The following is a 62,901-nucleotide window of genomic DNA, read 5'->3' as shown; positions in this document are numbered from 1 at the left end:
ATCAGGAGTGGTGGTGACTTCGCCTCCGAGGTCCCATAGCACAAACAGGGGCAGCAGCTGGAACCACTGGGGTCCTGCAAGGCTGCTTGTGTGGAAACTCGACATCAGGGTGTTGCACCAGTGGTGGTGGTCGTACAGCACCAGCTCCCAGTCGGTTATCAAGCACCTCAGACATGGTAACATGTTTCTGAGGTCTCTTAGGAATCATTATTACAGCTATAGCCTAGCACTCTTTTATAATACTTACACATCCAGGATGTTTCTTTTATAGTTAAAAATAATATGAGGTGGTAGCCGAGGTGTTGATACTGTATTAATTGTTCAATACATACTTCATTGAGCAAAACTAAAACCAAACCATAGACAGTATTGTACTTGGTAACAGATAGGTAAGACCTGACTGACTAGTTTAGAGCCATTCCTGGGACAGGCAGTTGTTAGAATTAAAAGAGGAAATTCTGTCATCATTAGAGTGGTGGTTCCTCTGTTCCCATTTATTTGAAAGATAGATAGGAATAAAGATAAAATACCAGAAAGGATATTCTGGGATAGGTTGAGTCCTCTGCCACTGAGGGTCTCATTATCCCATAACTGAGTTTATGAACTTAATAAGCTTCATTCTAAAAGATGTCAGATTTTTTTTTTGAGTACATGTTCTCATTCTTTTGTTTTAAACTGACAACATCTGTTAACAAGACTCTAGAAAATGGAGCAAACCCTTTAAAACTACACACTTGGCAGACTTTGTTGCTAACTAGGTCTAGCCACCAATAATTATCTCTAGTTGCAGTTATTTGATAAACACAGGAGCAATTTAAACTTAGTGTAATGTGGAGAACCCAAACCCAAATTGCTGTGCATTTAAAGTTAGATTGAACTCAGGAAGTCAAACAGTTGTTGCTTAGAAGTCAGGTTTTAAGTAACAAAAGACAGTGGAGCAAAAGTTAATAATGGCTGTTAATCTTTATTTGAACTCTTGTCTGGTTAAGATATTTAGTAGCTATTTATAATAACAACCTGAACATTTACAATTTGAAAAGTTTACTCTTGGTTACAAATGCAGAGTTCATTATACATATTCACACAACTGGAAAAGCAATCTGTACAGAGAGACCATTCTTTAAAACCTAGTCTTTGCTTTTATTACAGAAAGCACAAGAGAAAACAATATTTTTGGAGGTCTCAAGCTAACTCATGTACTGTCCATTACAGCTTTAAACTAGAAATACACAATGCAGTACTAATTAATACCATTTTAACATGTTAAAACAATGGCTAAGAAATAATGTTATTAATGCCTTCATTTTTAAAGTAGTTGTTCCCCAAAGAAATGAGTAAATAGAATACTTCTCATGGCACATAACATGATTAAAAATCACAAAAGAGTTTGCAAATAGAGATGTTAAGTACATTTTCTGTATTCTTAATATCTATATATATTTCTTTTTTTAAAGGTGATACATTTTACAGAGATTTAGTCAGCTTTGTATAAAATACCATGTGAATACATTCAAAACAAAACCAATTTTCACAAGGCGTCCAAACTGCACACACACAAATAGCCCTTTCTCCTCTGAACAGCCTTACTGGAGTGATGCAACCACTCCCATAAATAGGGAACACTTGCATAACATGGTAGAGGATTAAGCCCTATCAGCATCATTTCGAACCAGACACAGATAAAAGCACACATTGCATGTATTTCTCTAAGCTGGATACAAACAAGTGAGATTTTCATTTAGATTTCAAATACCAGCAGGTAGAGTTTCATTATGTTGTTACAGAAATGCTGGTTTTAAAACATTCAAAGTAATTCAATGCAACAGAGCAAGTGGTCTTCAGTTTTCACTGCAGTACTTTGTGCTGAACATTCATCATATTGAGTGGGTTTTTTTTAAGGTACCAGAAAAAAGAACCCCAAAGAGTAACACACAAAGTTGCCAGGTTATGAAATGGTCCATAAAGCTGCACTCCCTCTATGTAACCAGCCAGCAAACACAACAGGACCCCAACTCTCAATCTAGCTGATGGCAGTTTGCTACCTCTCCTGCTTGATTTGGCAGTTCAGTGGGTAACGTGGGTGCTGTGCAAAACCACGTCCTAATTTTTTAGTGTAGTTGCAGAAATGCAGGTTTGATGTGCCCTCCTCACCTGTACTTACTAAATTCATGTAAAATGCACTTTTTAAAGCTAAGCATACAACAAAGTGCTTAACAGCATATAAAAAAAAGCAGCAAGTGGTATTAATGTCATTTACAGATATTTGGTACATCTCCATTGTAACTTTCTGTTCATTCCTGTCTACATTCCATAAGAAACCACACAGGCACACAAGTGAACTGCCTGTTCCACAGAACCACACAACTATGAGGCAACTTCTACAGAATTTAGTGAACAGGGACAGATTGTTGTCCCGAGATGCAGGAAAACCATGAACGTTAATAATGTATTTCTTACTCTGGTGTCAGTAATGCCACTTCTTATGCATTGAAAACTCATGTTTCCCAGCTTTCCTGTGGTTTTTTCCCCCAGGCTTTCTCCAGCACTATAGAGTCATACAATCTATTAAGTCCTTCTTCCATTCTTTTCTAAGTGACAGGTTTTCAGCACTTACTTTAGCTCCAGATTACACAACAGATATCTCTCTTATTGTGCCATCTAATGATACACAACCATATGGAAAAGTTGCAGTAGTTCGCCTGGGGACATGACAATAGTTGGAAGTAATATTTGGCTTACAAATGGAAATGATAATAAAGGAAGATGAAGTTTAGGAAATGCTTTGCTTCAGTCTGCAATAGATCCCCCAAAGTGGAGCTGTGAAGTATTTCAAACTGTGTTAATTACGATCAGGGGCACAATTAAAAGGCAGGTAAATGACAGTGAGACTGGACTGTCCTGTAAGGTTGCCAGTATAGAGACTGCCTTGGCCAGTTAAAGTATCTTAGGCCTCTTGACATATATCCAGATACTTCACCCCTCACTTGAAAATCTTCCTGGTTAAACAATTGGAAGGTTGGCTGTGCTTCTAAATATGTCAGCAGATACTTAACCAGTGAAACTTAGGAGCTTCTAATGAAATGAGGCAGTACCGAGGTTTTATTCCACCCTTGGACACCTATTGAGGACACTCTTTGCTGTGCTAGTGGAGTTGGAACCAGACTCATTGATCTGAATTCAGCCAGGTACTGACAGTGTTTGTCCAGGATAAGTGGTTTGGGGACATTCCAATTTTTACATTATGCACTAAGATTTGCATATCTTAAATATAAATCTGTTGTCTTTAAAGAACATAATTCAAAGCTTCCGTCCTCTGAAATTTAAAAGTAGAAACTTGACAGGTAACCTACTACAGATAGATTTTATTTGTATAATGCTTTAAATTGTCTGGGCAACAATGGGACTAAAACACCCCCAAAGACATGAGAATATGATGGTATTTCCCAAGAAAGAAATAGCAGATTTAGAAAAAAAAAGATTGAAGTTTCTATCTATGGGCTCCTGTTTTACAGACACCTTTTAAAACCATGTAGCTATGCAAAAGGTGTGCCCATCCCTGTGTGCTGTCCATTAAGAGACAGTATCACAACATTAAATCTGCATTAAATTTGTCCTATAGCATAAAATGTGTTTGTCTCTTGAAAAAAGCTCTCCTGCAGAGGGCAGCATTAAATCAGTATTCACTGGCTGGGAAACCTAAGCTCTAATACTCATTTATAACATATATTAAATGCACAGGCTAATAAGGCACAGTTACATTGACCAAGGATGGTTATTTACCATTATGATAAAGCTGGAAATTTCTGGCATCGTACTATTTAATTAAGCTATGCATTACAGATGGGTGAGTTCTTTCATTGTGGCCCAAGAGTCTGCTCTATTTTGCTGACTGCAAAACCATATGCTACATCTAAGAACTCATGGATTCACTCTGATGAGCTGTGGGCTGGTGAGATAGTAAACACTGCAGGCTGAAATCTTTGCTGGTGTAATCTGGTTCACTGCAGCAGCCAACACAGTTGTGCTTGGTTACAGCAGCTGAAATGGGACACTGAGCTTTGCACATGGGGGGAAGAGAAGAAAAGAGGCAAACTAGAACACAGGCTTTCTGGTGTGAAAGCCTTGGTCATCACAAACATGCTTCCTGGGTTACTCTGACAACCTCCAAACCACCGTTAATGACCTGTGTCATTCTGCATGGATTGCTTTTTGTCATTGCCTAGCGTGTCTTCAACTGCTGAAACCTCAAGTGTGTTTTGCTGCTTTGCTTAAGGATTTCATATGCTGAATTACATGAAAATTGAAACTCTGTAGTTATGAAATTACAGAAAACTGAAGCTCACCAAAGTATTTCACCTCTTGGTTTTCTAAAAAGAAAACACGTTGGGAAGTCTCTTATCATTAGAAGAAACAGTCTTATTTTTAAATACATAGGAGAAAAATCCATATGGAAATAAATTCATCACCATTATATATACAGCAAGTGTAGAAGCAGTGTGTACAAGACAGGCAGCACCCCCCGGAGAATAAAATATGGCATATGGCAATATCTTGATTTGGTTTTCAACTAAAATCCCAGTGCATTAAGGCTTGGAAACAGTCTCAGTTTGGAGTCAGACCATGTTCCCTCTACCACCTATTTCATAAAACAGAGAAATACTCCTGAACTCCATGGCCAAGCCCAACCATTCAGCTACAAAACTCCAGTTAAATCCCACCTGCCCCATCAGCCCAAGCCAAATCACTGGGTTCATGCTCTGCCAAGGAGCTTTCTCAAGCTGCCAGCACACTTTCAGCACTGAACTGGAGTTACGGGGGTTATTTGTCTATGTTCCCTTGCCCCCAGAATCTTTAGGGAGCATTCCCCATGCTGACACTGGAAGCAGCATCACCTCTCCCACAGCACTGGGACCAGCCAGCAGCAGCTCTGGCGTTAGTCATGTAATGCATTTGCCATGTATGCAGAGCTTTTGTAGATCAAAAAGTGTTTGGAGTTCTCGTGCCCTCAGGATTCAGTTTGGGAACTCTGCTTCCAAAATTGATTAGGCTGCAGGATGTTAGGGAGAGGATGTTGGTAGTAATTGGAAAAATGGTTGTTAGCTACAATTTTAAACAGAACAAGCCTTAGAGAAAGCTGCTTGTCCTCTGCCCCTGGGCAGCAGCCAGACATGGTTATCCTTAACATAATGGCAAGCACCATGCTTTCATGGTCAGTTAAATTAGACTAAGGAATTTTGGCTTGTAAACTAGAAAACAGAAGATAAAACACAATTTTGGCTGGGCCTCAGATTCCCCCAAGATCAGTAACTCCAGTGTGTTATCCAAAATGTCTATTGTTATGAAAGTAACATACAGTTTAGTGACCAAGATAAATCAATTGCTCAGTCTCAGACTGACCTACATTTCATAAGCATTATTAGCAGCCTCCCTATCAATCATCTTCAGTGCTGCTGGCATCTAGTGGCAACATTCAGCTGTATTTCGGCATCCCTGTAAAACAATCTTAGATTCTTTCAAACCAGAGCAGGGGGAATAAAGGTTTCCTTGGAGAAAAATGCTTGTGAGAGGCTGAGATAATCAACTGAGTGTGAGTGAGGCTGCCAGTACTACCTACAAGTAGAATTTATCTTCATGAGCTATTTGCAAACTCAGAAGTATTCAAAAAGACCCACGTAAACATTTTCATATGGAAGGAAAGAAATAATCAACTGATCTGGCATGAATTTGCTGAGCAAAGCACATCTTTTTTTAACTCCTCCCAGTAAGATCATGACTGCTCTGAAACAACTGAACAACCTACTCTTCTAAATTCACTTGTGTGGAAGGCACATGAAGTCTAAACAGATTTCCTCTTAGTCTGTGCCACTGATACAGAAATCAAGAGCTCCTCTAGCACAGTCCGTTACGTGCACGATACAATCAATAAGGAACACTCAGAATAGTAAAAGGTCAGAATATAAAGGCCAAATGCACCAATCTCAGGTGAGGGATGGGAAGGACTTTGAGTGCAGATCACAGCAAAACCCCTTGTACCTTGTTCTGTTCCCAGAAGCAATGCTTTCCACAGGTCCCAGCTGCGTTGCTGGTAGGGTTGCCAGAGTAGGCATACCACCAGCAGATCCTCAGAGATCTTCTGGTTAGTTCCTTGTAGCTGGAGTGACAATGGGTGCTGTGTACAGCAGGATGCACGCCTGCCAGCATTTCTGATGGAAATGAGAGAGGCAGAAGTCCCAGAAGTCCAGAGAGGCTACTGCACACAGACTGCGGTGTGTATGTGTGCAGGCAGACATCCTGAACACCAGAGCTGCTGCAGGTACAGAGGTGGATCTCGCCTCTGTACGTGCTGGGCTCACCAGGTTTGGGATGCAGAACAAGCCAACGCAGAGAGGGTGTTTTCCTGGGAATTTTCAGAGATGATCCCTAAAAGGTCTGGCGGCTGAGGCGGTAGCGCTGATGGTTATGAGCACAAGCAGCAGTCCTGTGCTAGGAATATCATTCCAGCCTTCCTCCTTGACTGGCATGGAAACGCTGTGGATGGTCGGGCTGTGCCTTGGGGGGACATGGAAGAACAACCCTAATGAAGAGGTTCAGTCGATGCAAAATGAGCTCTCTTCATTACAAACAAACGCCTGGGGTTCTGTGGCAGCAGAGGAGGCTCTGTGCTGGGAGGGGGACGGCTGCCACGCAGAGCGGTGACAGCAATAGGTAAAGCACTATTCTGGTATTCTGTATCAATGTTTTGCAGGCCTGGCAGTGGTCACAGTTGATGCCTACAAGCACTGGATATTCCACAAGTTGAAGACGGAATACTGACTTGTTTACCTGAAGATAATAGGACTTCGGGGTATTTCCTCAGAGAAAATATAAATTTTAATATAATTTCATAAGCTTTGGAGGTTAGCTTGTCTTGTAGCTTCAGTGATATCAAACTTCTTCAAGTAGGAGCTAGATAGAAAGCTGTTTAGTTTTTGCCAGCGTATGTAAAACAAGACTTTTCTATCTGCATTGTAGATTGTTTGTGGACACTTCCAGATTCTTGTGCTTTCTGCAGTCATTCTGGGGACTGAACTCTCATTGATACCCATAGAGGTTCCATCAACAGGACACGTGCAGGAATTTGAGTGTAGAAGCCCACAGCGTGGTTTGGAGTAGTGAATTGCTTTTAGTTTGGAGATGACTGGGGCAAGATGGGAAGAGCAACTGTACATTAAGGGAACAATTACAGATCTTCTTCCCCGTGACATCAATGAGAGATTTGCCTTCAACCTTCCACAGAAGAAGATTTTTAGCTTTAATTTGGGACAGTAAAGGGGTTTTTCAAAAGCACTAAAAGACAGTGGGAGCTCGTTCAACTGCTCCCGATGCCTTTAAAAACCCCTACACCAAAAGTGATAGCTGACAACATGAAATGGAAGTAAATAAAATGCATTTTCATTGCTGTTTTGAGTTACATAATTCTTGTTTCTTGATTTGTTAGTTGATCTGAATTTACATGGATTTAATCTATGTGGTGGCCAAGAAAATGGTCAGTAACTGGTAAAGATGCAAAGTATAGCCACAAAGCAAGCAATGTGTAGGTGTAGACCCTAAGAGGGTAACAAAGACAGGTAACAGAAGTTCACTGCCTACAGCCCTAAGACTTTTGTGTCCACATCTACTGAGCTAGATGGCCTTTTCAGCATTTGCCAGCAGATGACACATGTTCCCAGATGACTGAAGGCATTCAAGGCATAGGACCCAGGCACAGATAAGAACTCACAGACATCAGGCACACGTCACCCTACCTGCATGGAGCACTGAGCATGTTCCTGCTGCTCGTCAGAACACAGAGCGAGAACTCCTTTAGCACTAGGTCAGCTTGTGCAGACAGATTGTCCCTGGATGGTCGCATCCTTCTCAAGTCCTCTCTAGCAGCAGCTGCCGTAAGAGATGCAGCAGAACAAGGATCTAACAGAGGGTTCAGATGTACTCAGTGCACCAGTAATTACTCCCTTCTGTATTCTCTGAACTCCAGGCCACAAAGAGCCCTGGTATCGTAGTCGGGCCCTTAATTTCACCCAAGACTCCCACACAGAGCCTAGCAACTTGCATTGGGCTAAAGTATTTCCTCCAGAAATGAGCTATTAAATCAAAAAGGCATTAAAGTGATGGGAATTACATCACTGGTCTGGTGAGGATTAACCAGTCTCACCATTAAAAAGCCATGTCTGTCTGTATTTGATTTTCATGTAGCTTCATCTTCTACCCATTGGATGGGTATTTGTACATCTTTCCCTGTTCAGTTTAAAAACTTGTTAATATAAAGTGTCTCCTCCCTTTAAAGGAATCTGATTGCTTCTTGATCTTCATTGTAAGCTGAACAGACTCTGCTGTAAGCTATTTTCCTCCCCGAAATAACCTTTTATGGCTCTTCACTGCACAATCTCTATTTTTGCCAACATCTTTAAAAATGAACAGTGGAATAGTTGGCACATTTTTAATTGATCTCACTTATGCCATATGCAGATACCAAAATCATAATCCTCCTTTCATTCATTACCCTGCTCTGCATGGGGTGTGTGCCTGAGACAAGGTAATCTAAAGAAAGAGACTGAAAAAGGGGAGAAGGAAGAGGACAAAGGGGGTGTGCAGAGTTACTGAGTTTGCAATTAAAACCATGTGAACCAAGAAAAATCAAATGCAACTGAACCCTGCAAACCAAACCAGTTAAATACTCCAAACTCCCACGTTTTGAGAGCCCCAAAAGCAATATTATGTGCTCTGTTGTTTAAGAACAGACTTTTAACAGAGCCCTCCGTGTCCTGCAGCTCCCTACACTGAAAGTATTACTGGGTTTTTGTGGTTTGGAATTCTGCAGTGAATGGTTCTTTGGGAATTAGGGTCCTGCAGTAACAAAGTGCTTGCACATCTTCAGCCACAAGCCCAGGACAGGACCCAGAGGTGCTTCCTCTTCATAAAAAAGCAAGCTTTTCTTGATAGTAGTGGAAGTAACCACAGGTAGACGAGGTGGTTCTGTTTAGCCAAAGAATTGCCATTTCCATCCTACCGACGGCGGGTAGCAATGAGTGGAGCTTGGCTTTGTTTCCTCTGCAAGTTGCAAGTCCTCTTGGTTGACCAGGTGGTGCACAGCAGCTTCTGCCATTTCTAGGGCTGCATCCTTTTTTTCTTCTTTGTTTTCAGCCAGGTTTTTTCACCCTTTTAATGTGCATGTGCAATGCAAGTACAGAGTTGAGAGGCAAATGAGGGCAGGGATCTCTCCCTCCTTCATGCAAGTAAGGCACATGAGGCAACACACTGTCCAGTACTGTTAGTTCACACAGCAACACCAGCAGTGAACAATGTTCATTCCCAGCTACTGTCAGTGATACCTGTATCAAATCCTGGTGTTATCATGTGTATTGTATGGGTTTGGGAGCTTTACAATATTTTCAAAGTCCAGAAATGACAGAATCCAGTATAAAAAAAGGTCAATATATTACTGTTGAAAGGAGTTTTTTTTCCTTTTTTTATACAAAAATTAAAAAGATCCAAATATATCACATTATTTACATACTGTGCTTCATGCTTAGAGATCACTGAAAAAGAACACACAGACATTCTAATCAGAGAAACGCTCCATTCGTTACACTTACGAATCTTATTGTTAATATTACGAGGATTGACATTCAGATTTCTTTCAATATTAACAGTACCTCCAGAATACACAGAATTAAAACCTTTTATATGCTAAGGATGTGCTCACATTCTAACCAAGGGTTTGCATCAGTTAGTAACTCACTTGCTATTAACTTGAACTATGTCCATATACCACATGCTTGAAACTGGGTTAGTGATTCCACTCAGCTTCACTGTCCTACCCTTGCTGGAGGATGAGGTTAGAGCAGCCTACAAGTCTGGATCAAACCCTCATCTTATGGTGGGGACGTTCTCCTCATTCTCCCAGGCTGCCTTCAGTACTTAAAACCCCTGGCTGTTGTGAAATGGTATGAACTACCTGACCACCTGCACCCAGATTCACCGAGTTGAGCGCTGAAGCAGCAGAGTGGTGGTGGATTATAATTACAACGGCAGAAATTTGTTTGGAAATAAATGTGCAGCCTTTGTATAAGAGGTTCCTAAACTATCTGGCCCATAATAATTTGCTAGCCCGAGCAAGCCTGCAAAAAGGCATTGCTACCCCCAGTACTAACAAGAATGAGATTTCATTTTTGGTTCCTAACGCCAGCCTGCAGCTGTGGGGAACAAGACGTGAAGCTAGATGGAATTTTGCACTCCCAAGGCATGACATGTGTCTTGCCAAGCGTATAACCTGGTGCTTAAAGGATGTGTAGCAGTGCAAACAATCACCATGCAGCAAACAGAATCACTCAGGACCTGCTCAGGGCTTTACAATTACTAGTACTGTACCTTATGCCAACATCCTGCTACTGGCAGTCCGTCTGGTCCCTGCAAAATTGAGAGTACAGATTGAATTCCCATTGACATGGACTCAAGTGTCAAGACCCCAAAACCTGAAGCTCAATCTTCACCATAAAAGGTTTAGCCACACCATTAATTGCCATGCAAAACCCATTTACTGTATGTGCACAGAAATAAATATGCAGGCAATGTAACCCATGTGTCACTCACTGCACAAAACTGAATACACCCCAGGGTAAGAATAAAATAACCTACACTTCCTTCTTCCTTCAAACAAAAAGGAAAACGAACAAATACAAAACTTTGGAAGCACACTAAATTAACTTCAGAATCTGCTTTATAAAGTAGTGGGGTTTGCAGTCAGACATATATGGAAAGCATGATGTGGAAATGTATTTTTTTGTTAATATGAGCTTTTTAGTTTGGAGCAGTGATGTAATTTTCTTTTCTGGATGATATCCTTATTGTGTTAAATCTGATCCTGCAGTACTTAGTTCCTTTAAGAAATCTTGCTGAACTGATTGAAATAGGATGAGTTGTGGACTATGCAAAGGGAGTGAAAATATTTGTCTTGTTCTGATGGAGATACAAGAAACATACAGAAATCAAAGCCAGAAGAGCTTACTTTTCCAGGAGGGAAACACTGAAAAGGAAGGAGCCCCTTAGAAGAGAACGGACTATGTGTGACCAACTCTTTCAAGATACTTTAGCTGACTTGAGCTGCCTTTTCTGATGCTGGATTTTTTTAAGGCTCTTGGATCTCTGGTTGCATGAATTTCTGCATGTAGAGCTACAGAGAGCACACATGCACTGACCCTGCCCTCAGAGCCACCTCCAAGGTACCCAGGGGTGGAAGCCACGAGGATGCGCGCGCAGCAGAGAACTGCCGGTGCAGATACAGGTCAAAATGCATTTTTACATTTTTTACTGTAAATGTCAGTCATCACATTTTTTGTATTCTGTATTGATTTTATATGTAAAATAGCCTATGCCCAATAAAACAGATGCAGTGAGTAAGGTTACCCTCTCCAGATACTCAAGAGTGTAACAGGTCGAGTTATTTGCACGTGCTTTCCTCTAACATCAGTTAGAAAACACATTTTTCTGCTGACACCAGTCAGTATTTTGGGTCATAACTATTCCTAAAAAGAAGTGCAACTTGTCAGAGTTGTCAGGGGTGAAGGGGACAAGGTGCAGAGCAGTAGTTCAACCTAGATAGCTCCTGACCTGTTAAAGTGCATCCTGACACCAGTAGGCTCAGGGTTGATTTCTGCCCTGGGCTTTTTCTCCTTGCCTTGCACTCAAAATACTTACTGTGGCCATCATAAAACTCTACACCTTTCTATCATGCTTCACTTGAGTGATTCCAAAATAACTGTGTCACCTTCAGAAGAGCTTTGCAACCTGTGTGTAAGGCTCCTGCTCCTGGACTGAAAGCCATCACTGAGAACCCAGCAAGCCTCCACCATACAGCAGGGTGGAGAACGAAGATGACACTCCCAGAGCCAACATGCAACTAAAGCTTATGTACCCAAGCAGGAAGACATGCAAGTGTTTTACTAACTAGTCATATAGTAGGTTACATATTGGAGAAATCACCTACTGCAGTGCACAATGCCTTCAGTACACAATTTTCTATATAGTGTTTCTGTATAGTTAAGATGGGAGATACTTGGTAAATATAACATCTCTGGGGAGTAAATATGAAGAGTTGAAGCAGGCCTGCTGCTAGTAATTGGTTTCTTTGACACATATGAAAGTAATTTAACTTTTTGAAAGAGAGACAGCTTACTGCCCTTTTGTTTCTCTGAAGACAACTGCAAATCATCTAACATGCAGCATTTCCCATGGGTAAAAAAATGAAACTAAAACAATGACCTCTTCTAGCTAGTCGTGCAGAGCCCTTCTGGGGAGCAGAGCACAAACTTCCCTGCATAACCACTACCCTTCAACCTGACCTACATGCTGGCACCACAAATGCCCTTTAATGCCAGAGCAGTGACCCCTGCTCTGCAGAATTGGCCATTCATTTGAGGAAAGCTTTTCAAAACCCAGCTGGGAAGGCATGAGGGGAATCAAACTGGGCCATAGGTGCTGAGGAAAACCAGAACTAATTGTTAACATAAAGGGGAAACGTCCTCTAGTGTGATGTCTCATTGCTTACACTCCTTATCTAAAGTAGTTTTAACTGGGAGGAAGAAGGAAAAACAGCATCCTTGCCTAAATGCCCAAGTGAAACATCTTGTTCCAGCCTTGCTGCCTTGTGTCCTTCCTCTCCTAGAGGGATCCACTGCTCCGGGGGCTTGACCACAGCAGAAACACACACAAGCCATGCAAGAAGAGGAAAGAGAGCAGATACTGTACCAAAGGGCAGGGCACGCTCACCCCGTCCAGGCCTGGTAAACCTGGGTCCCTTTTGCAGCCTGCAGTGCTGTGATCTGCCTGTTTGAAAACATAACTGCTTGTTGGGAGTGAGAAAGGACACGGGAGTTACTCAGACGGACAGAGGAGGAGTGGTCCAGAACTTTACACCTCTATTTCTGATGACACAGCAAGTCAGCAGAGTGGTTTTATGGTAGGGAATTCACAGACATACAGAGCCTGTCATCTGGGAAAGATCTTCTATACACAAACCAGAGATTCACGTTTGTAACAGCCCAGTGTAAAAGATGAGGGTTAAATCATCCAACATGTTGAGGGAGGAAGGGGGATCCATCAGGAACAAAAAACCTAATTGTAGTTCACATTCAATCTCCAAGCAAAATAAAGCATAGTGATTGATGGAGCTTTTTTTGCTGGTGTAGTGGAGCTGTACAACAGCTTTGATTGCCATAACTGTGCTGGCGGGATGAGAAGAAGTCACTTTTAGACAAGAAATGGGGTTTTGGAGCCTGTTGCAACATGTACCTGGCACTACTAATTAGATGCCTCTGAACAAAGCCCTAACATCTACATTTAAGACCAGGTTGGATGAGGCTTGGAGCAACCTGCTCTAGTGGAATGTGTCCCTGCCCATGACGGGGTTGGAACTGGATGAGCTTTAACATCCTTTCCAACCCAAACCATATGATTCTATGATTCAAGTAGTTTCCAATCGATAAAAATCACTTTTTTCATCCTGCGGCCTCAAAGCATTTTAGAGAAAGGATCTCTCTGGTTTTAGTCACCATGTGAAAGCAGTGATGAAAAGGAGGTAGATTTTACCAGGCCAAGTAACTTGTTATAAACCAGTACAGGTTTTTCTGGGCCCTGTCAAAGGAAGGAGAGGTTCTGGAAATGGATGTGGGAGATCCACCTTCCTCAGGCTCAAACACAGGAGGTTTCCTCCTGGAAAGCCTCTCTGCACACACCGCTTCGTGGTGGACTGGGACGTCTTCAAGATGGGACAGATCTGAGCCATGAGCCGTTATCTCAGGTAGAGAAACATGGGGATGTCTCTTCTCCCAGAGGCACTTTTTGGCAGCCTGGAGAGCTCCAGCTCATCCATCACTTACCTTTGGCAGCACTAAGATGCCACCAACTCTGAACCACATCCCCACACAGGACAGCTAGAGCCAGGCTCACCCCTTGCTTGGTTTGTGGAGACGAAAGGGTGGAATCTTGCTTTCTAGTTGTCTCCCATCCACTGCATGGAGTTACTCCCTGATTTCCAATGTACGCAAAAGCCAGGCCGGCAGCTTCACCAGGGCACACTATCTCCCGAAGAGCATTACTGAAGCCCATTGTTCCTGACTACAATAAGAAGGTCTTTATACAAAGATTCTTTCTTTTTACTGCTATGGCTTGCTCCCATCTGGCCAGTGAGGAGCCCTTAGAGCAAGCAATGAGCTTCCAGCAGTGCAGATAAACCATTAGGAAAAGTGAGAAAACAATAACCATCTGCTCTGATTTACTGCAAAATAAAGAACTAACTGAACCCTCCCTCCCTTTCCCTGGCTTCAAACCCACATCTTTTCCATCCCGGCAACGCGTGCTTAGGGTGACTGAAATAAAGGACATACCACGGGGCAAGGCTGATCCAGTCCGGGGGGGCCTGGTTCCCCCTTCTGCCCTTTGGCTCCTTTTCTGCCTGGTATTCCTCGCTCACCCTGTTGGCACAGCAGGAAGATATCAGGAACAGGAAGGGAAACACCTTGGCTCTTAAGTCACACAGCACTTGCAGAATCCCACACCTCACCCAGAGTAGAGATGTTTGCACTAGTGTAACCACAACTGAGAAATGAAATCACTGTGGAAATCTTCAGTTAAAGCTGGGTGGAGATATTTTAATAGATAACTTGATAACAGAATGACTAAATGACTGGTTTCTGTTAGAAACCAGGTTGGTATCTGACAGTAAATGGAAGCACTAGCTTCCAGCACTGCCCCGTGCTCAGCTGGGCATCCCTTTATTTGAGGATCCCTGGAACAAAACCTTTGACTCTGATGCATTTTCAAGGTCTATAAACCCAAACTAACAATTCATTGCAACCTGGAGCTGTCAGGCTGCCCCATTTCCCCACAGTGCTTGTGCTCGAGGGGGACAGGATTGAAAGGACTTCCCAGTGGGTAGGAATTAACTGGATGTCCTGTCTTGTGCTGGGACCGGGCAAATACCTTTGTGCAAAAAAGGCCTTACAGGGGTGACCTGAGAAACACACCCAGGCTGGAGAGGGAACCAGCACCCAGGGCAAGAGCATCATCCTGCCCCCACAAGCATCTCTGCAGCCAGAACCCACTCACCTTCTCCCCTCTTTCACTTCTCTCTCCTTTCTCTCCTCTGAGACCTGGGAAACCCTGTCACAACCATTTTTAGATGGAAAAGGGCAACAAAAAGAGGTTGGTAAGTTTAGTGTGTGAACATCCCAGCATGACCTCAACATAAGCAATCTTCAGCAATCAACCCATCCTCCCATGGTGAAGAACATGATATTTTCTTCCTGATGCCTTGGTATGTCAGCAGTTTCTTGGGAAAGCTGGCGCTTTACCATACCCCAGTAACATCACAGCTATCAGAGAGTCTCAATTCACTGAGCCCAGTACAAGTACTCTCAGTTGGAAAGGGAAACCCCCACTGAGCAGTTACCCAGCAACTGGCCTGAATTAAGCCCTTTCCTACAGACATCATTCCATGGGCACTGTGTTTAAGGGGCAGCACTCTATACAGGGTTAGCTACGTACTTCTCTAACCATCTCAAGCAATTTGATGGCCTTTGCACGCATGTTTCTACATATCACAAGTAATGTTTTCCATACTCACATCCAATCCTGGCTCCCCGGGTTTTCCCTGCAGTAATAAAATAGTAGTAGTAAAATAAAAGCTCCGACATGCTGTATTGAGTTTGGTGTCACAGACAAACGTATACCCAATTGGTGAAGCACAGGGCTCACCCACCAACCCTTAGGGTTCAAGGGGGAGCCCCTCACCACACCACTGGGGTCGTGCTGGTAAGCCCAGCTCTGGTGGGACCCACTATGGGAAGAGTTTACAGCCCCTATTTTAGGATTATACCACACCACCACCACTGCTTCCCCACACCAATAGTTACCTTCTCTCCTTTGGTACCGGGTAGGCCAATGAGCCCGGGAGCACCTGGGAGACCCTTGGAGAAAAGGGAAACAGCATTGGGACAGCTGCTTTACAGGTTTCTGTTGATGGCCAGAAACGAGACATGGGAAGACAACTCACAGCGGGTCCAGTGTGGCCGTGGTCGCCCTTCTCACCACTGTCACCTTTTTCTCCCTTCGCACCATCCAAGCCCTGCAGAAATGAAATGGCATCAACCAAGATAGACCTGGCAGCTCTGCCACCCCGTGCATCCACCACCTCCTACCACATCTCTGGGGTGCTTAAACCCGCGCTGCTGCTAATGCCTTCCTCCTGACTACATCATATAAGAAGGTAGTTGAAAACACAGGTTTATGCTGTGGGTTTGGAAACCCTGACTTGCAATGTGCCAGCAGCTCTCAGGACTCTGTGCTGGAAGGAGGTTTAGGATCATAAATGTGTTCAGAAGGAAAAATGGCTTGTTAGCTGCAACGCCAAACTGCTCAACAGCATAACCAAGGGATGTGTTGTCACAAAAACATCAGTCCCCAGAGCCGACAGGCCTTTGTGAGCCTGTAAATAATGCACTGGGAAACAGTGGGTGACATTTCATTTATTGACTTACTTTAGGCCCCTGGATTCCTGGAGGACCCTGCAGGAAAGACAATGGTGCATTTGAGAAAAACACAGTTTCAAAACCAAAGCCCAAAGTTCACTTCCCAAACCATTTCTTGCTCAAATTATGGGCTGACAATGGCCAAATATTTCTTTTCAAGACAGGTGGCAGTTTATTTGGTTCTCTGACGTCAAATCAGGGGGAAGGGGAAATGGAAAAGAACATTTTGTGACAATAAAGCTCTGCAACACGAGCTCTGCTGAATGAAGTGACAGCAAGCTCTGGAGGGTGGCATCCTGCCACCATGGCCCTCCAAGCCTGGACACATCCTGGCCTTCCCGATGCCCTTTACAGCTCCTCAGCCTTTTGGAGCATCATATTTTGTAGCATTATAGGTACCAAACACTTGAGATATCTGCACCAAAACTGCTCCGTGTGCTCATCACCACTTGCATCCTCTCCCACTGCAGCTGATGGCACAAATCTTAATGACTTGGGCAAGCTTATGGGAATACAGACACTGTTGCGGTGGGGAACAGGCTTTCTCAACCCAAAACCATATGGTTTTCTCTTTTCCCCATGCCAAGGAACAGTTTGGTTATTTGCAAGACGTGCCATAAACACTGATGTACTCTCCTAAATCAGGCGCTTCCAAAGATAGCACACAATGCTGCAGCTCTTCCCTGATTTTGATCCCAGATCCGCAGCAGCCCACAGCAATTAAACAGAGCAAACCACCCTCGTCCTTAACTAATCACTTGTGATAACTCAATTGCACAAGCTGCTTCCCAGAGCCTTACCATAGGGCCGGGTAATCCGGGGGGTCCGGGCTCGGGTATGATCTGCAGAAGGGAATTAAAGAGCACATGAATGGGACACAGGGATAAGACAGTTTGGGAATGGAAACCCCACGTGGCCAGGATCAGGATTTAGTGCCCTCTGATTAAACAGCTTTAATCAAAATACCTGCTAATCAGAGTTGCTTGTAGTGTTTATAAAGAAGTGAATCTTAATAAGCACATGAATCAAGCTGGCCTCTGGAGTGAGAAGTGTGAGCCATGTATCTGCCAGTCGCAGAATGGATTTAATGGAAAACGATGCCATTCTGTGCACAGACCAGAGGGAACCAGCCCTTTTAGCTAAAATCCCCAAAAAATGCAGAACAAAATTGGAGCTCTCATATCATTAATTAAAAACTACCAAACCCCACCACTTCTGCTAAAAGAAAAAGGCATTAATAAGGAAAAAAGGATGCTGAAATGCTATAAAACTGCAAGGAGCCCAGTATGTTTTCAGAACAAAACGTAATTCCACCAGCAGCATCCAGTATCTCAACCATCAGTTCAAAACCTGAAGTAACTTCACAGTGCTGAGCGTGCAAAGTGTTCTTCCCACAAGGATAAACCCCATTTAGACACATCTGGAAGTTCTTGTAGTTGGGTTTTGCTACCCTTCATTATGCTGATGGATGTGGGACCAGCAACTCCAGCCTGCACCCCCTCACCTCGCCTGACCCCTCATCATGGAAGAGGCTTTATGTTGCCAAGATCTTACATGATTGTTCTGCAAACACGGTGACCCAGTGTCCCCTTTATCTCCTTTGTCTCCTTTTGGTCCTTCTGCTCCCTAAAAGACAGAAACAGAACACTAATGTGCAACACCTCCCAGGAAAGCAAAACCAAGAGAAAATGACATGTCTTCCTCCTAACTTGAGCAAAGCTCATGTTCATCCCCAGGGGACTGAGGAAGCATTTTCTTCTTGCTGCTGGCTTAGATCCCCTTCTGAACAAGCCGTTATCATCATTAGCAAAGGAAATTCAAAGCTCCTGCATCCTCCAGTGACATGATGTGGACAGGTCACTGCTTAAATCAGCAAACCCAGTGTTACCCTGAGCACTTGCAGACATCAGTACATAGAAGAACCAAGCAGCAAACGTACAGGGACAGAGAGGGACGTACCGGTGGACCCGCTAAGCCCATTTCTCCTGTCTCTCCTTTCTGTCCCATGATCCCCGCGCTGCCCTGGTCACCCTTCGCTCCTTTGGGACCCTGGAAGTTTACAGAAAACAACTTACTTAAAAGAAAACCATTCAGAAACAGCCTTTCTGCTGTTTGCCTCCATATTGCAGCAGCACGGGCTCACAAAACCAGATTTTAACATTAAAACTCACACATGCCGCTTTTGTGGGCACAGCAGAATTTGGCTGGGCCAGAGCAGGAACTGGAGCCACTTAGGGCTGGGGGGGTTTACAACAAGGTTTGATGTGTCTGATAAACGGAGCCCCTCTAGCTCGGCAGATGTGGCCACGAGCAGCATCTGCACTCTCATAGCTGAGCATGGGGCCATAGGCAAAGGGTGGTTAATGCAAGGAGATGCAGCTGAACGTTTTGGGGCAGAGCTTGCCCTTGGCAGGCTGAGATTTGCTTTTCACAGCGACAGCTCTCACAGACACACAATAAGCTCCTTTTCAACTCAGTTCCTGCGAGGTCTCACTTGACCCGGCCATGCCCCACGCACCTTCTCACCATCCAGCCCAGGCGGACCCGGCAAGCCCAGCTCTCCCTGCAGTGACACAAAGAAAAGGGAGCCCATAGTAAATGGAATCGGGAAATCATCGCAGGGAAGCATTTTCCAAGGAAACGAGTTATTCACATGTATCAGCTGTTGTTGTGGGTTTGCCATTGCCAGGCTTGAGAGCAGCAGTAAGAATGCTTCATAGGATCATAGAATGGTTTGGCTTGGGAGACACTTGCTACATGGAGAACCACTAATGACCACATCAGTCTATAGGAAACACTGTGTGCCTGGTAGAGGTTGGGCTCACCTTTGGACCTGGAGCACCTTGGGGGCCTGGTGGCCCTGGGGGACCTGGTGAACCCTGAAACACAGCAAAAAAACCACGGATGAGCATGATGAATATGGCACATAATCCTTGGATGAGCTGGGAGCAGCTCCCAGCCGCAATCTACAACAGACACTTGTGTGACTGGGGTTGCCTGAACATCATGATGAGTTCAGCTGACATGAAGTGACCAAGGGCCCCTCTGGCCATTCATGCAAAAGGAAACACAATTGGAGCTAGCTGGGGGTACTGGTGCAGCAGTACGTGCGGCAAGAGGCAAAATGCCTTCAGCTGGACGTGTGGCCCCAAATCTGATGGTCTCTTTTTGCATTCTCCCCTCTTCCAGCTGGCCTGGGGAAAAATCCAGCTGAAAACAGGGATAACCAGCCAGGGAGGTGCAGTTGAAGAGGGGAAATGAAGGAGTTCGGGTGAGCAGGAAGACCTTGCGCACATAAATAGGCTGGTTTTGCTGTGCATTGCTGGGTGTGGACACCACGAACCACCTTGAGACAAACAACTAACTCGGAACTTGTGAATTATCTCACGCAGCAAAACCTCATGTTCTCGCTCAGCTGAAAAACAAGCCAGCACCATCTCCTCAAGCACCTTTTTCCGTGACTGCACACTCAAATACAGTGACATTTAATCACAGCAGAACCCTTTGCAAAGCTCTGCCCGTGAGACAGGTCAGTGCACAAACACTGCAAACAGCTCACAAGCAGGAAAACGGGAATGTTAGTGAGGTTCAGTGATGTGCCCTTTGGCAATCTCCACATGCAGAACACGGGAGAGGGGCTGGGCCCGGCACATGAAGTCTCCAGATGTTTCATGGAGCCTCTCCAACCACTGCAATCCACAAACCCCACTCACAAAGCTGCGTGCAGACACCTGGCAAACACAGTAGTTACCATCACTTTGTGTATCCCTGCAGCCTGTTGTAAAACAATGAGGATGCGTCTCAAATATGTCTGTATTGATTCTATTCAGGTTCTTTCATCATAACAAAAATGGCAGGGTGCTGCTGGGTCGGGCAGGTTAGGGCTCAGGCACCGTTTCCCTTTCTCCTGCATCCCAACTGCTGCTTGCAAACAAAACCACTCCAGGGGATGCAGAGGGAAAACCACAGTTCCACAATGTGCCATGGGAATAACACCCCGCAACCCGCAGTGTTTTAGCTGTAATTTGGCTGCTCACACTCACTGCATCAGTTGGGGTTGCTTTTACCTGCAGAATATTAACTCACATCCCACAGCTGGACCCCACCATCCTGGTACCCAGCCTGAGCTCACAGCCTTGAGTGTTGCCATCGTTTTTCCTGGTACACCTAAATATCCTCAGCCCCAAGATGAAATCAGCTCTTGTCCTTTCCCATTAACCCACAGGAATCAGCATGGCACTGGAGCAGGGCTTACCTTGAGAGCATCCAGGATTCGGCCATCGTAGTCAATCACTACAGTGTCACCCTGTTCCCCTTTCAGGCCGGGGGGACCCTGCAACCAGGACGAATCCTATTTAGTTTTGCAGCATCTGAGAAGCAGGTGGTATGAAAGCAGAGACCTGACCCCAGTGTTTGGGGATCACCTTAAAACACCATTGATTTAATCCATTCCTAGTCTGACAGCTCTAACTGCCATCCAACCAAACCTTCATTTGGGTAATGAACACTTGTGCTTGAACACTGCCAGGGATGGGGCAGCCACAGCTTCTCTGGGCACCTTCTGCCAGTGTCCCACCACCTTCACAGGGAAGAACTACTTCCTAATATCTCCCATAGCAGCGTTCAGTACCTACATGTGGGTTTGTTTAAATAAGCATCATCTCTATTTTCTAGCACTGAACTGATCCTGAGGCGATTCAGCCACAGACTAAGCAGAAAGAGGTGGTGGGGAACAGCTCAGGTCAAGGCAAATGCACAATTCCAAACTGAAAAAGCAGAACCCTAAACATCCATACCCGGGGTCCGATGGAGCCAATTCCTCCCTTCTCACCAGCTTCACCCTGAAAAGCAAAATCACATTTTTGGTTCACAGAGACCAAGGGAAATACAGGGTATTCATCTTAAAACACTGCGACTACGTGAGATGCCAAGATATGTTTTAGATTAAGAAACTATGGCACCAACAGGGAACTGCTTCTAGCGAAAAAACCAGGTTTGACTTCAGATCTAATATATTTTGCACAAAATAACATTGCTGTGAACTAGTTGACAGCAAGAAAACATCTCATTGCAGATGAGATGGAGCAGAGTGGCCTGCTTGGGGCTGAGCATCAGGTACCCCTGTAAGGGTGATGCGCGGTGCTGCTCCCCAGCTCCGCTGTTTTCTCGGAGCGTGCCAAGCTCCAGCTCTTCATGCTGAAGCTTCACACGGCTCCACCTTTGCTTTAGGCTAAACTCTGCACGTTTGGAAAGTTTCAGCTGACGCGTTTAAACCGTCTTTGAGCGTGAGTTTAAGGAAAAGGGCTGCGGCAAGTTTCCTCCCCTCCATTTGCTGGTCAAATTAAAGCCCTCTGGAAAGTGGAAAATGGTATAAACAGAAGGACTCTCCATAGGAAAACTCAATTCAGCAGATACCAGGGGAACAAACACTGATAATGTGGTTTTAGGAAAACCATCAATGGCTAAGGGCCACCTGCGCCCGTGTTTCCTCATCATATACAGTCGCTTGCCCAACGAGGAGCCATGACTGATACAGAAACACATCCTGCTAAATAAGCAGCAGCTGAGGAGGGAATTAACAGCCCACGAGTGCTGTCCAGGTCTCACCATCACCATTTAACATATCAGTATCTCTTGTTGCATTGCTTGGCAGTTAGGAAGGTCGGTACAACAGGATGGCACATAAGCGCGCTGGGCTTTGAAGCGGTGCCGCGACCGTCAGTGCATCGGATCAACATGTGAGCAGAGGGTTAGGTCTCTTGGGGAAACCCAGGCAATTCAATAAAAACCACCTTAAAAACTTACACGGATCTCTGCTCAAATGCAGCTTTCATTGAACTACCTGAAAAACCTAAAATGCTTCTTGACATCCCCCTGATTTGCTTCAGTTTGGGCAGTTTATGAGCCTTTAGAAGGCACCCTCCCTCAGCTGAAACCCTGTGCCTCAGCAGTGCTGCGCCCAGCTTCCCAGCTGATGGGCTTTTACTTACCTTGGGTCCTGGCAAGCCATCTGTGCCATTCTCTCCCTTGGGACCCACGCTTCCTTTTTCTCCCTGAAGACAAGACAATTTGGACAAATGCTATAATGGGTAGGACTGAGAATGGATTTATTCAGGTTACAATTGTCTTGCTTTATCTTTACTTTTACACATGAGTGAGCAAAGCTCTCCTTCTAGCCTGAATACATCACATTGCCTAGGTGCAAAAGGGGAGGTTTTGAGATAAAATGAAGTTTTCTGGCTTAATGGCTGCACGTGGGAGGTTCAGCCATAAAGTTAGCTCCAAACCCACAGCATCTGGGAAAGGCTCCCATGGAGACCCCCCCTGCATCCACATCCCAAACCCCAGCTTCAGGCCAGCCCCAGCAACACTCCTCAGTTTAGTGCTGCAAGAGGAGCCTCTAAATGGCGATTCTCTGCCATAGTCAAGTTGTGTCTGCAAACTTCTACGAAGAGCTGCTGTGGCAGAGGGATGGATTATGCTTCTCTTTCTCATTTACTTTTGTTCTTTTCCCATGTGACAGAATCACAGGATGTTTTGGGTTGAAGGGACCTTAAAGCTCATCCAGTTCCAACCCCTGCCACGGGCAGGGACACCTTCCACTAGAGCAGGCTGCTCCAAGCTCCTGTGCCCAACCTGGCCTTGAACACTGCCAGGGATGGGGCATGTCAAGGTAGAAATGTGCTTCTCAACCTGCCCCAACTGTGATACTGTGCCAAGAAAACACATAGTCAAGATGCTGCCAAATATTTACATTAGATGGGCACAGGGCAGAACATACCTTTGGTCCCGTAAGTCCTGGTTCCCCAGGGATCCCATCATCACCCTGGTGACATAAAAAGTGAAACACAAAGAGCTTGTACACACTCATCATAGGATCCAACACACCATTTGACCCCCACTCAGCGTTGCATGGACCCGAGACCCACTCAGGTTGCAGGAGAAAGCTACAGGAAGGAGCCCAGGAAGCTCCAGCATGGTCCCCTGCTCCCACCCAGCTCTGCTTCCCCTGCTCCCAGGAAGGTGGATGGGATCTCCCAGAATTTCCTTACAGCAGGCTCTGGGGAAGGCGCAATCCCCTTGTTAATGGAAATTAGATATTTAATCCATTCAGACTTGTTTTGGTCCCAAAGACCTCCTGCAAGCTGCCACCCATCCTTACAGACTTCATCAGCACACCCATCTGCCAGCTGTCCTTGTTCCACTCATCACGCTTCATTGTTGTCTTGGAGTAAACCCACTCCATAGGTGCTGAAGAGGTTAATTTTACAGGCCAGTTATGAACTGGCCACGTCTGTTTTGGGAGCAAAGCAGTAAGAGGGAAAGGCTGGGGCCTATCAGTGCTTTGCTTCAGTTAAAGGCAGTGATTTACGCACTGCTCGATGGCACCACCAGAAGAAAACATGGAGAACCGGGGCACGCAAACCTCCTGCAGTCTTCAACACCCAACCCAAGCAGTGTGCCTGTCCCTACGAGAGTGGCAATCCCCATGAGACCGAGGTGCTGTGTGCTGATGTCTGCCCCAGGAACCTCAAACCCATCACGGGGACAGATAACAGCCCCAGGCGCTTCTTGGTTCAGCTCGAATTGTTGGAGAGAAAGGGCTCAAGACCTACTGCTTTGTTTGGCATTTGCTACTTCATTCTTTGTCTATTGGGCAGATGTGATTGCAGCTTCTGGCTTGCTCGTGGTAATAAAAACCAGGCTGCAGGCACAGCCATGCCCATGCTTTGGGGCTGCTTGGGAGAGAAGCCCCAGGGAATACAAGGAAGTGCTCAGTATGGACAGCCACGACCATGGATTCTCCATTGGTCTCTGGCAGTGGTTTCCTCAGTTGAGCACAGAGCAGAGCAAAAGGAAATAACAACAATAAAACATATACATTTATATCCATATAAAAATCACTATTTTACCTTTTTCCCTTGGATACCAGGCTCACCCTTCAACAGCAACACACACAGAGGAGAAAAGTTTAGGGACATAACAGAAAATAAGCCAACTTGTGTGGATAGTCAAAGTCAATTGTAACATTAAAATACTTGGTTTGTGTTGATCATCTCAACCCCCCCCCCAAAATGCAAGGAAGCACATTCCCAGAGCACAACAGCTTCCAGCCCCCTGTGGCTCCCTCCACCCTCAAGCCAAGGTTTTAGCACGGGCAGTGGTGTGATACTGAGTAGGTGACACTTTCAGCTCCAAGTCAATGGCTAATGCAAGACCTTGGAAGTTTTTGTATCTGCTATGAACATATGAGTGCAAGTCCACTGCAAAATAGGTATGTTCAGTAGTTCCTGTTACAATTAGGCAGATGAGAAATTACTTATTACTCACCTTTGGCCCTGGAGGTCCCCTGGCACCCTGTTGAAAATAAGAGCAGTTGTTCGACTATTAATAGAGTATAACAGGATAAAAACATTCCCAACAGATACCAACTTCTCATCTCCCCTTACAACTGCAGCTGCAACTTCTCTGTCCTCCCAATAAATAACATATATGCTTTTAGGTCTTGTGTATTTTATGGATAATAAGCACCTTTTTATCTAACCTAGACCATAGTGAACTGGAGTTTCAATGCCAAGATGCTTCAGAGGGGCAGCAGTGGGGATACAGGAGCAGCCCATCCCTCCAGAGGAGCCACGGGGACAAAGACTGGCCTCTCTTCTCCCCAGGGCACTGGTACCCCTGGGCAAACATCCATTTTAATGCCCCTATAATTTCCCATGGAGTTTCTTTGCTCTCCATAAACAATGACACAAACCCACTTGCTGCAGCAAGCTGAAGGGGGATGTAAAGCGAGGGGGGCAAGGGGCACACACATGGATGCTCCTGGGCAATACTAACCACGAGGCCTTCCTCTCCCGGCTCGCCTTTGAGACCCTGCAAAGCAAAAAGGCCAACATTGAAGCTACTGCCCCGATTCTCCAGGATGCTCACCCACAATCAGGGTGTTCAGCAACCTTATGGTTTAGCCTATTTTCTGTTATTAACTAGATTGCCAGTGATCTGGAAATTTGCAACAGGTCATCCAACGGCTACAGATTGGGGAAGGAGATCTCTGGACTCACCCAGGTACAACCAGCACCTGAAAATACATAGAATCATAGAATAACCAGCTCTTTGCTCCAAAACCAAGGATGGAATGATGGAATGCCACCTCCTGCTCCCCTGGCCCCATGCCCCAAGGCTTTGCTGTATGAGCAGCATCAGCATGGCTCAGGCTGGGGACCCAGTGGTTGGGGTGGCAGTACTAGGATAGGGGACACCCTTCACCCTCCTCTTCCTCACTGGGGCAGGCACTGCCTGGTGTGTGTTCACTGTGCATCTCCCATCCTTACAGGGGGGCCTGGAGGTCCTCTTGGGCCATCCTTTCCCGTGTCACCAGGAGGCCCCCGGGCACCTGGGGGTCCTGGAGGACCAGGGGGACCAGTGGCTCCATCTCGACCTTGATCACCCTGGAAGAAGTTCACACAGACACGATGAGGTGAAGCGGCGCTGGCGAGAGGTGGCTGCGAGACATGCACTGCATCCCTGGGCCATCAGCACCCCAGCCTCTGCTGTCCCAGAGGAACGTACTCACAAGCTTCCAATTGGGAAGGCTGGAAGTGAGCTCATGGCCAATTCACACCCTTTGGGGCTGGTTTCTTAACCAGGATTTTGCTCAATGCCTTCCAATGAGTTTCTAGCTCGTTAAGTGCTTTGCCCAGTGACTGTCTGCATGGAAACTACTAGAAATAACCAGACTCCACAACATGCTGGCACGGGGCATGCACACACTCCCACAGCTCAGTGCACCACACCAAAACACCCGCAGAAATAAGTAGCACTTAGTTGTACCCTTTGAATACAGCCAAGGTCATATATGAACATCTAGTGCGGGTCACACTCTGCATTGCTGGGATGCAAAGGAAACAGCAGCAGCTCTGTCTGTGTGTGATTGTGAAGGTTTGGTGGGTGCCCACTCTGATGGGGGGATGCTCCCCATGGGGCTCCCATGGGGAGTTATCAGTTCCCAACCCACCCAGAGCTCTGGCTGGGCACATCCATGCGGATGCACAATGGAAAGCCTCACGGAAAGGCCACCTCATAAATCTTCTAGCAACATCTGGAAGAGTCACCACTGAGGCAGTAAGAGGACTGTGTTTAATATGTAGTCTGCCCTTAAATCGGGGACAAGTGTGGGATTTTTCACAAGTCCTTAAGTGACTTAGCAGCACAGATCCCACGGCCTTTCAACAAGATCTGTGCTCCTAAATCACTTGCAGAGTGGGGAAAAAAAAGCCCATTGCAAATGCTGAACACTGCATCCAATTATGTCAAGAGACACTGAGTTTTGCCTAATTATAACGTCACATTTAGAGTAAGAGGATTCAGAGAACTCTAGTTTTAAAGCATTTTATTTTACCAGCACTGTTCATCAACATCTATAGGACTTCGCTGCTTGATTCCCAGTTCTCAAAGGACCAGATACTAAACCCCACCACTTTATGTTCCTCTGCTTTGACAAAACTCCCCTTGAATGCCAACGGGGTTTCACTCAGGCACACTCCCAACAAGCACCTCTGAATGGTAGCGACCATAGTGCACTATCAGCCAGAAAGAAGCAACTCAAAAGCAATTCAAAGGAATCACAGCAAACCAGCAGCAGCACATTTGACAAGTCTACCTTGAGCACTCGCCGGCTAAAGACAAGCTGGTCATTAGCCAGAAATCCATGATTGAGGTGAGGAAAAACCATCTAGCCAGATACAGTGGGAGGCAGAGGAGGAAAGAGCAAGAACTTAGATGAAAGCACAGCAGAAGAGCGACTTTTAAAGGCTGTAACAATAATATAACATTTTTTCTTTGATAATTAAATACTGAATAAGGAAAATTAAGGTAGGTAGCCAACAGTGGTGGCTTTAATGTTCTGGATACACTGGAGCTTGGTAGTTAGTAAACAGAGGGAAAAAAGTATCTTTTCATTAGTTTACTGCACAATAGGACATTCAAAGCAGCTGGGGCACAGAGGATTCCCCCACTGCAGGGCTTTCTGCAGAATAAAGAGCATTATTCCAGTAGACCCCACAGGGATATATCCCAGCATTTCTCCCGAGACCAAATACTATCTTTTTTTCAGAGGCTAAAATGAATACTAATGTATTCCCCAGCCTGTAAAATGCAGATAAATCTCTCAGATTTATATCATGCAAAAACAATGTATTCAGACCATGTCAGTAGTCATTGCTATTGTCTTTTAGCCTTTGCACTTATCTATCTAGGGAAAAAGAGACATTTCCTTTCTCAGGACACTGCTTGTGTCTCCTTTTTCCCCCCCTCCCTCCCTGCACACATCCACAGGAGGACCAAAGGGATGGTGCGAAGCCACAAGAAGCTCTGTGGGAACACACAGCACATCCTCCATGAAGATTTTGGAAGGCTTCTGAGGAACAAACCTCTCATCCATTCATCCAGGGACCTTTTAAACCTTTCGCACAAACAACAGACCCCCAAACCTGTGCTTTGGGGTCAATATTGCACAGGCAAACCCACCTCCTGCCCCGCTCCCACAATAGGCTCAGTAGCAGGCATGCATATAGGTACATCGAGCATGGATGTTCTAACACAGTCATCTTAGAAAGGGAAGAGAAAGGCAGCCACATGGAAAAAACTGACCAACCCTGGCAAATAAACTCCTCCCAAGGATTTCTTTCAAGCCATTCTGGGGAGCAACAATGCTGAAATCCTCAGATTTTAAAACCCCAAGTTGATGCCACACTGAAATGAATGGGGACAGAGAGCCCTGGTGCTTGGCCAGATCTTCCAGATACTACAGAAACCAAAAAGGCTCTACTGGGAGCAAAGGGGTTTGTGGTAGACCCAAAGGACTGAGTTTTATGGCTTCTTATGTGCATGAAGATACACAAAAGCATTAAGTGGGATTTGCAGAAAACCCCAAGGAGTAAGGCAGGAACCAAAACCTTTTTCTTACCCCTCAGACTGCTGAGCACCATCCAAGTAAAGAGCTTCCAAGCCCAGGGAGCGAGTCTGGTTTATAAAACACAGTCCTTTTCATTAGCATAGCACTACATTTGACTTCAAGAGACGAGTACAAGCACAAGTACCAGGGCACAGCAGTCCCAGCCTTGGCAGCATCCTGCTTCAACTCCCTCTTTCCAACCTGGAGCAGAGGGAATCTGTTCTCGGTGTCTCCTTTTAAACCCACTCACATGCTTTTTGTCAGTGTGTCTGATTATGCTTATTCTCCATCCTGACAAGGTGAGGCTGCACAACAACCCTCCTGATGCCATGTGCAAGAACTAGTGCTCAGTGCGGTGGCAGTCCCAATGTGAACTCTTCATTCAGCTCCCCAAAATCACTCTCCAACAACTGCCACCAGACCCATTCACACGTGCAATAGTCTCTTTTTTGTCCATGCTGGTTGCAGGTGTTTATTAGAGACAGAAAGAGAAGCAGTGCAGACAGGAACACGTTCAGTAGCTAGTCTCTAATTGCCTTCATCTCACTTCCACTGCAAGAGATCTGCCTTGGGCATCGCTCTCTTTTAATCTATCATTCCTAATGATAATATTTTTTGTGCTCACTGACACACATTATCCCACTTGACTGCCCATAGACACACATTTACGAGGGAGAGGGCACTGGATATATCCCTAGTTATTTATCCTCCCATTGATGCGATGACTTGCTGCAACACATCTTTCAAAATCAGATGAACAAAGCCAGCACTGAAGCTTGAGGAAGAAGATAGATTATATTAAGAAATAAAAACCAATCTGTGCCAGAAGTTTTGTGTCCAACCCACAACCCTGGCTGCAGACATAAAGGATGCTATTTTCAAAACCAGGCACCAGTTTCCACATCTACTTTTGCATGGCTCTGCCAGGCTTGTTTCGCTCCCTTTCCTCCCAAATTGTTTGTGCGCCTTTGCGTTGCTCTTGTGCAAAGTAACATAAATGAATCTAAAAGTAATAAAGATCAGGATTAAACAAAAAAGCTCGTATTTTGATTGGTAGGTTAAAACATGGGACAAGAGTTACCTCGGGAGCTGGCACTTGCCCCTGTGAGTCCAGATGGAGCCTGTCCCCTGAGCATGTCCCGCTGCAGGAAGTGGGTTCCCACATCATCCAGCAGCACGGAGCACAGCAGCCTTGAGCAGCATCTCCTCTGGCATTGCCCAACTCACCAGCCTCAGAGTCATCCAGAGCCCCAGTCAGGGCGTGAATCACTTCCTAAAGCCTTTTCTGAGTACGGGGTGGGCACTTGGGCAACGTCGGGTCCTTACACCAAGCTCCTCCTTAGCCATGCAGGGCATAAATCTATGGGAGAAGTTTTAGGGGCCCAAGAACCCAAGGGAGACGTTTCCAAATGTACCCAAGGCGGTTGGGAGCTGCTTCAGGAAGTGACACCAACTTCAAATACTGAGTTAGGAGCCTCTAGGGGAAAAGAGAAAAATGATCCCGAGGCATCTCTGCCCCCATTAACCACCGAGGTCCTGGTTGTGCTTCCAGCAACCGCATCCAAACCTACCAACCGGCCCTTAGGTGCCAGCTCCAAATCTGGCCTCTGCCTAAGGACCATACACCAGCATCTCAGCACACCCCCACCATGGGGTTCCCAGCAGGAGCCCGTAACTCACTCTGTTACTATGGCAGACCTCACCTTGGAAATACCACACACCTCATACTAAGCCTTCCTGTTTCATCCCAACATGGGAGACTTTGTGCTGCTGCTGCCACCACCAGCACCACAGGGAGGACCATGGGACAACCACCTTCCCGTTGTGCCCCATGGGGACCTATCCTGATGCGCTGCAGTAGATGTCAATTCCATGCAGCCCCATGAGAGCCATTTCCACAAAACTCCATGAATTTCCATATGTTACAGCCAAAACAGTTTCCCCTCATTATACAGTTAATTTAGACCCTTTATTTTCAGAGGCAGCCCTTGGAGTGTGACCACACTTCCAGATGGATAACTCAGCAAGAGAGGAGGAACTCTCCATCCTATACAACACCATGCCAGGCCTTTCCTTGGGACACTAGGTCTTACCAGCACATACTGGTGCTCTAATGCCAACAAACGAGTAGCACGGATTCAATAGAAACATGGAGTTTGTCTCTGACACTGGATGAGGGAATTTGGGATAGGCAAGTCCAGTAAAAGCAAAAACCTTCATGAAGTACCCGAAGGTCTTCAATTCTTGCTTCCCCCATGGTTAAAAACAGGAAAACCATCACAAAATGCTCCAAAAGCAAAATTAAACGTTTCCAGAACTGTTGCCCTACCTCCGTTTGCAGTGACAAAGCTGCACAAAGCCTTGTTCTGTGCAGTGACCAAACCCAAGCAGATCTTAGTACAAATCAGTGTGCTGTGTCACTACTTACCCTCGGGCCGATGTCCCCTGCTTCACCCTGTGCATCAGGCAAAACAGCAAGGGTCAGCTATTAGAGTTCAAATTGCAACCACAAAGGACCAAGCGCAGGGTCAGCTGCATGCCGGAACAGCACAGAAGGGAAGTGGCAAGAATCCTATTGCTTAACGTATTCAAAACCAGGGAGGAGAAGGGCTTGAGGCAACACAATAGGGACGATTCTGCCCTGGCAGGCGATGAAACAGATAATAAATCAGAAATAGCAGATTGTTTCCAACTCTAAGGCTCCCCTAGCAACTGCTTATGTCCTACACATGCGAGGATTAACTTCACTTTCAGTACAGTAAGGACCTTCTTCGGCTGATCTAGTTTCATGGGAGGATGACATGCAAACACAGAGCGATGGAGCCCGCAGCCGTGCTCCTGGCGGAAGGCAAGAAGAGAGCTGTATGCCGCTCTCCTAACCCTTAAGGTGTGACCATGAACCCTACAGCATCAATGAGCTTTAAGGACATACTTATTCCTCCTACATTTTTGCAATTATTTCTGCCCTCCCCTTCCCGAGGTTTTCCTAAGAGCAACCTGAGAACCCGCTGTCACAGCTCCACATCCCAACAAAACCCATCGGTAATGTCATGCTGGTGTATTTGGGGTAACCTGAACTGAAGGAATTACAGCAGGAGGAGGATATACAGCTGCTTCCCCTAAAGCCACGTGTAATGCAGTCTTTACCTTTTCCCCTTTTGGTCCTGGAGGTCCCTGGAAATACATAAGAAGGATCCAAGTTAAGAAATGGCAGAATCATCAATGCACTTAACATCACTGCGTTTATCAATTCACAAACCTGAATCATTAAGTTAAACATGCTATGATTTTAAGCTATGCACTGCTTTACATGAACAGCACTCTCCCCAAAAACACCAACAAGGTCCTGCCTGCCTCTGCCAGGCCGGAGGACCGGAGCAGGACCAGGGCAGGGCAGGCAGCGTGACAGTCGCTCACAAACACATGACTCTAAATAGATGCAAGAGATTTCTTGAAGTATTAAATCACTTCTAGAAAAACACATGCTCAGCATATCATTACAACAATTATACATCTGTTTGGAATAAACAAGGAGGATGGGCTGCTTTCTTTGGCCTGTTTGTTGAAGACATAAGTCATCTTCCCTCTAAGCAGCTCTCTGTAAGGCAGGCAGGCAGAGACACTCTGCAGCCCCTAAGAGAAGTCACAGAGCAATGCTTTGATGTGCCTGCTCTGCATCCTCCTTCCAAGCACAGATAAATACTGAATCTTGGGGGTCAGCCCAATTCATGGTGTTTGCTGAAGCTGGACCTGGTGGGATGCAGTGGGGGAAAGTCAGCAAAGAGGCCGGCAGTGGCAGCATCTGCCTCCCCCCGCAGCATCCGTCCCGCTGTTCATCTGGCTCAGAAGCAAGGCTCCTGGCCCCTTACCCTCATGGAAGAGATCATAAAGAGTCTGGTTTGAGTTTGGCCATTTGATAAGTTTGCTTTCTTGATGAGATGTTCCCTGCCTCTCACTCAGAGCCCCAGCGCACGCACACAGCTCGCAGCAGTCCACATCCATGCGCCTGCCAAGGGCAGTGGGCGCAGGAGCCTGCTGCTGCTGCTGGGGTTTGTGCTGCTCTTTGATCATGGGGCTTTGCTAATTCAAAGCCAAACCCTGAGCCCAGCGGTCTGAGCTGGCCTTTTTACTTTTCTAATGCTTTATTTCTAGGTTTCTTCTCGTTCACATTTGTTACCTTAAGAGATAGGATGAAGAACCACAGCAATGTACAGCTATAGCAAAACACTCCCGAACTGGCTAGAAATAAGCATCTGGAGTAACTTTTTGATTGCAAAGCCTGAACAACTTCTGCCCGCTTTGAAAACCACAGTTGGTTTAGGACCAGAGCTTGGAAAGATTTCATGTGGTGCCCTCTAGTGAACGTGGTGGAATTGAGTGGGATGTTGGCACAAAACAGAGATGTGACCTCCTGTAGCAACCACCCAGCTGAAGGGATTGGAGCTGGCTAGGGTGAAGTTAGCATAAAACTAATAAAGTCTGTGTTTCTGTAAAATAAGTAAGAAAAAAGAGCAGAGAACCTGAGTAACTGAAGGGCTTCCAAGCAAAAATGAAGTCAAGAAAACAGCTCATAAAGTCAAGTCCAGGCTGTCCCACAAAGTACTGGATGGACACCGAGCACTCTCAAGCAGTTCCATCTGGGCTTCTCTGGGGGAAAATGGACCCAATTTGGGAACAATTATCTTTATGACAGCCCTTTTTAGTGCCAAAGCACGCAACAACCATCACTGACTTTGCTTCTTCCAAGGTGCTACTGGGGTTTATTTCCCAACTTGGCCTGCTGCAAAGCCTTCACTAGCCACCATGAGCTGACAGGTAAAGCAAAGCTCACCTTGAGCTGTGCCGGCCAGCCCTGGCTCACAATATAAACTTGCATATGTTACAGACCATAGAAAAACTTTCCTAAATACAATCTCGCCTCCTAAACCCTTACACATGTAGTAATGAACAAGTAATAGCTGCGATTCTGCCTATGCATTGCGCAGCAGTGTGAATAAAGACATGTTACGTTTGGCACTCGGTGCTACTTACTGGTTTGCCATCCAAACCAAGAGGCCCCTGGGAAAGGAAGCAAAAGACAGTGTTATTAAACCCCAGAAATAGTAAAATAGAACCCCACCAATTTACAGACACAGCGATCAGACATGCTCTGAGAGAGGCTCTACTTGCTTATAGTACTATCTTTGGCTATGTTACTTGTACACCTGATCCTTCATCCATGCAATCCAGCAGGAAGGTTTCACAGAAGTACAGTAAGAGGCATCAAACCATTTGCAGAGGATGAAGGAGCATGAAAGGAAGCGACAGGATTAGTGGCAGGGACAAGGTGACACTGCTCTGGCAGTGAAACATGCCTGATTTGGGTAAACTGAGCAGATGCTGGGACTGATTCACATCAACCTCGCACCTGAACTATTTGTTTTGCAAAAGAACCTGCTGAAACACTACCATTTTACCCAAGATGTGGGCATCAGCCAACACCCCCAGTCCATAATGGTAAATCTCATTGATGGGTGTCTTGCTGCAGAGGAAGGAAGGGTGCATCTGCCCTGTTGGATGATACCTACATGCTTGGCCCACCTGCAGTGATACAAAGCTGGAAGCACACTTGTATCTGCAGGACCAAGCACTTAGTTACCCAAGTTCTTCCCCAGGTCTCCCTTTCTAGGGCTGCTGAAGGGGTGCATGGCAAATCAATATGAAAAATGCTTATTTCCCTACTATTTCTAGTATGTAAACCCTTAATTAACATGAAGTCACTGAACAAGTTTGGCCGTAGGAAACCTTGCTTTTGAGAAAGGATGCATGTGGGGAGAGGAAGCACAAGGTCCATGGATGAACCCAAAGCTGCTGTCAGCTGGAGCTGGCACACAGGCACTTGGGGATGAAGAGGAGCACACAACAGTTAAGGTAAATCCCAGAACTGCATTTCCACCCATGAGCTTAAAACCTTTCTTCATTTAAATCCAAAGGCTCAGCCCTGCAAACTGTTCCTGAAGTGACATGGTTGAGAGGCAGCAAAGCCCTCAGACAACTGCTTCTACACCCAGGTTTGCAACATGCTCATGTGCAGATGTGCTGGGCCAAAAACATCTTCCCACGTTACAGCCCTGTAAACCTGGAGAACCCACCAAAGCAAATGTAGTTCAAACTGTGGCATAACACAACAATAAAGCATCAAAGTGGTCTGTATTTCTTAGGGAACTGATTAGGGTGAGCCCTTCATAGCCCAGCTTAAATCTGTGATGGTGAAATTGAGCAAAAAGAGAAAGATGGGTAAGAGAAACCCAAAGGCAGCATTAAAACCAGCATCCTTCCAGCTCACAGCTCTGGCCATCGATAAGGAATAAATCAGTCTGCAGGGGCTGTGGTGATGGGGTTTAGGATATGAAACCCTGGACACACAGAGCTTTGTTAGGAAGATGAGGTAAATCCAGGTAGCTGAATCCTGGGCAGGGCATCGGTACCTGTGTTACAAGGACTGGGGGACCTGCACAAGAGATGTCCACCTGAAAATAAATGGGGATTTCTTTACACATCCCAGGTTTCTGAAGCAACAAACACCAGTTCACATGGTGTGCGTTGTTTCTCATAAGGGACTAGCAATGCACAACTGCTACGGAGTGGTGAAGAAAGATATAAATGAATGCAGGCACATCTGTCAACGCAAAGTCTTACAGGTCACAACCAAACTACTACTTCTCCCCCTAACACCCCTCCAGACTTTAGCTCACCTCAATTCCTTACATTATAACAGGTGGGAAACACATCTGGCCCATGGAGCTTCTTCCTGAAACTATGACTGAGGTAATTCACCTGATGCAACTATCTGACCTCCAGAGGACAAGGTGTGGGCCCTGAGCACAGATTTTGAGCATATTCGACTTCTCAAAGGAGTAGAATCCAGACTTTTTTAAATTTACAATGCCAATTCATCAGCTTTTAGCTATTCTTGTATCAGTCCACAAAGGCACATCCAGAAGGAAAAACAATGGCCTATTCAAAGGATGTTTGTTTGAGGGAAAGCATTTCATGCTTGAGAGAAACAATACCCATGGGGCTTTCAAAGAGGGCCTTGGCTAGCTGTGCTGCTGAATGGACAAGACTAACTCAGACTTTCAAATGTCTTGTTAGTCTGGGCTGGAGATTTAATTGACTGAGCTCTACCTGCCCAGCCAAACGTCTACATGAGCAAAGGGAGGGTTTCCAGCCAGAGGGTTGCATGTGTAACATAGGAGAGAGCATCTGAAATCTGGGCTTCTGATTGCCTGCAACTTTCAGGAGCACCCATGTGTTGAGGTTGTTATTGTCTTTTATTTGACTTCTGCTCCATGTCATTTTAATTAAAGATGAAGCAATCTTTAGTTTATTTGATAACTAAGGAACAGGAAAACAAGTAACCCCCTATTCCCCAAGTCAAAAGCCTCCTCTAGAGAAGTTAGCATTTCAGGGGGGACAAAAATCACTTTAATGACCAGTATGAAGTCTAAGAAAAAGGTGAGTTTTCTGGCCACCCCATTACAGCATTACAGTGGCTTCATGCTGTGCTTTTTGCCCAGGGATAAGCTTCACTCCTGCTTTTCCCTAGTCTCAATTACAACCTTTCGCTCCAAATCACACATAGCGATCACACTTGATGTAATTAAACACTCACTGCATTGAGAGGGGATGAACTTTCTACTTAGGACAAACATGATGCTTTAAGACAAGGCAGAGAAAATTCAGCCAACTTCCCCCAAAACATGGTTCTGACTAAAACCATCAGTGCACTGGCCAAGTGAGACAGAAATCCATTGATCCTGGGTGCTTTAAGGGAGATGACACTGATATGGTCCCAGCTGACACCATTCAGCGGTCACCAGAACCCATTCCTAACTGGTAATCAACTCGGATCTCATTTTCTGACCATGCCAGAGCAGAATTGAGCTGAGTGATAACTGCAATTACTCACCTTGGCTTTACCCATCACAAACTCTAATGCAGGCACATGGTGTTCCTGCAGGCATAATGACTTAAGCCATAGCGCATCCCCACCACCACTGCCTGGGTGAGGACATTATTTATATAATGATATACATTTTGATATACATTAATGGTGTATTATTTAACAATAAATACTTATATAATGTTGCTGAGAATATAGTCACAGGTAGATAAGACACTGGGGCTTGAGCAAAGCTTGTCACTATCTCATGTGCTCTTGCTGCACACCTTGGTTTGGCCATGCAACGTTTCAGCTTCAGAGGAAGCGACTACATTTAGGGATGTTTTAAAACAGATTCTGATTTTGTTCTGCAGTAGAAGCTCAGAAATCTTGAGTCTAGCACCAAAATGTCATCTGTCACTGCAAAAACGAGATTCACCCAACACTGAGATCAGCTGAAGGCTTGGGAACAGCTCTGAGTTCACCAAAAAGGGAAGACGTGGATCTTAGAAGCTCCAATTCACATGCAAAACCTCTTCTAGTAAGCAATAAGCATTTCCCCATACATCCCTCACCCCTGGCTCACAGCAAGGCAGGGGCCAGCCCAGCTAACTGGCCCTCTGCCTTCCTCCTCCAGTGCCATTACTGGTGCTGGCAGGGAGGTTCTTGCTTTAGCAGCATTACAGGAGTTTTAAGGGAGGGAAATAGATGATTAAAAAGGACAATCCTGAGTCGGGAAATCTTCCCTCATGGTTATTTTTAATATTTCCTGCTCTGCTAAAAATGAGCACAGGGCCGGAAGGAGCCCTGCAGTCAGACTTGGACAGATTCAACGGGCTGCCTCCAATCCCTGCCTCTGTGGTTTCAAGAGATGGCCAAATCTTACACCGGAGCAAGAGGAAAGTGTCAGAGCAACAAAGCACGGCGATATCCTATTATCCCTGCGAAGGGCCATTGAGCAGCGTGGTTTGGAGGCAGGGAGCAGAGTCCACCCTTTTCTATAGGCTATGTGGTAAATCTCCGCCAGTGGGGCAGTGTCTGCTGGCCATGGGGCTCCTCAGCACGTTGTTGTGTGAGAGAAAAGCTCTGGTGAAAGCTGTGGACAAGCATGTCCTGCCAGAGCCATCACAAGGAGAGTGGAGAGAGGCAGCCAGGTTGCTGTGGCTCCTCTGAGCACCCCAGGTGAAGGAAAAGGAGAGAAGAGGGATTGAGAAATGAAATGTGAGTCCTCTAAACAGCAGCTGAGAATCCCTGTGCAAACTGTGAATGAACAGAGTACAAGAGATGCTCTGGATGGCACCTCGTCCCCAGTTATCGCTATCTCCTCCCTTCTTCAAGCCCTCAATGGACAAGGACCAGAAGCCCTTATAAGAACAAGCTTCCACTCCATCCAATACCACCTCTGCTACAGTCATCATCTGCCCTTCCAAATAACTGCATTTAAGTATATTTAAATACATGTGAAGAGATAGACTCCATGTATGAAATCAGTCCTATGAGGAATTATCCTGCACACACACTGCCTGCAATGGCTCTGAGCCCAGACAAGCCCTTGGTGGCAGGTTCCACCAGCATCTGCCCTGACCTTTGAGGTCCCCAATGTGAGACCCCTAAAATCGTGTCAGCCTGTGGCACGACACAGCATTGGAAACAGTCCTACCAAAAGCTGTCTTGTTTAAGCATTAAGATCATTATAATCGTGACAGCTTCACGCTTAACTTTATACAGCACAGATGGTTCCACTGGACTGGGATTGCTGCGCAGGAGAACAGCCCTGCACTTAAAAGTATATATGTTTTTTCCAGCATGAACATCATTAATAACAATCTTTTGTTCCTAATTTTCTATTTCTTTGTTTGGAAAAAGCTATTTCAGTATTGTCCAACACAAATCCCCCTTTGGTTCATGACTGCATCCAAACCTGAAACCACTTTCTCATTACTGGGTGATGGGCTTTTCTTCACACAGAAGAAAATCACATAGTTCTACAGTTCTGCTATAAGCCCAACCAGCCACACTGATTATTTTTTTCATGTTTATAAGCCTAATTTAGTTTCAAAACTAAAATTACTTGTCATGTCATACATCAGTGTGTTTTCCTTCAATATGGAATAAAGAGTATTGGAAGAGGGAGGCTTGGCCAGCTTGGTTATCCCACATGGGATAGTCTTTTAAACCCATTTTCTGGGACAAGCACCCGCTGCCAGATTTAACAGGAAGCCATTTACACAGGACCTTCACCCAGTTCTCCATGAATTAAGCTTTGTGATTTAGCTCATACCTTTTCACAGCCACAAGCACCTCTGGCAGGTCAGATTCCCCCCAGCCATGGTAGAAGGTAGCTCAGGGGCTGCTCTGACCAACCCAGGGCTGCTGCCACCCCCAGATCAGCCTCGTGGCCCCTGCACCCTAACTGAGGCTGACGGCAAGGCGCTGAGACCACAGCATTCTGCACACAAGCACCAACAGATTCATAGTCTTCTCTGAGATGGCAGCAAGATGTCACAGAAGTAAAAGATAAGCCAGACATAAGCATTTATTTAGCCACGAAGTTGTATTCCTGGATCAAAAGCTACTTTAAATGTCAGTCATCACCAGCACATTTAACATGAGGTAAGAGAATGAGTATTACCAGTGGCAGCTCCTATGTGGGACAGCTCTGGACTCACAGCACAGCAGGAAGCACTTGTGTGACAAAAGATGTTGCACATTGTTTTCATCCAATTTCCCTCGACACACCAAACCCTACATGTGGTACAGCACAAGATGCAGGAGGGCTCTGAAACAGGCACAGCCACTTCTGCCTGTACATGTGTCTTGCCCCACGTGCTGGGTGAACAACACTTTGGGGCACAATTCACCGCCACCGAGTTTTGGGAGTTTAGTGGGAAACCATCACCCAGTATTCCATTTACTGCCACCAGCCTGCACGGCCTTAGACCAGGCTCTCCTGTTTGCTAGAAAACCCTATTTCATTTTACAGGGGAGGGCAATTAGGGGTTCTCCAAAACCCATCTCCCTGCAAACCACAGTCCGATGTGTAACATCCAACCCCAGCCTTGGGGAGCACCCTGATGGGGATGCTCCAGGGAGTGGGATGAGCTGAGCTCCCCTTGCCCATGGCTGTGGTAGCTCAAATCTGTTTCCCATATTTCATTCCAAAAAGGCCACCTAAGCACCCCCAAGGCATTGCCCACAGCGTCTGGTGGGGCTCAGCATCACCAAACCCCTAAAGGCTCCTCTGAAACATCTCTTTAGGGGGAACCATGTCCCCAGCCTGAGCTGACAGCAATAAATCCCCCAACAGAGGTGTCAGGCAAACAGCAGCAGCCTGGTAAGAGCTGAGTGTTCATAAACCAACCCAAAGCCACAACTCTGTGCTCTATGCAGGACAAAGAGCTGTGCTCGTTCTGCTGGGCAGCCCTTGCACATTCTCTGGTGGAAACAGAGCTGAAAGGAGCAGTAGTTTACTAAAAGCTTCACCCATAATGCAAACCAGACCATGGGGCTCCACAAGAGAGCAGCCACCATCCAGCAGAGCCCATCTCCTTTCCATAGGTCACAAACACTTGCAAGGATATCCAAAATCCTTGGGAAATAGAAACAAAACTGGGAAAAGAATCCTCAGACTGTTTATGGGTCAGTGCTGGGCTCTGCCTGTAGTTCGGTCCCTCCTTTGCATCACCAGCATGGGCTTACCAGAGCTCTCCAGTTCTCAGCTGTCTTCCAGACATGCCAACCACGTTCATCAGGGTTTTGTTGTGGAGAAAAGGGCTCTTTTCCCCTGCAGGAGCAGCCTCTTCCTTAACCACAAGAGGCACCTTCTTCCATGTGTGCTCTCTCCTTGATTTCCTGGATTACTTCTCAAAGATGCTCAAGAAAACACCTGGAAGCAAATCTAACGCTGACTGGTCCAAAGCCAACGCTGGGCTGGAGCTGCACGGATGCTGCTTGGGTTTGAGAGCAAGTTAACTTGGATATGCCACAAGAGAGAAGGTTTGTTCCCTCTTCCCAATGGAAACTGCTGAGATGCCTGGGCAGGCATGCCCCACCAGCTTATCTGCTGCTGAGCATCACTTCAGTAGCAAGAGCTCTCTCATCTGTGCATCACATTGCACCAGTTTTCTTCCAAAACAACAAAGTGCTTTTATGGAAGAAAGAGTCCCCTAACTTGTCCCAAATTTGAAGCTTAAATGAGTTCCATGTGTTCTGAGCAACTGCTTGTTTCAAGCATTTGGTGCCCAATTGGGTTTTGGATTCTTAGTTTTCAGATATCCAACTATGCAAGAGAAGATGGCCTCTGTGGTGGGGATGCAAGTTTGAAGCCAGTAAGTAATTGTTTTGGAAGAATATTGACATTTCAAGCAAATGCTTCAGCCTCTTACTGCCTTTATATTCATTCCACATCAGTGCCATCCACGGCTGACAGCTGCTGGTTTGATTACCTCTCTTTTGTGGCCAGCGAGCAAACTCCTTGGGTTTTCTCCGTTTCCCTCTGCCTACAAGCCAAGCCTCAGCACCACGTGGATGTGCCCAAACACACTGGAAACAGAGATGAAGACCCACCAGCACCTGCACTCAAAGTAGGGAACCAGAGGAAAAGCAACCAAGAAGCCAGAAACCAAATCCCTGCCTCAACCAGGCATCGGGTGGTGAAGGAGCTTTTCCATATTCCATCCAACAAGCCACCCTCATCACCAAGCCTCCCCCTGCACGACCCGGGCTTGGGATAAGATGTCCAGCTGGGTCCAAGTCATCACCTGAAAAGCCATACACAGCCCATAGGAGAAATCTGCCTGTGAATATAGGCAGAGAAGTTCTCCTTGTCGTTGTCATCAGCACCTTCACCAGACCCTCTGCTTTCCCAGGCCAGAGACACTGGAACTGCAGCAGATAAACAAACGCATCTGCAGTTCCTCTACTGGGTGGGATAAAAGACTTTTTATTTTCCCTGTGGAAGAATTACCTCTAAATCAAAAGAAAGAAGTCAACTGCTGCCACGGAGAGCTGGTCTTTACAAAATCATTGTTGTCTCCACATCAGAGAGCCAGTAAAACGGATGTAGCAGGAAAATACGCTGGATCTGCTTTCCCTGATTAAAGAGGTTTTCCCCTCTAGGCAAATAATTACGTGGATTGGCCACAAAACTGATATTAAAATAAAAGGAAAGAAGACTGGGACTACAGAGTTGGCCTTGTAAAATGAATGTTTGCTACTTCTGTCTTTTGGGCTCTCACTGGGAGAAGTATGTGTGCAAATGACTTCATTCACAGGAGATGCTCCTTGAAGTCTGAATGTTTATGGGTAAAGATATTCCCAAGAACAAAGAACTGAACCCTAAATTACAATTATGACCTTCACGAACATACCTAAGAAAGCTCAATAGCTACTTACCAACAGAAGCCTTCATTTTGAGGATGGATACCAATCACATGACACAGTATGTGAAAATATCCAAGTCTAGTGATGCCAGATGTTAAGTATGAGATTTTCTAATTCTGTGCATGCACAACCAGCCAAAACACCCATGCAATGTACAGGCACTCCGTGTCCATGCATGAGCTACCACCCTGGGTCTGGAAAGCATCTGCCTGCTGTGAAAAACCAGGAGAATTCCATGAGATCTCACCACATAGCATGGTCTCCCATATCTCACATGGGATTTCTGGCAGCCCTCCTGAAGAGTTAAACCACTGTCTGTTGTTCTGATTTGGGCATGGAACAATCTTGAGCTACTCACGACTCCCTTCTGCAACCCTCCCAGGCTGCCCAAGCAGGAGCTGGAGATTACTGCATGGATGGAAGCATCATCAAGGCCAATTCCAAGCTACTTCTGCAGTTCTCCTGTGAAAGCTGTTTATTATTAATGCCACGTCTGTTTTTCTGGTGGTGTTGTTTCTAAAATGCCCAAGTGCACGTCTTGGAGCTTTTTGGTAAACTCTGAAGGACCACAATGGGATGGAGGAACTACCACCAGGAACAACAGCCCTGGGCACGTGTTCCTTATTCCTCACACATCAGCCCATCTGCATTCATAATACATTTATGGGTCACACAAAAAGCGGTTGCACAGGCTTTCCCTTGCTCAGTTATCTGCACTGAGATTCGGGACTGCTGAGGGGAGAAACCCCCAAACCCTGTTAGTTAGGGCCAAGCTCTGGAGCTGCGACCAAAGGCACTGCTACAGCGCTCCACTGTGTTGGGGTCCTGTGAGTCAAGGAGCCAACTTCCCTTCTGCATGTGATTCTCCATCCCATCTCCCAGACGTCAGCTCAAAAAAAGACATTTGGCTTCACTTTATGCCTTGGAAATTAATTAAAAGCAGAGTTTATATCCCTTACAAGTCAATTTCCAGCTATCTGTATTACAGTGGATAACTCTGGATTTACAACACTGCAGCCAAAGGAAGATACCAGCTCACTGTGCAGGGCTCCCAGAATAAAGCTTCTGAAGATGCTGAGGTGCTTTGCTCCAACAGCTCCTTAGCTTGAGATAGACTCAACATAAGAACAGGCTGCACAAGAGTATTTCAGTTTTGTCTGAGCAATTATTCCCCAAAGGCATGCCAGCACTGAGCAAAGCCTGTTTTGTGCCTCTCCTCTACCATAAGTCTATTAACTGATTAATCTGGCGTAGCTACTTATCATTAGAAAAGGACACTAATACTCAATATTGAATTGCTTTGAGTAACAAGCTACATTACTTCTAAGCCGGCAGAACTTGGAGCCTTTTCTCCCCACCTTGCCTAAAGGTTCCCATCATTGCAAGCGACTGTCAGGAGCACGCCTGGGCTCTTTCAGGCAACACGAGTGATTTACAAAACTCAAACTTTATACACCAGAGGAACAAAATGAACACCACTCTGCTCAACTAAAAATAGATGCTAATATTCAAAGGAGAATGTATAAAATAGGAAACAACTCTGTTTCATATCATACTTTTTTTGCCTGCAAAGTCTCTTCTCTGCTCTGCTTTTTATTAATGAAGACATGCACATGAAGTAACTCCTCTCATTAATCAACTTCATTTCTTAGGTTTCTTCCCACTTGAAGTGACAGCCCCGCATTCGGGATGTCACGTAGCGGTGTAGCAGGGACCGATTTTAGGGAGGGACGAGTAGCAGAGGCAGATGAAACTCTCAAGAAACAGAGACTTTGGCTTCTAAAGGCCTCTCCAGTAGATGGGAAGAGGGAAGGGAACGGGTTCTGGTGAACCGCAAATGCAGCATCTCAATGGGAAAGAGAAGAAACACGATGTAGGACAGCTGAGGAGTTGGAAGGCAATAAAAACATAAACCCATCCCCACATGGGGCAGGGGAAGGGACAGGGGCAAGGCTGCTAAAAGCACCACCCAACCTTTGCTTCTCCCCTCCATACACCGACTCCATTAAACAGCCACATAACGTGAAGATCCTCCTGCACTGAAAGGTCAGCTGCAAAGCTTGGCTCTTCCATCTGCTCCTCGTTTGCTCTTTTCCCCTCCAGCCCTGCTAACGTAAGCAGCTGAAAGCCCCACTGCATCATCCCTGTGCACGGCCAAGCCCTCTGCTCCTCTCCTGGCTTTATGAGGACAAATGCCCCCCAACACACTGACGCACTGACAGCACGTCAAGTTGATGCGCTGCTTGCCTCGGAAAGCGTGGCTCGACTCAAATCCCAGGGGATCCCAGCCCCAGTGCCTGGATCTGCCCAATAGGAAACATATTTCCATCATTGCAGTGGCTGCACATCTGCTTCTGCTCTGCTCCAGCTCGTGCAAAGCCAAGCTCAAGCTTCAGGGCTTTGGTTTGGGGATGGGTTGGGTGGTCTTTTGGCAGAGGTTAAAGGTGTCATCCAGATTTTCCTCGTCAATCCCATCTAAAAGCTGCTGTCATCTCTTCAGGAAAGCTGGTGATGGGAAGCCACCAGCAGGTCACTGAGCAGGGGGCTGCAGGCACAGCACCACCACCAGGCAGGGTGAACCAAAGGTAGATCAGTTGCTCAGGACCTTGTCTAGAAAATGGTCATTTTCTCACTTGAACTGCTCATTTTGCAGCATTTTTACCACCGATTTTTCCTTAAGACCACTGCATCTCTAGTGAATCAGTAGAGCCCTGTAATCAATCTGTAACTACCAATTAATCTGGGATGTCTGTATAAAGGAATCACTTATCCCGTAGTTTTCAGTCACCGACGCTGCTGGTTCATCCCAGAACACCATCCACGACACACCTACATGTTACTCCAGCCCATCACCACCAGCACAAGGAGCCAGAGGGACGTCTGAGATGGCAAAGGCGTCTGTACGGCAGCACGAACTTACAACTCACCACAGGTATCAAAAAGCTTTTTCCCTTAAGCTGCCCCTGATATCAGAGAGTTCACACTAAACTGTTTATCTGCACAGGCTTTGTCCTGCTGTCAAATCTGGCTGAAATAGGCCAAGTTCAATTGTTACTGGGAAGCGAGGAGAGAAGACAGACTCATGCAGCCCTTCGCTCATAGGAACCTACACTGAAACTCCTGCTGAGGTATATGCCGATATCTGTGCTCAATGGGATATCAAAACCAAGTCAAACAGGGCTGGAAAAGCAACAAACCCCAGTATTCTTTATAGCTGTTATGACAACGTTAGTAGAATATGCCATAGGCCTAAAAATAGAAACCAAATCCTCTCTGGGGTTTAAAAAATAATAATAAACCTACAGAACTTCATAAAGAAGAAACTGTTCCTGCTGTAAAGTTTTATTGTAAGGCACAACCCCCTCCTCTTAAGAAGTTAAGTATCAAAGTATTGAAAGCATCTTATAAAATCCCTTTTCTCTTTGGGCCCCATCTCCAGAGCTCTGGTTCACTTCATCCCTTCAAAGCTTCTACTGCTTGCAGCTTGGTTATACACCAGCAGCTCACAAATAAACTCAAAGCACTGTTAACCAAGACATGTCCATCTATCCCTGACACCAAACACCATTTAATATCCCCTTGCTGCTTCTGCATTTGTACCACATCCACTTCCTGAAACAGCTCAGTTTATTTGATCACCCTGAAGGGAACTGAATTGAATCAATTTGGCTACACAACTGGATGTAATAAAGCCTGTCCATATATAAATATGTATATATATACACACACACATATATATACATAAAATAAAGCCTGTCCATATACTCCTGCTCAAGCCTGCTTTATGTTTAGTTTATAGGACTTTCAAGCCTGCTTTGTGTTTAGTTTCCTCCTCCTTCAGGTACACATATTGCTTTGGAATGCAATTATCACCACCTCCTGATTAAATAAAGCTAATTAGCGTAGCCACAGCCACATGGATGCAGTAATTCAGTGTTTGCTGGGTTTGGCTCAGCCAGTTCTGCAAAGTCAGGAGTAAGACTGCAGGTCCTGGGGGGAAGGAGAGAGGAGGGAAGATCCTTTGGTGACATGAAAGTCATCTTCCCAGTGCGGATGTGGCAGCACCACTGCGAGTCCTGACAGCATCCAGGAGAGCTGGAGCAGCACCAAACTCCGCCAGCAGGAGCTGGGCACGATGCCCATGATGGTCCATCCTAAGGAAAAGTCACTGTTTCCTCTCAGCGTTTCTGGCTTTCAGAGCTTTGCAACTAAACCACACACACAAGCTTTGCCAGAGTAAGACTAACACAGAGAAGAAGGAGACAAACCTGCCATGGGCACTGCTAATCCAGCAGCGGTTAGCCACATCCCGCAGGAGATGAAAGCTGCCCTAGAACTGCTATTAAGAGCCCAACAGGAGCACAGTCTCCCGTCTTAATTCCTAATATATTAAGCTTTTATTCTCAACAGACCACTCGTGCAGGTACCGCCTGAGGGAGACAAACCCCCTGGAAACCAGCAGCCCTGTTCCCTCACAGGCTTCCCCAGCGCTCCCTCATACTCAGCTGAATTTATTCGTATCAACTGATGGAGATCCAAGTACTTTCGTGTTACAGCTGCAACAGCTTGTTCTGCAAAGTTAACCTCTTTCTGGGACTGGTGCCACTGGGGAAATGCTGCTGTCCCCCCCCCAGGGAGGCTCACAGGGATCCAGGGGAAGGAAAACTGAACACAGCTCTATTTCCCTTCCAATCCTCCTCCCTCGAGCTCCATCACACACAAAACCCCAATTGATGATTCTGTGGTTTATGGGTATTCAGAGGGAACCGGACCAGGGCATGAAGTGTCAGAGACAAGGAGTGAGTTTTCCTAACATGATCCTTTGGGGAAATAGAAGAAAAAAGGGGGAAAAAAGGGCATTAACCACAAGAAGGAGCTGGCTAACTGCTTCACTTTATAAATGGAACAGCAGGGCAAATAGCCAAGCAGCTCCTTCTAGAGCATCAGGCAGCACGGACTCACTGCATCCATTCAAACAGCAGAAGCAGAGCTGGAAACGTGCTGTGAGCACGAAGGATCCACACAATGATTTTTACCAAGTCATTACACCAAGTACCTGCACAGGAGTTACTCCTTGACGAGCCATCAAGCCCCTCAGAGCACCACAGCCATCAAGGGCATTAACGGGGACTACAGGAGTTGCTGTTTGGGATCTGCCTAGAACAAGGTCTCCCTCCTCCTGCAGAAGGCAGCTCAGAGCCTTTAACAGCCCCAAGTTACCAGCTTTATTCCTCCCCCAGAAGACACCTCCCTCTACCACAGTAGCATCTCAGTGCTGCCCATGGGCATGGGAAGGGCAGTGATTCCTGAATTACCTTTCCTCCTCGCCTCTGCAAAACCTCTCCTTGCCAACAGGCTCAGCAGGACACCTCTGCTCCCAGGAAAACACTTTGGACATGGGCAAATGAGGAGCTCTCTCAACACCTGAAGCTCTTCCATCAGTGTCCCCAGATTTGGCCATCTACAGCTGTGAGTGGGACAAACCCCAAAGCCTTCACTAACCTTGCAGTACAGTGAACTCTTAGGCAAGAGTGTGAATAACACCATGAGCTCAAGTATTTCACATCCATAAACATTAATGGAGAATATACTCAGGCTCCTCTGTTTTAGGGCTAAATCACTGATCGAGAGGGAGGGGAAAAAAGGGGGGAAAAAGGAACCAAGACAGGCAAAGAAAATCAAGTGTCACGGAAAAGATGGAGAGGACTGCAGAGTAGAAGAGAATTAACATAAAAGGAATAGCAGAGTTACCGGGTAACCATCACGTCCTGACTGCCCCTGTGGTGGGGGAACAAGTGAGATAACAAGTCAGTCAATGCACTGTAGCAGCATGACAACACATAGCAGCAGGCAGGAGATGGGGCCATCAGCCATCTCTCCAGAGACACCTCTCAGGACAATTTTCCTATCAGAAAGGTCATGCCTATGGCATGTTTTGCCCAGATTTCCATCAGCTACTTACCAAGGCTTTTGCCAGCTCACCCCATATCCCTTCTGCCTGTGCTCAGCCCCTGCTGGCCCTGAAGCCATGGATGTGTAGGCTATGCACTAGATCCTGGCCATAGACCTGCTCTGGGATGTGGCACCAAAAGGTATGAGAACACCCAGGAGCTGGGGACAGGCTGGGGAGGTGATGGTACTGCCAAGCCAGCAGCCAGGACAGCCCATCTGCGCAGGAGCAACCACCGAGCTTCAAACTCCTATCCCAGCACTTGACTCAGGGAAGGCTTCCCCCATTTAGATCCATTAGTTTCCTCATGGAGACAGTTGTCCCAGCTCACCTCTAAGCTTTGCTTTAGTTTGCAATGAAAAGCTGATGCTACGGGGAAAGACCTTAAGATGCTACTAACACCTGCAAGATCAGCAGAATAAAACACAACACATTCAGGATATTTCACCTTTTCTGCTCTCGTCCAGGGGGGTCCCAAAGGCGTTTACAGCTCGAGCTGCCATTAAACACGCTGTGAGCTACAGCAGAGGAGCCTGCTGCAAGCCAGATTCCCGGGAAGGAGCTGTTAAGTATTAGCTGGTACACAAGTAGGCAGTAAAGTGTGTATGTGGTACAGCAATGTCATCTGCTACCATAAACACAGGTTATGTCAGCATGCTGTGGATATACAGTCAGATTCATGCATCTCTTATGGCATGAAATAGCTCTGGCAGCCCCTTCCCTACCACGCACAGGGGTTCTCCCTCTTGCTAAGTGCCCCTGCAGCTCTTAATGCCTCCTTCAGCACTACTGATTCAGCCAGAAACAACACTGACTTCAACAACCACCTATTTAACAAATTACAGTCTTGGGATAGTGTACAGGGGGATTTTTATGGAGACGTATGGCACTGGAGCACACACAGATAAATGGGAAACACTTGTAACTCCCAGCCCTCGCTTGCTGGTGAGTTCCCCAGCCAGCATGCTAATACATAAAGTGTTGTTAATATCTGGGACTGTAAATGTTTAATTACAATCTGTGGTAAGTCTACCCTTCAATTGTAGGAATTTCCTACCCAGCATGTGATTTTAATACCCTCCAAAACAGAGGGTTTATAGCACATCTGAGCAGAATACCCCTTACTCACAGACAGGACGATCAATCATCCAACAGCCACAAATCATGTCCCACAAATTCCAATACTTTCATACACACAACTAGCTTATGACAGCCAAAAAATAAAATACCAGAACAACTGCTACTAGGGAACAAGAGAATTGAGGATAGAGTTCTAGCAGAGTGCAATGCTATACATGTAAGATGTAATCGATTCCTTATGGCCAAAATCAAGACACAGAAGAAACTAATAGAGTTAAACACAGTACTGTTGAAATAAAATAATATTGTGGTTCTGTGGGTTCTAGGACTTTTATTATTATATATTATGTTTAAAGAAGTCTCTGGCAAACGCTGCTTATGCTAAAAATGCAGGACTTAAATTAGGCTAAACCAGGAGTTGTCTTTTAAAGATGGGCAAAGGGGAGAGGAGGAAAATAAAGGTCTTGTTTGTGTTAAATGTCCCCTGTGCTCCTTTTGCAATTCAATAGTGCCGTGGGAACCAGGAAATGAAACCAACCAGAGACAAAGAAAAATTAATAGTGCACCATATGTTGCCGATGTCAAATCACATCCAATAAAAGTGAGCAGAGAGCACACGTGAGGAAGCAAAACCCAGCCGGCTGCGTGTGGGCTGGAAACAGCCTCTGAGCAGGAGCAGAACCAAAATGGTTAATAAAGCCATTTAAAATAAGCCAAAGTACTTTAATCAAGAGGAAAACGTCCCTTAAATGATGTATATTTGGGGTTTTAAATAGACTGTGTCCTCTTCACTTGTAACCTGCCACGGGCAATGGGAAGTCACCTCCCGATGGTGCTCCCGCGGAAATTCCCAGGTCAATCACAGAACCACTTTTGTTTGGGTTGGAGAGGCTGCGCTGCAGTCTTTAACATCAGAGTATTTACAGGAAAATGAATTTAGTGACAGGCTACGTTTCTTAACAGCAACTAACAAGAAAAATCCATTTGTCTGCATTTCTGGAGCCAGAGTCCTGGATCTATTGCTAACGTTGGGCACAACTTTTAGAGCGAATTCATTCAGATCTCCTCGAAGGATGACTGAGCCAAAGCTGTTAAATTTTCTCCATTTGCTCCTTCAAAACCTGGCCAAATAATTATTTTGCTTAAATTCCTCTTAAGTCTTTACATTAAAAGATCAACTCGGAATAGAAGCAAAAATGCAAAGGGCTGAAAGCTATTGACTAAACCCAAATGCAGAGCTGCCAACCCAAAAGAACCAAAGTCATGGCACTGTGAAAGCCCCCCGTGCTTCGTGTGCCTTCCCTTGTCACCTTTTGGATTTTAGTGCGATTTCAGAACTGGAAATTAATTAGCCCAGGCATAGTCAGCAAATCTGTGTTTCCTGAAATGATCCCTTTCAACCCAGCGAGGCTCTATAGGAAGAGAATGACATGAAGAAACATCTTAGTGCAATGACGGTGAAGGAAACGTGGCTGCAAACAGCCTGCACCTCTCCTCGTCCTCTGGGGGACGGAAGGTAGAAAACCAGAAGCACCTAATGTGCATAACTTCATTTTTAACAATCTCTCAGCAACTCAGAGGGCACAAATGAAACTCTGCCGTCTCGCTCCAAAACCAGCAGGAGATCATCAGATTTGGACGTGGTGGTGGCACAACCAAAGGCATGGCTGAACATTTGGAAGAAGGAGTTGACACATTTTCAATGATTACCCTTTCGAACAACAAATTCCCCATAAATTCTCTGGTTGCATTGGCTGGAATGCTCGTTATTCCCCCCAAGACTTCAAAGAGAAGCAAGCAAGCTATGGCTTTCCCTCTAGTCCCCCTTGTGAGCCTACTGAACCCAAATTAAATGATGGAAACACAACAGATAAGAAAAGCAAGACAGAGCTGTAGGACCAATAAACCCCCTAACGTTAAAATATTAGTACAGCACTTTCTGCTAAATGGAAGCAAGTTAAAGAACTCTTTAAAGGGAAAACTCTTTTAACTGAGTATTTTCTGGGTTTAAGATTACCGGAAGTCCCTCGGGGCAGCAAGTGAAACATTTTAAACCTCCCCCCCCCCACTTTATTTGTCTACAAATGTGAACAAAACAGCATCAGAAAGCCCAGCAGCATCTGGTACCAATTTTGCTTCCTGACACACCTCTACCAAATTATGCTGTGCTTTTGCAACGACACGGAAAGGCTGGGTAAGGGTGGAAGGGGAAGCCTTAACTTTGTTGATCCAACAGTAAAATCCACGATACTTACTGCAGGTCCTGGAAAACAAAAGAAGAAACAAAGAAAACAAAAGTCACTTCATTACAATGAAAATGCATAACCTGGTAACAGCACAAAGCAGGAATCAAAATTAGAACAGTTCAGTACTTTTCAGTTCAATTCCAATGGAATGACTTCCCACATACACTTAAACACCATCTGCATCCTCCCATTGTGGGACCATCTCACCCACGCTACTGGCACAGCAGTACTTACAAGGGGTATAAAACCACTCTGTTCCCTAGTGTGACTCTGTTCCCTTTCCCCACATGAAACCTTGGGCATGTCACAAGGCATCACCCATGTTCAGAGACTGAGGCTTCATGTGCAGCCACACAGCAGTGCCAGCAAGAAGCAGACACAGCTGGAATTTTATGAGCAAAAAGTGCATTTTCCCCATGGAGCTTACTCTTCAGTTTACACAAGGGAAGCTGGAAATACACTTGCAAAAGCCAAAGGAGCAGTGCAGTGCAGAGCACCCAGCAAGGATGTTGCTACAGCTGCCACAGATCCCAAACATCACTGTCATTTGGTCCCCATCCCTCCCTGACCTCAAAACAGGTCACACAACCCCACAGTCCTGTGTCACCTCCACTTGGCCCCTGCTATGCTCGGAGGCAGACGGTGGGCTCAAGCATATTGCCCAGGGAATAATCCATCACATCTACAACAGGCTTTGGGTACCGGTGCCACAGTTTGAAACCGTGATTAATAGAAGTAATAAATATAGTAAATCCCCCCGTATTCCCCTGTGGTGCAGGGATCTTCACCGCCTGGCACTCGGATTTCTGCAGCGTTCCCACTGCTCACCCAGGCTGGTGCTGCAGAGGTGAACGCTGAGCCCCTAATCTAATGCAATCCACATTTCACTCCCGTTTGCGAGGCAGCCTATAGCTCTCTGTTTAGGGCTTTTTCATGCTCCATTTCCTGCCTGATCAAAACCAGAAACTAATCACAATTAAAAAAGAAAAAATGTGGGAAAAATTAGAATGGGGAGGGGGGAATAAATATCAGCTTGGTTCATGTTGTATTATTCAAGAATATAAACCAAGAAGCATATTTCAAGCTAATGCCTTTTTGAGGTTTTCGAGATTTGTTTAAAAATTAAGACATTGAAAAGTTGAATAACAAAACCCAAGAAAAGCCTAAGAATAAGGACTGAAAGCAAGAAGCAAGTAACAACAGGCAGCGCCTGCTGCCAAGAATTAGCCCATTAACCTGCCTTTGTCAGCTTAACGCGGTCAGCTCTGCGCACCATGGCCAAGCACCCGGCCAGCATGCAGGGGAGGAGACAACCTCCAAATCTCCTTCCATGCCCAGAAGCCTGTTTTCTTTAGCACTAAAATTCACACGGGCTCTTAGCTTGCTTTCTTGGGTTTAATTTCTTATGAATACAGAAGTTGGTGGCTCTACGCCAATTTATTAACTGAGAATCATAAACCTGATTTATTAACTCACTTATGCCAAGCCACCCACAAAACCCCTTCTGTAGAAAAGTCAAAACTAAGTCTCAAATAAGAAATGGGCAGGAAATTATTTTAATATGGGATTTCAATCATATACCAATTATAATCTCCTTGGAATTCGTTGCCTTTTCCTATTCTCAGCTACTGTTTTTCTTCCAACAAGTGCAGACAAGTGCTCTTTTAAAACACTTTCCTCTCAAACGCAGAAATCAAAGTTGGAGGGTGCATGTGTGTGGCTGTATATGCAACACAGGATGCTCTCCATTCGCATCGGTGGAGTTATGCTCATCTTTAGCTGTGTTATTGGCCAAACAGGGCTAAAGATATCTTCATCAAGGCATAAAGTTAAATCCATTGAATTAATCTTTCCTCCTCCCAAGCACAACATGACTTTCTGGCTCGCTGAACATGTTTTTTTCACAAGCCAAGCCACGAGACACTTGTTTCCTATGGAAGAAAGTCAAAGATTTTGCAAGCCAATGCTAAATCCCAAAGTTAATCACGTATCTAGGGGCTGCCCCCACCCAGCCATCTCCTTGATGCGGGCACATTGCACAAGAGACGTGCTCTTCTCAGAGAAATTTGCCAGAATTTACTGCTAATAATTTTGACCAGTGAGAATCAGTTTGGGAGCTTGAAAGGAAGAATGAAACCGCTTGGAAATTCTTATGACAATGAGTAAAAGTTGGAAACAGCCTGCATGTATTTAAAACTCTTCAACAAATTAACTTGGGGGCTTATTTCAGAAGGAAGAGAAGAAAGGCAAAATAACCTGCTAATGCAGAGGTTTTGCTCTATGATTGATTTGCTCTAAACAAGGGAAATGTGCTGTGCTTTTCCCTGACCTGCAGCATAAATCACTGCTCTACTGCTATGAGTGAACCTCGTACCTGAATCTTCAAAGGCACGGAGATATTTAGAAACACCAAGAGATTCCAGTTGTGCTAGTAGGAGGTGAAAATCAAAACTCATTACAAATAAATGACCCAGATTTCCTCATTGACTAACTAATGTTATTTCATACGTCCAAAGACCTAGCGGGTCACAGCAGCATCATCCCCAGCAGCACACAAACATACGGGAAATGACAGGTCACAGTCATCTATTACCAAGTATTTTTGCAGCTTGGGAATTTTGGAATAAGCTACCATTTCTCTTTAGTCTGCAAATCATTTATCATGCAAGCTTGCCAAGACAGGAGAGAGCACGGCCAGGCAGAAGAAACAAAACCAGCCAGGCACTTCTAACAGCACAGCAAAAGTCAGAGGGGACTTGGCTGCTGCCCTTAATGGGGAAAGGATCCATCCCTAAGGTAACTACAGATATCTGTGGCCAGCTGAAGCCTTAGAAAACTGATGATTTAAAAACCATATGTATATATACACGTACACAATATGTGCATACATACAGTTATTAATCCGTGATGCTATAAGGGGAGTAACATGGTCAGTAAGGAAGGAGGACAACTGCTACAGTCATAGGAAGTTGCAGATATTGGTTCTACATTGGTCTGAAAAGGGGTATTTGTCACTAAGGGCTGACCTTAATAATCCCAGTGTGTGCCTCAGCACTGCTGTGCACAGGGAACACTCTCTCCTAGCAGAGAGGCTCATTATTGAGAGCAAATATGGGACAGATTAGCTTTTTTGCCTCTGAAGTTCAGTAGAAGCCAAAGCAGTCGTGGGTATGAGGGCACAGATGTGCAACACGTCATGAGAAATACAGGGAGCAATGAAAATCCCCAAATAAATACAAAGTTCTGCCTGATTTACCCACATATACACACACTTACTGAAGAGCTACGACTGTATATTTACACAGTCTCACGGCTAAGGGGTTTGGAAGGGTCTTAAATGCATAAAATACAGGGTTTGAGTACGTGCGGGGCTGGAAGAGCAATACCATTTCTCTGCATAGAAATTGCTTTGCTTTTGTTCCTTAAAAAGAGCTTTAGATTCTTCCCTGTTCCAAATTGGGGTATTTCTGAAAACAGAATAGCTGTAAGAGTAAAACCAAAACCATGCAAGCAAACAAAGCAAACCCAAAGCCAACCAAAACCCAAACACACCCCACAAAAAGCCCTCTTAGAAGCCAAACTTGGTTAGAAATCCAAACTAAAGAAACAGTTGTAGCGTAATGTAAGTTTGGAAATGAACAGCAGCGGGGTGGGGCAGAGGACTTTAATCCCACTTCAACCACCTCAAAACCTTTCCCCTACAAGTGTTTTTGAAATGGAAAAATTTTGCAAACAGGTTTTTTTCTGCCAGAATGAGCAATTTTGACAGGTCAACATTTTCCAGTGAAATCAACAAAAAATGCCCTTCTGGGACTACCTGCGTGGGTGATTTTGTGCCTAAAACATCCAATGTTTATTCCCTTCTGCTGATGCAAACATGTGCTACCCAACACTGCAGCCATCACCTTTGGGTGTCTGTATTCAGAACCAGCTCTTCCTCTCATGAGGAGAGCAGAGACATACCCAGAGACTTCCCAAACTTAACATTTCAGGTGTATTTATTCCTGCTTCCTGCCTTGAGGGATTTTGAGGTTCAGATCAGTGTTTGGATCAATCTTCAAGCCAGGGGAAGAAAGTAGCATGTTGTTATGGCAGATACGAGCATCATCTCCCACCATCTAGTTGTGCAGAGACTTTGAACCAATACTTTAACTAAATGCCCAAATCCTGGATCCATTCATCCACCCTTCAGGAACACCCTGGTATGGATGGATCTTGGAAAACAAACAAACATAAAACCCTGGGCGGGCTGCATGACTGTACCCCATCCTGCTCACCCAGCACCAGCTGGAAGCAAGAGGGGAAGCAAAACCTCCCAGGTTCCCTGCTAAAATCAGTGCTATTTCACAGATGCTCACTCCAGCAGTTGAACTGTGTCCTCACTGGGACACATCATGTTGAATAAATAAGCTAACATGACATCACCCATGATTTTGCCTTTGGCACGGGGAGGGAACTGTATCTGAGACGTGCAGGCTGGCTGTCAGGACCAACCACAACTGCTAGTGCTCCAAAACCTTCCACCTCGTGCTCAGAGAAGGCTGCAAATCCCACATAAGGTTGTATCAAAATGTAGTTTTCGTTTTATACACCAACTGCTCACAGTGGGTCTGCAAGGCTGTGCTTGTTTTCCAGTTGTGCAAGAAACCACTGATGCTCATGAGCAGGAATACGGATGACGGGACTTGTGCGTTGATCCTGGTAGGAAGGGATGGAGCTTGGACTGGACTGAAGAGAGCCCAGTGAGTGACAGCTCTCCAAGGATGCTGCTGGTGTAGATTTCCTCACCTCATGATAGCAACAGCAGAATAAGTTGGTTCTTTAAAGTAATTTCTTCCACGCTGATGGCACTCAGGTGACTGTCACTGCACTGATTCAACCCCTGTGACCACCTCTAGGACACGTGTCCTGTTGTTTCCCTGTCGCAGGAGGCGATGCCCATGGGGCCAGATAATGACAGGAGTAAATAAAACGAGTTGGACAGAGCTGTTTGGCTCAGTTACTCCTTGGTTTGTTTAGCTGGGCTGATAGCAGCAGAAATGCTCCCCCAGGTACCTGGCCTGAGCTCAGGGAAGAGATGCCTGTGACATTTATGCCACCATGGGAAGCCCAAGGAAAGGCTGGAGTTTGGAGCAGCTCTCCCTGCCCACAGGTTCTCCGTGGAGGGGGAAACCTTGCTGTATTCATCCTTCTCTACAACAAAATCAACCAAGCCAAGCCCCAATGGGACCCACCGCCTGGCCTCAGCAGCTCCCTGGGGAGGATCAGGAAGCAGCAATGGTGGTTGACCCTCACATTTTAGCAAGTGCTTTTCAAAGCACATACAGCCAGGCTTGCCTTATTTCCAAATGGCCTGAATAGTTGCTTTTTTCCCCTAGAAATGGTTTAAAATGAATCTTATTGTACGGTGTCTTTCTATGGCAGAGAGCTGTTGTCCCTGTAGGCTTTCAGGATGATGAATTCTTAGTTTAGAGAAACAGAGCTGTTGGATTAATCTTTTCTTTATCTGAATTCATCACAGCAGAAGAAAAAATGGTAAAATTCAGGCTTGGTTTAAATCAAGAGGAGGATGCAATTTAAAAGGCACAGAATGATCTCTTAAAAGCTTCTCTGCTTGTTTCTAAGAGATTGCTATTGAAAGTTTCAATATGAATCAGAACAAAGTTTTTCAACATGATCATTTCAACAACTGCCAGAAAAAACGCTCCCCTTGGCAGGGTTGAGACCAGCACTGAGCCTTCTGGCTCTGTAACAGCATTTGTCTGGAGGCTGTAAAGCAATAACCACACAGAGTCCCTGGGGATGGACACTATCGTGCTACACAAACAAAGTTTTATTCACGTTTATCAGCTGTAGCGAAGGAACAAGGACCTGGTTTATGTGTGGTCAGATCCTCAAACAAATATAGGAATATATATTTGAACTATCTGAGAAAATAAACATCTGGCAGCTCGGCCAAAACCAATATACAGAGGGATGTCTGCTCTCCATGTTCCTATCTACAGCGCAGCAGAGCAATCCGTGGGGCTGCAGTGCACTAGATGGATTTAACTGATGTGCCCCATTGGGAGTGTGTGTGTGTGCACTTTATGTCTGCTGCAGTGTCCTCAATTTTCCTCCATGGTTACAGGAAAGTTCAAAAAGATCATCAGTTGTTATTAATGACTTTTTTCCTTCTTATTTTATAATGCTTGGGCCTGCATCGATTCCCTGGCAGCCTTCCCCTTCATCAGAGGGATGCTCAAGTGGCACTTGATGTGCTACAGCACAAGACCAAACATTGCTTTGCAGAAGCTCTTGTATGAAATAGGGAGAAAGGAGCGAAGGGTAAGGGCATGCTCAAGCTCAGTGCTACCTCCCAAACTTTTGTATGGACTAGAGACACATCCTGGACAATAAATGCCTGCATATAAATCCCAAATTCCTTGGCTGGCCTCACCAGCTGCCCTTAGATGAATGCTGAACTCCACTGTGCTCCTTAACGCCCTCAGAGATACTTAAGAGACAACAAACAAAAGAAAATCAAAGCTACCTGATGGCTATTCCTACAGCCCAGCTGCTAGTGAAAGGGGGCTTAATGAAGCTAGCTGGGAATCTGTTAGCACCCCAAGTGCAGTATCCGTCCCTTGGCCATGAGTAATTCCTGATGCTTCAGGAGCAAAAGTATCTCAGAACACACATAATGCGCTGTGAAATACCATCAGTGGAAGAGAGAAGGGAAAGGGCTGCCTTCCACAGGGATCGGCCTGTGGTCCACAGCACAAACCCCCCTGCTCTCCCCAGAGTTAGAAGCATTGTTTAGAATAGTGGTGATCAGAAAGCTACGGTGCCCTTTGAAAACCCAGCCGTGTATTTGCTATAGTGACAGCAGGAAACAGCCTCCTTGGTAAGTAAAGATCTACCCGGACCCCATCCATTCTCCCAAGGGAAAGGGCTGCCTTCCACAGGGATCAGCCTTCCACAGGGATCAGCCTGTGGTCCACAGCACAAACCCCCCTGATCTCCCCAGAGTTAGAAGCATTGTTTAGAATAGTGGTGATCAGAAAGCTACGGTGCCCTTTGAAAACCCAGCCGTGTATTTGCTATAGTGACAGCAGGAAACAGCCTCCTTGGTAAGTAAAGATCTACCCGGACCCCATCCATTCTCCCAACATTCAAGAACTCAAGATCCAAGGAGCGTAAAGTTTCATCTGCTGCTTCCCACCACGCAGAGGCAGCTGCAGAATTGTGTGGCTTTCTAGGTACATTCCTGCCTGATTTCCTTAGAAAGAGCAGTGCCGACCACATCTCTCCCCTCTCCAACAGCACTTCAGCCCTAACAGCAGAATGTAAACAGCACTTCTGCCCAGCTGAAATGGGATCTGTGCTTTCTCATTTCACAAGACAGGAAAAACAACAAAACCACCAGATACCAAAATGAGAGAGGCATAAAATTAAACAGCTCAAATAAAGATTCCCACTGAGGTCAGTCTGTGGTTTCACCCAGTTTGAGGGCACATTGAGCGCTCATGGGATGTGCCTAAGGCTGGTGGCTGAGGTTTGGTTATCCCCAACTCTGAAGTGCAGTCGCCATCCATCACACACATGGGACCATCAGGCAATACATGAGCACATTCACATAGAATCATAGATTAATTAGGGTTGGAAAGGACCTTAAGATCATCCAGTTCCAACCCCCCTGCCATGAGCAGGGACACCACACACTAAACTATGTCACCCAAGGCTCTGTCCAGCCTGGCCTTGAACACCTCCAGGGTTGGAGCATTCACAACTTCCTTGGGCAACCTATTCCAGTGCCTCACATGCAGGGAACAAGACAGATCAAGCATGGCTGAGGGGTTTCTATGTTTGCGTGCTAATTCAACAGCCCCACTTCACTGTTGGATGAGATAACATGGGTCTGAATGCTACAAGGGAACAACAGAAGGATGGATAAAATATGAAGCATCAGTGAATGTGTTGAGTTGGATTCTTTTCCTTATTTTGTTTTTTGCTATAAAACCCTCTGTATCCATCACGCAGGGCTGTGGGAAGCCCCCACTCCGCAGCCCATTAGATGAAGGTGACCAGCATCACTACCAAAAGGCTCCCATACAGCCCACAGACACCCCTGGGGTACCCAGCATCGTTACTGGGGCAGGGTGATGCTTACCGGGTTCTCCGCGCCGACCGGGCTTCCCTCGCCTCCCTGGAGGGCCTGTGGAAAGCAGAGAGCAGAGGGTTAGTGATGCCCCACGGGAGGTGACCCACCACATGTCCTTTCCTTAGGATTCAGACCACCTTGTGTCTTCCACCCTTTCCCAATTCCCCAAAATAGTAGTCTGCACATTTAAGTACCACTTTCATTCTCCACAAAACATGTCATTTTGGTGGAAAAGCTGAGGCCAGGCTCCTAAACAGGTTTTGAAGTTATTGGTGTTGCCCACATAGTAAAGGAAACCAGGTACTAAATCCTCCAAAATTCCAGAAAACCCTTTGCAGAATGGCTGGCAGTCCATGAATGCTGCAAACAGCTCTTACAGTCTTGCAAATCACAGCATTTAAAGTATTAAAATGAGGAACAGAAACATTTTGCTACCAGTCATTGAGTCAGAAAAGGTTTCTGTGTAGACTGCTAACACAGCCAAGATCTGATCATATATTTATAGTCTCAGATATAAAACCTGCTCGTATTCCTGCCTTTCTGGGTAGCAATGGCTAAGTGATCGACAGAAGACCACCAATGACAAAATACACTCAATGAAGAAGAAAAGAGCACTCAAACAATAAACACGGATGCAGAACACTGCTTCAGCACACGTAGAGCATCCTTGTCCCCAACAAAGCCATAACACCATGTCCTTCATTCTGTTAGCTGAAGTGATGTAGCCTTTCTGCCACTTTATAGCCTTCTGCAGCAGGTCAGCCAGCTCCAGAGGAGCGTTTGCTGGGTGACAGCAATGCTAACAATAAAAAGCAAGAGCTCACTTTTTATCTGTGAAACTACAACTGCTCCCTCTCCTTTCTACTGCCTTTTCTTTTTTAAAGGCTTTAGGGGAAAAGGATGATAAACCAAGTGCATTAAATATTTCAGCACTCCTATCAAACTTTCCCCTGCTGCACAAACATTTCTGTGCCCAAACATGTAATTGCATCTCCAGCCATGCCTGGAGATCTCCTCTTTCCTACTGTACAGCGCTGCCTCTCACCAGCCCATCTACAGGTCTTGAGCTCCAAGCCTCACTTGCTCCTCTCCCTATGGGGTTGGCAACATTTATTCCCTCTAACCTCAATTCAAGCTACTCCAGAGAGAAACCACACCACTGATGAAGCTCCCTGGAAACCAGACTGAGCAATTAAAGCTTATCTACCTGTGCCACCCCTCTTGGCTAATTGTAGTCGTCTGACCTCCGGGCAGAGCCTGAGACTCAGCAGGCTTCAGCATCGGGGTGCAGGGGGCTGCTTTAGACACCAGCCTTGCCTAATCCTCTGGTGTCTTTTGATGGACTTCTCCTGGATGTGTTCAATGTAGAGTGATGATTTTGCTTTACCTCTTCTGCTAGCAGTGGTGAGAAAGCAGAGGGTTTCTTAGGGAGGAAGAAATGTCCTAATGAAGGTGTAGGAGAGGGAGGCCAAGTTTTTAACCAAGTGACTAATGAGCTGGTAGCGATGCTGTTAGGCAATCTAGAGGAGGGCTGGTGTCAAAGGGCGAATGCACAGAGCTCCCACATAAAGCTCAGGCTGGAGCTTTTCAAGTAAGAATGTGAGAAACTAAAGATTCTGTATAAAAAGGAATTTAATACTGATATTTATTTTTTTAAATTTAAAGGATTTCTTAATATTTCACACCAAAAGGGAAAAACTGCCTATTGCCTACACTGGAAGAGGTTGCCCACAGCAGTTGTGTATGTCCCATCCCTGGACACATTCAAGGTCAGTTTGGATAGGGCTTTAAGCAACATCATCTAGTTGAATATGCCCCTGCTCACGGAAGGGGATCTGGACTAGATGAGCTTTCGAGGTTTCCTTCCAACCCAAACCATTCCATGATTCTATTTTAATCCTTTGCCTGCAGTCTTCAGTGGTGCAGCACACGGAATTACAGCACTCTTGTGGCAACTATGAGGTAAATCAAAGTTGAGAGAGAAAAGAAATCACTAAAATCCCTTGTCATCCATTTTATTTGCTGTTTTTATCTGAAAGCAATTTGATCAAAAGAAAAAAAGTAGTATTTTGGAAACAACATCTCGAATCCTGCTGCCATTCAGCAGCTGGAAATGAAAATGTCTCTGGGGAGAGAAAACTCTAGTGGGTGTGGATTCAAAGGAAGAACTTCACACCCAGTATCCACTTTGGGCACGGCTTGCACGTCACGGTCCTGCGACGCAGATGTGGGTGAGCAGGACAGAGACCTGGCTCCTCGCAGCTAAAGGACAGCATGCAGGAGTAACCCAGGAGCTGTTAACACCATCTGCAACCTTGTCCTGTGCAGATGTGGTTAAGCCCATGATCTGCACAATTGGAAATTATTATTTTAGCAATTTCTAGCCCATGTTAACTTTGGATACTGCTAAAAGAGCCAGGCATAAAGTGAATCCATATTACACCTCTGGTTTCCAACCCTTTTCCAACTACAAAGGAAATTAAGGAGGCCTGGGAATTTGTTTGAAGATAAATGTTCAACTGTAAATTGTTATCTAATGACTCCATCTCCTAAAACCTTGCGGTTTGATGCTTTTTCAATATAATTAAGATTTATGTTGCATTAATGTCAATTGAGTAATAGCTGAACCTTTTCTTCTAACCGTGCCAGCTCTGCTGTATCAGTTCTGGGAGTTCTTTATTTACATTGTTATGGAAGGCAGTTTTGGAGGGGAGAATGAATACAAAGCATAAACCAGTCTGTTTTTAAACAACTTGTCACGTTCAAGCTAAACAGCCTTAATCCAGGGCATAATGTGCAGTTTGTGACAACACCGTAAGCTTTCCAGTAAGATGATAGATTTAGTAACCCAAAGACAAAGGAGGAGAATGAAATAGATTGCTGTTTGGAAACATTATGAGGAAGAGCTGATGGGTGAACCTAAAGAATAGCTACTTAGAAACAAGGTAAAAAGTTCATAGTAAATAGACTGGTTTGACTTCAGTGGCTGCTACCCAGAACAGCTATGTCACCTACTGTGGGCGAACAAATGAAACACTAAAAATCAACATCACTTTACAGTTCACATTAAATATAGTCAAAACCCAAACCCGTGTACTTGTCCACAATGCAGTAAGTTACCCTTGTTTCAATTAATTTACCCATTGCAAATTGAGTAACTGCAAATCAGGCTGCTTGGTGAACACCACAATCCATCAATATCAGGAAAACAGGTCTATAGCACTACGTGTCATGTACTTAACATCATCTTACCCCTCGTAATTAAATCAAATATGGTCCTTAACTCATGTTCCCTGGGAAGCTATAGCACTGCCTCCTGTCCCTTCAGCTTGATGGGCAGATGGCTGCCTGCCTTACTGTTGGGCAGAAGAATCAGTGTTCATCAATGATAAAGTGAGTTTAAAATGCCAGCAAGAAAGAGTGCCTGATACCACAGCCCAGCAAAACCTCACTGAAGATAGCCAATGCTTTTTAAACGTTAAGCCAGTGAAGCACATTTTTATCCAAGAGCTTATGGCATCAGGCTTGTGTTTTCTTTTCACTTACACTTCTACACATCACCCTTTTCCACTGAGAACACAGACACAGACATATTAACCATAAACCTCTTTCTTCAAGCTGAGGCTCTCAAGGACTTATTTTTTTATATGTTGATACA

At 45.6% G+C, this 62,901-nt stretch overlaps 1 protein-coding gene across 1 annotated transcript; it reads right to left on the bottom strand.

Annotated features, from left to right (window-relative positions):
- Positions 1-9,169: 9,169 nt before the first annotated feature.
- COL23A1 (collagen, type XXIII, alpha 1) lies at positions 9,170-59,297 on the bottom strand (the record flags this gene model as incomplete). The annotated part of the gene is made up of 27 exons (XM_010022620.1): positions 9,170-9,575; positions 10,408-10,446; positions 14,421-14,507; positions 15,142-15,195; positions 15,659-15,685; positions 15,948-16,001; positions 16,088-16,159; positions 16,572-16,598; positions 17,363-17,404; positions 18,117-18,188; positions 18,522-18,611; positions 19,081-19,125; positions 19,388-19,441; positions 20,818-20,895; positions 21,359-21,403; positions 22,553-22,615; positions 23,344-23,388; positions 24,476-24,502; positions 24,894-24,920; positions 25,404-25,439; positions 25,898-26,014; positions 30,947-30,973; positions 31,666-31,692; positions 33,550-33,576; positions 47,576-47,602; positions 51,110-51,117; positions 59,253-59,297. Coding segments are annotated over 27 exons (1,265 nt in total), but the record flags the coding sequence as incomplete, so codon positions are not given.
- Between the last annotated feature and the right edge of the window lie 3,604 nt (positions 59,298-62,901).

Source organism: Nestor notabilis, unplaced genomic scaffold, assembly GCF_000696875.1.
Source record: "Nestor notabilis isolate BGI_N333 unplaced genomic scaffold, ASM69687v1 scaffold4029, whole genome shotgun sequence".
Lineage (NCBI taxonomy): Eukaryota > Metazoa > Chordata > Aves > Psittaciformes > Psittacidae > Nestor > Nestor notabilis.
This window is presented reverse-complemented; position numbering and strand designations above follow the sequence as displayed.